This window comes from Sitodiplosis mosellana, unplaced genomic scaffold (assembly GCF_009176505.1).
Source record: "Sitodiplosis mosellana isolate CC-2019 unplaced genomic scaffold, AAFC_SMos_1.0 Smas_scaffold_1, whole genome shotgun sequence".
Taxonomy (NCBI): Eukaryota; Metazoa; Arthropoda; class Insecta; order Diptera; family Cecidomyiidae; genus Sitodiplosis; species Sitodiplosis mosellana.
Window position 1 is genome coordinate 2,016,742 of NW_022595244.1, and position 65,239 is coordinate 2,081,980.

General features: G+C 36.9%; 7 protein-coding genes across 12 annotated transcripts in view; 5 read left to right on the forward strand and 2 right to left on the reverse strand.

Annotated features, from left to right (window-relative positions):
• LOC129571156 (protein eva-1) overlaps window positions 1–14,331 on the forward strand; it is a 162,631-nt gene extending 148,300 nt beyond the window's left edge. For both annotated transcript variants that reach the window (XM_055450922.1, XM_055450929.1), the window contains 5 exons: window positions 2,005–2,148; window positions 2,227–2,475; window positions 7,722–7,987; window positions 10,029–10,215; window positions 10,722–14,331. In XM_055450922.1, the coding sequence (XP_055306897.1) occupies window positions 2,005–2,148; window positions 2,227–2,475; window positions 7,722–7,987; window positions 10,029–10,215; window positions 10,722–10,897 (1,022 nt within the window). In that variant the 3' untranslated portion in view covers window positions 10,898–14,331. The remainder of the gene's footprint in view (window positions 1–2,004; window positions 2,149–2,226; window positions 2,476–7,721; window positions 7,988–10,028; window positions 10,216–10,721) is intronic.
• A 19,254-nt stretch (window positions 14,332–33,585) lies between these two features.
• Window positions 33,586–40,455, forward strand: LOC129571171 (uncharacterized). Of its 2 annotated transcripts, XM_055450938.1 has the most exons (6): window positions 33,586–33,873; window positions 33,969–34,914; window positions 35,458–35,599; window positions 36,076–36,100; window positions 36,208–36,335; window positions 39,770–40,455. In XM_055450938.1, exons 2-6 carry the CDS (start codon window positions 34,607–34,609, stop codon window positions 40,148–40,150), a joined length of 984 nt encoding a protein of 327 aa, XP_055306913.1. In that variant the 5' UTR covers window positions 33,586–33,873; window positions 33,969–34,606; the 3' UTR covers window positions 40,151–40,455. The 2 variants fall into 2 exon arrangements, with proteins under 2 accessions (XP_055306913.1, XP_055306920.1); XM_055450945.1 differs by lacking the exon at window positions 33,586–33,873 and having other exon boundaries at window positions 33,902–34,914.
• Window positions 40,456–45,746: 5,291 nt separating this feature from the next.
• LOC129571227 (homeobox protein DLL-4) lies at window positions 45,747–49,454 on the forward strand. Its single transcript, XM_055451001.1, has 4 exons — window positions 45,747–46,999; window positions 47,137–47,272; window positions 47,416–47,819; window positions 47,939–49,454. The coding sequence occupies exons 1-4, from the start codon at window positions 46,356–46,358 to the stop codon at window positions 48,201–48,203; spliced, it is 1,449 nt and encodes a 482-aa protein (XP_055306976.1). The 5' UTR covers window positions 45,747–46,355; the 3' UTR covers window positions 48,204–49,454.
• Window positions 48,945–51,415, reverse strand: LOC129571238 (uncharacterized). Its single transcript, XM_055451008.1, has 4 exons — window positions 51,144–51,415; window positions 50,135–51,068; window positions 49,791–50,015; window positions 48,945–49,679 (listed from the first exon to the last, which is right to left on the reverse strand). The coding sequence occupies exons 1-4, from the start codon at window positions 51,259–51,261 to the stop codon at window positions 49,442–49,444; spliced, it is 1,515 nt and encodes a 504-aa protein (XP_055306983.1). The 5' UTR covers window positions 51,262–51,415; the 3' UTR covers window positions 48,945–49,441.
• Window positions 51,416–51,986: 571 nt separating this feature from the next.
• Window positions 51,987–58,151, reverse strand: LOC129571246 (ubiquitin domain-containing protein 1). Of its 2 annotated transcripts, none has more exons than XM_055451021.1 (4): window positions 56,571–58,151; window positions 55,967–56,216; window positions 55,633–55,873; window positions 51,987–55,476 (listed from the first exon to the last, which is right to left on the reverse strand). In XM_055451021.1, the coding sequence occupies exons 1-4, from the start codon at window positions 56,650–56,652 to the stop codon at window positions 55,321–55,323; spliced, it is 729 nt and encodes a 242-aa protein (XP_055306996.1). In that variant the 5' UTR covers window positions 56,653–58,151; the 3' UTR covers window positions 51,987–55,320. The 2 variants fall into 2 exon arrangements, with proteins under 2 accessions (XP_055306996.1, XP_055306990.1); XM_055451015.1 differs by having other exon boundaries at window positions 55,967–56,228; window positions 56,571–58,141.
• An 84-nt stretch (window positions 58,152–58,235) lies between these two features.
• LOC129571259 (transport and Golgi organization protein 11) lies at window positions 58,236–60,218 on the forward strand. Its single transcript, XM_055451030.1, has 3 exons — window positions 58,236–58,894; window positions 58,996–59,263; window positions 59,344–60,218. The coding sequence occupies exons 1-3, from the start codon at window positions 58,648–58,650 to the stop codon at window positions 59,546–59,548; spliced, it is 720 nt and encodes a 239-aa protein (XP_055307005.1). The 5' UTR covers window positions 58,236–58,647; the 3' UTR covers window positions 59,549–60,218.
• Window positions 60,219–61,859: 1,641 nt separating this feature from the next.
• Window positions 61,860–65,239, forward strand: part of LOC129571188 (chitin synthase chs-2) — a 19,766-nt gene continuing 16,386 nt past the window's right edge. For all 3 annotated transcript variants that reach the window (XM_055450971.1, XM_055450969.1, XM_055450991.1), the window contains exon 1: window positions 61,860–62,221. The gene's annotated coding sequence lies outside the window, so the exon portion shown is untranslated. The remainder of the gene's footprint in view (window positions 62,222–65,239) is intronic.

Genomic DNA, 65,239 nt, shown 5'->3' on the forward strand with positions numbered 1-65,239 from the left:
TTTTACTGTGCAGCGTGCAGCGTCGCCATAAAACTACTCATTCGTTGATTATAAGTCGCTGTGTGCGTGCAACAACGTTTGGCCATGGAACGAATGACGATTTCGATATTGAAGTGGACTGCATTTCAAGTATACGACAAACAACAAATGTCATAAATATAAATAGAAAACAATTTGGTCGTTGCCTGCGAGAGCCAACAAGACAACGACATAAACATCTTTGTAACTTTTGTGTTTGGCGAATGAAGAGAAATGCAATGGTGGCAGCAGCACAACTGGACAAATGTGACTGAATACAAGTGAATTGTTGCACGCTTTTTCAAAGCACAATTTCTCGCTGTTTCTTTTGTTGATGTGATTTGTTGCTGCTCATTTTCCGGTCTTTGATATTTTCGTTATCATCATGATGTTTCGTTACCCATTTCAAAATTGTCACCTTCACATTTTCATTGGGATACATTCCACTGTGGGACCCAAAAATCACACACACTTCACCAGTTTTTGTCATTTTTTTCTATTCTTTCTTTCGTCGTCTCTATTTCCTTTTATCTGCGCGCTTCTTTCACTCTCGAAGTGATGAATGAATGAACTGAAATTGCATGGGTTTTACTCCTTTGTTTCTATATATCAATGTTCGCTATCATTTTCCATTTTTTTTATTAAACACATTTATTTCGATACTTGCTCTCTCGTTGGGATTTTGATTTTTATTTTCTCCAAGCAAACAGTAGATCTTTATTGGTTTACATCCCGAATGAAGATGTGCAGCGCACAAAATTACAGCAGAAAGATACGATACAGTTGTGTCAAGCCGAAAGATAAATAACAAAAAATGTATATTCACCAGTAGCGCGCGCACACACACACAGAACAGCACACGCAACAATGACAAGAGATTGTAAAGAACGAATACCAAGTGGCGGAAAAGTGAGCAAAAACAAAATCCACTGGAATTTTATTCTCCGAGAAAAATAAATTTAGTCTTTCTCCCTCTTTCACGGTCGGTATTCGAGCTTCCGTCGTTTACTTGTTCCATTATCGTTACTTCAGTGTTCGTTTTGTTTGTTTGTTTGGGATGTTTTGGGTTCGCTCTTTTCGCTCACAGCAGACAGCACACAAGTAACGCAAACACACTGCACATTTCACCAGAAATTGGTAGATTTGTGGAGCAGTTGCAGTGTTAATTGAAAGATTTTCCTTGTTTTCTTTTCTCTCTCTCGCTCTCTATTTTTGCCCGTTGATTGTTTGGCTGATCATTGAATTCGCAACTAGGATTTTCTCTCGAGACTCGAGACCAAAGGAGGAAAAAAAAGAAATGTTCAAGCAGGGAGAAAAACAGCGAAAAACAAATTACAGAATGCGCGCACACGCACACATCGAACAACCATTTGAAACGAGTGCAAGCACACAAGAAAAAGCGAACTAAACAATTGAAGCCAATTGAATTCTACTTGATGTGATTGTGCTTTGTGCATGGTTCACGTGTGTGCAACCGAACAAAATTGCTTTTTCATATAAAACTCAATTGCGCTTTCTTCTTCCTTCACTGGTTTGGCTCATTTTTTTTCTGCTATCGTTGTCGGCTCAAACAACACAGCAGCATTGGAGTATTCGTATCAAAAAGAAGTGTAACACTTATTCCTCTTTCATGTTTTCATCCGTCGTTCATTCGATCAATAAATTTCCGTTGATATCGATGTTCGTATGTGTTATTTCTTTTTGTCTTTGTTACCACTTTGCCACCTGATGAAGCGAACCAGCACATGAAAGAGGTTTTTCAATCGCATTTTTTTTATTTGCTCAGCATTTTTGTTTCTGTTGTTGCTTTTTGCTTCTCTTGTCTCACTTAATTGGATTGTTTTATTTACAGGCCATACATACGTCGTTAAAGTGCAAAGAATTTTCCGCCTTTTCAAAAGCGATTAGTCGTCGATTGTTTAAATTCATTTGCGCCTTTTCATTCAAAAACTCGTTTTCACATTTCTTTTGTAAAATTAATTGCAGCTTGTTTGGCATCGTATGGAACGGAAACGGTGATGCAATTGTGCCATGGACGACGACGATGCACCATATCGGCGGATCGAGCCAATTTTGGCAATCCATGCCGACCCGAATCAAGGGTTTACTTAAAAGTGGTCTACACGTGCAGTAAGTATTGATGAAAAAAAAAATGAATCTGCTAGGATTGAAAACTGATGTGTAATGGTTTTTTCTCTTCTATTTCAGTACCGCGAAAAGTGTTAAAAGACCAATTTGATGCATCAATCGAGCCGGATGAACCGCAGCAAATCGACATGGATCAAGACCAAGACGATTTATACGATGAAGATCAATTTTTTCGCGAATCCGAAGCAATTCCACCAGCTCCGAAACTGCACCGTGAATTGGCCACTTCAGATATGCCGACTTCACTTAGCGAACCATCGTCCAGTGTAAACCCTCCATTGCGTTCAAGAGATAGCAACCAACTTGAAGGTATGAGTCACTTTTGTTTTCTCTCTCTCACCACTATTTTCTCACAATTGATGTTGTCAAGCTTTTTGATAGGCTAACGAATAATGGGTGTTTGCAAGAACAATGTGTAATATAGATTGTAAATAATCTCGGTCAAGGCATTACTTTAATTTTAACCTTTGTCCGTTGCTCTGAATCGATGATTTTTTTTTTCTGTAATGAAAACAGACGGCGTTCAATTGAGAGTGAACGTTCAATGAAAACTCCAGAAAGTTTTATTTCACATGGAAAACTGGGTCATGAATTTCAATACGCAACTTTTTTTCTGGTCGAACTTCAACGGTATGTTACGGTATTAAATCGATCGATCAATCAAAATTGTATCGTTCGCGGAAAATTGTGGAAGCAAATAATTGCTTGGTCTTTTTCTGGAAAAAAAATATGAATCATTTCGTTGAAAACATGACATGGTGAATGGCCTAGCAATTTGTAATATTTTATGCAATTAAAAATAATATAAATGACGAAATTCAATTCGTGACCTTTTAAATAATGTGGCCAGTAAATAAAAATTCAGCCAACAATGGCAGGCGAAAAAATCGAACGCCGCGGCAACTGTAACATATGTAAATAGTTAACATTTCTGTTATTTTGGTTTCACTTAAAAAGTGATTTAAAAAATTGTATTTTTTCCTCCTCTGTAACAGAGGCTCTGGCTGTGTGCATTGAAATGGATTGCATTTTTAATGAAACTAAATGTGAATGGCAACACATACAAAAAATGAAAACCAACAATGTGTAATTTAACAACTGCACAATGGGATATCGGTGAAATATACACGGGCAAATATAGAAAAATCCATATGCATACCAACCGAAACCGAACACAAAAAAATATTATAAATTAAACAAGTACTTCATTACAAATTGAAAACGGCAACAGGAATTGTGTTTTTAATGTAGTTTTTCTTCAAGTGCTTTTGTAATGGAACGAGAGAGAGAGAGAAAGAGGGAGAGAAAAAAATAATAATGCTCTAATTAGCATCGTCCGGATAATTTGGTATAATTATCCCCAGGCTATGCACCTATATAAAATTCATTTTTACAGAAAGCAACATGCTTTTTGTGGGTACACCATACGCCATTTTTTCGCAATTTCAAAATTGTGCAGATTTTCATTTTTTATGAACCAGGAGGAAACCATTATTGAATTAATTGTAATTGCATTTATGTCCGTCGAAACAGAATGAGTTGAGTGAAGTTAACATTGAATGCAGTCGACATCAAACAGAATGTGTAAATATTAAATTTTGAATTTCGAGCACAGTTAGTAAATATGCAAAATTAATATGTAGCAGAAAAACGGTTTCGGAAAACGATTTTTGAAACACTGCATTGAATCCATGTTTTTTTTTCATGGCAGTCAGAATTATTAATAAAGGAATTAACCACTTTATTGGACTTACCTTCTAAAATTTAATCGCATCGGGTGGCAGCTAAGACCAAAAACAAATTAAATGTTCAATTTTATGGGCAAATCAATGCAATCTCTCATTTTTTTCGGAATTGATATTGTTACCGCTCTACATTAAATCCACTACAGGTTGGCTCAGGTTGGGAGGTAAAAATAAAATCTTATACACACAAAATTCAGGGGATAGTAAAAGATGTGCCATTTAAGACATCAACAAGCATAATGCACTTCGCATTTACATCAAAAATTAAATCGGTTTTGTAATGCAGCGTTCGTAGCATTTCCTGTGTATTCATATATTGCCTAAATCAATTTTCACATGAAAACACGGCACGAACACTATTTGAATAAATAATAAATGCATGGAACATATGATTCAGTTGGCTGAATCAGTATAATGATAAAAACGCTTAATCAAAATCGGTGATGTGAATCGATACGTGTGAAGCGATATCAAATGACAGTGAAATTTGAATGCATCATGCTGAGCAGATTGGTTAATAAGCATATCACAGTATGATCTATACATAACCGCTCTTGATTCTCGCTTCGCATGAAATACGTAGTAAAATGGGATCTATTTCGTTGTGTGCGGTGTGCGGTGTGCATATAAATACATTGCCTGTCACATGTTCGTGTGTTTGTGAGGATTATATGCGCAGGTATTTGTGAATATGACTTACCATTTAAATATTCACCTATTTCAAAGATGCTAGTTTGCGAATAGAGCGTACACGGCCATACACATGTTCTCTTATGATTCAAAAATAGCGGCATAAATACTTGAATCATATTCGCAAACCAATTTCTTCGGAGCCATGCGCTCCACTGACACAATCAAAATGGTTATTTTTTCCACATTGTCAGAGCAAAGAATGCCATTTGTGTATGTGATTTTCGTGTGTGGCCCGAGCCCACCAAGCAAATGAGTGAGCTGGAAAGACCGAGAGCGAGAGAGAGAGAGAGACACTGCGATAAATGTTTGGGCGATATTTCATGATTGTATATTAGGCGACATTATTGTAATCCTGGCCAAAGTATAACTTCCCACATAATGGCATGAAATAAGTTTATTCAGTTGAGAAAATTCATAAGCGGTCATGTGTCCAAATTGGTATCGACCATGCATTTCCGACATAGAATAATATCGTTCAGCGTTCGGCTGCTACTGATGCGTATGTGCTATCCCCGGATCTATAGAGCAACGGTTTGGCGTGCAAAATGTGCGGAATATGGCAAACACCATGACCATGGTCATTGTTCAATGTGCGATGCTTTTCCATTCCATGTTATTCCACTTGTAGTGCTCCTTGTACACACAAAACCGTGTACAGTTTGGCTCATGTGTGACGATATCTCTTTCACTCGTCCAGTAATTGAAAACCCCTAATGGAGTGTTACACTAAAACCCTTTAAAATGCAATTGCACGCGAACAGCAGGCGAGCGAGGTACTCACAAAGCAAAATTCGTGACCAGTTGAAACGATGATTCCTCACCATAGAGGAAGCAATATTAGTGTTTGTTGGTTGGAATGCGACTAATGAAAATCGCCATCGTAGAAATGCATTCAGCACACATACACATTCACGTATGCACAATGCACATGCACACAATGGACACATTCGAGTGTAGTTTCTCCTTTTTGATGTCACGCTCACTATCCAGATTTGAACATTTAGCAAATGCACTCTCTCACACGGAAGAGGAAAACGGGAACAAGTTCGAGAATTATTTGCGGAATTGCAAACATCGTTGACACAATGACATATCGTCGCCGTGCCAAATCCATTCGCATATTTCGTCCAACAGTGGCAGCAAGAGCATAATAGCTCACTGGTTTCCGGAGTGAGCGTCAGTGGCTGTGTGCGGCATTGAATTTTACTAGATTGTGTACAACAATCATAATAAATGCTAAGGATTCTCTATAGAAAATTATGACAAGCTTTCAAATGCATTTCCACTTGAGCTTTGATTGCAATCACCATTCGGTTGCAATTGTTCGTATATGTATTCTAACTCCATGTTACCTTAGAGCAAGCGCTCACTACATCCACTTCGATGCAATTCATTTTACAACGTTTCGGTCAATGCATTTGATAACAGAAGTCTACTAGAATATTTATTACGAACCGCACGAGCGTGCCCGCTCGCTCACACACCAAAAACACATGCAAATATCATTATCAGTTATTATTGTTCACCGTTTTCGAGCATACACATACACATACATCAGTCACATCGAAGGAAGATATTGATTGTATATTTTGTGTTGGGTCGAATGAAGAATTAATTCGTATCATTAAGTTAAGCAACATTTAAAACACTGGCATTGAAATGAGGAGCGAAACATTAACGGGATGTAAACATGATTTGAATGCATGTTTAATTGGTATTAACATGTGTGCTTCTCCGTTGGGGATTTTGTCACTTCATTAGCCAAGCGTTTCGAGGGCGATAGCGTGCTGCTGCTAGTGTAATCTATATGTGTGCGTGTTTTCAGCTATCAAACCAGATATATCCGCTTTCGTTTTGTGCTCAATTTCTCTTTCGAAACCACCACACACACTCCAATGCTTAACAGCACAGCAAAATAACTCACGACAATTTCACAATACGCAATAGAATTCAATGCACCAAACCACACTTTTATTCCCTCTATCACACGGGAAAAACCTATTTCTCTTTTCTTTTTTTCCTCTGCTTTTACTAACCTGTCAAAATCTTTTTTAAATTCACTTTCTATTCGGAACACACACAAAAACGCTTTGTACGTTCTAACCAAATCGATTCTCACGAAAAATCACAGGAGCACACAATGCATCCGAATGAAAATGAAACCAAACTCTTTATTTAACCCAAATCCCACATTATTGTTTCCGCAGTGCCTTTCGCTAATTCAAACACACAACCAAAACACGATCATGATCATATGTTATACCGAACAACAACAACCATGACACAAAATGCGACCACAACACCGGATATTGAAACGATAGGTCACTCAATCAATCAAAACAATCCAAATCGTGATAGTAACTTCGTTGATGCTGATGGTGCTGATGCTGGTGGTGGTAGTGGTGGTACCGGCGTTACAACGTCACAGTTCGGTTATAGCAATAACAACAATCGATCGAATAGTAGCAGTATATTCATGCCTGCCTCCACATCTAAGTATCCAATTAAACAAAACACACTTATCGAGGATTTCCGCGAGCGTTTCGCACAATTTCGCGTACAATGGAATCAAACGCTTGTTTATTTAGAACGTAAGTGATTCGTACATGGTTTCACAGTGAAACTTTCAATGATTTTGACAACAAATGAGCACAACAATGCAGCACTGAAGAAAATCATGTGCAACTATCACATGAGATTCAGTCGATTTTTGAGAAAATACGGTGAGAATTAGGGCCGGATTTATTTGAGCAAACCCTGGAACAATGGATTGGTTTAGCCTGGAAAATGGCTGAAATAAGAGATTTGTTTAGGAATTTTGACAGATTTTATGTAGTTACATAGGAATTAGAATCGAGATAGTGTGGTTTATTTGTTCCAACTGATGGAATAAAAGAATTCTAGTTTTTTGATGTCAAGTTTTTTTTCAATCGATTTTCTTCAATTTTATTATGCGCTTGAGTCGTGTTTGTCACTTTACATTGCGACGTCCTCATTTTTTCCAATGACCCTGAACCGATTTATGCAAAGGTTGTAACACGATTGAATTGCAGAACGTTGATAATAATGATTATAATAATTTCTTCTCTCTTTGTTTTCGTTCTTCAATTTTTGCAGAAAACCAAGAAAAGTTCTTCCTGTATCTGTTTATATCGGTAACAGTTGGTGTGTTACTGTGTTTAACGCTTGTGATTGGACGTTTGGTATTGCAAAAGCGACAAGTGAAATCCGATAAAAAATCATCGCCGAAAAATCAATCGCAGAACGGTAACAACGGTGAAACCACCATACCAAATGGATTTTCCGACGATATATCTGAAATTGATGGTGATATCGACATGAAAACAACAACACTTCCTGTGCCGAGTGTGTCACGCAACGAGGTAAGTCCGACGTCATTTTTCCCCTTGAGTCTTTTTTTGTGCACTGCCTGACGCCAATCGATTTTCGTGTGCTCACTGCAACACGAGCATCGAGGTTTAATTAAATGCCAAACCGTGTGAAATATTCGTCATAAAAATACCATATAAAAAAGTCCTATCAGATGATGTTAATTCACATTTAATCTCACTGAATATGTCTCATATTTTTTTTCGCGTCTTATCAAGTTGATATAAAAATGTGGATATGTTTTTGTGATGAGCTGCAGCCATTATGTGTGGCGAGAGACGCTTTCTTCTCTGAACTCCATCGATTTTGTATCAAAAGCACTGATAAGGCCTTATGATATTTTATGCACAACTAACTCACTGTTCTCCGCTATCTGTCGCTCTCCAATTTATGCATCGAAAAAAAAAACGACATTTAAATTGGTTTTACTTCCCGTTACTTCATTTTCACAATACCGGAAAACCGCTTGATTATCTCTCTGCATATAATAAAGTCAATAAACCCGAAACGCAAATGAATGCCACACGCAAAGTGTGCTAAACTCCATAAAAGATTGCCTTGAATTGACAAAAATCGTTTGGCTTTTGAAAATGTCATAATCGATTTTTGCCACCACCAACAACAACAAATACGACGAAAAAAACATGTTTGGATGGACTAGTTGAGCTTAAAATGTGTGTGTCTGCTCATTTGGAATTTTACTCGTCCAAAATTTGAATACACCGCAAGGGATTCGATTCTTTCCTTTTCTGCATAAATTCAATACAAATTCCGACTCGCACACACGAAAAAATAACACATTTCATTGGGTTTGAATGTTATCATTGATCTGTCTCCATACATTACAATGCGTATGCAGACATCTTATGCTCATAATATCGAACCGAACCGATTTCAGAGAATATCACAAAATCACCGTACAAAACGCAAGCGAAGGAGAATGACAACAGAAAAAAATACCAAAACAAAACAAAATATGAGTACCGCATGACGCGAATCCTGTTTGTGACATCCATTTCTTATCATCTCGTAAGCCACCCTTTAGCGAATTATTTGATGTGTTTTCATTTTTATGCCTTTTCAAATATTTCTTGTCGCGTTCCGTTCGATTTGACTTTTTTTTCTCCCTTCAGCTTCTCGTATCTCGTTCGTTCGTTTTGTTTCTCTCATTTTTCTCTCTATCTCCATTTTTTGCTTTCTCTCTCGCACTTGCTCTCCCGTCTTCGATCCATTTTTTACCTTCGTGACATTCAAAACATGCGCACCCATTATTATGAACATGGTTCGGTTATTTTTTGTTCGGTTCACCGATTGTCCTCATTTCAATATGATACAATGCATAAAAAATCGTAGAAAAAAAAATGGAGACAAAATATTTGAATGAAAAAATATGTATAATGAAACCCTTGAAACGCGCTTTGCACGAGCAACGTTCGATCATTTCCGATGCCACGTTTTGTTATTTTTGGAGTCGAGCTCGTGTTTCATGCTATTGTTTTCCACCACACACATAAGTCCGCATTGATTTGATAGATTTTCACATTTTCAGTTTGAATTAAAATCAAGCGCTTTGTTTATTATAAAAAGTACGAATCGTGTCAACACATTCCAGAGAGACAGAAATCAAACTTTATTGATATGGAACTTGTTTTGTTGTCCGTTGCACCACGAAATCAAATGAAAATGTTATTTCTTCGTTGGTTTCAATTGTCAATCAAAATGAGAAGGAATTTTCATTGATATCTAAGGCATTCCCGTGAAAATTTGTATCGTTAGCACCAGGAATCCCAATGGAAAAATGTCAATTTATTCATAAACTTCAGTAGTAGGCCCTTTTTTGTACGCTTCCTATCCGATTCGAATGAGAGAGAATTGAATTGAAATATTTTTTTTCATTTTGGTTTTATTTTGTTCGACATTTGATTGGCATTCATTTAATAAAGTTAACCATTGATTCAGTCAGTCAGTCACTAAATAAATAAAAACATTTTGTATTGATTTGTTTTCATTTCCTTCTCGCGTCCGCTACTCTAGCCAAACTATGGATCGTATGCACCGTCACCAAGCCCGTACGGGAATCTCGGCCCCTCAAACATATCACACACGTCAACTACAATGTTGGTGCCAACTAGTTCGATTTTGAGCACCGGCCATCATGTGCCATCGATAATCGGATCAGCCAATCCTTTGATGTATCCGCCACCATCAGTCACACAAATGGGTAACTAAGAGATGATTCCTTTTCTGATCTGTTGTTCTGAGCATCACATCTATTTATTACTCACTCTGCACCGGTGTTCGTTTTTTTTCATTCTCGTGAAATGCCCACAGAAAATAAAACACGGCAGATATTTCCAAGAGAGAGAGAGAGACACACACAAAAACACAGAGTGATAAATAAATGTGATCGGAGCCACACGTTTGCACATGTCACCGAGAAAAAAAAACAACAACCCAGTTTATAAATGTCACCATATTATCTGAAGATCAAATTCAATCTGTTTTATTTGCGAACCTATTTTGAAAACAGACTGTTTGTTGTTGCTTTGCTTTGCTTTTTTTCATCTTTGGGGTGTTCAAACAAAGCTACAGACAGCACTCTATTTCCATTGATTAAAGAGGAAAAAAATTGTTTGATTTCTCGTTTTATTATGCTATTGTTTTTGTTGTTGTTTTCTCTCTTCTTTTCGTTAATGTTGGAATTCTATTTTGTGTACGCACGTATAGGTTCGAGATTCGGAACAAATTATCCACCACCACCAACAGTCGGCTTTATGAATCCATCAATATTAGCCGCCGGTGGTACATTAGGCACATTAAGGCGTCCGCGTGTCGAATATGATTCAGTGCCACCACGTATCCTATCGAAAATTGACATTGAACCACAATTCTACTACGGATGACCCATGTTGAATAACAAAATGTTAGCATCACCTTCAACAACCGACACTATCATGGCTGGCATCATCACCAACAACACCACCACAACCACATCGCCGAAGAACAGTAACACAATAGCTATGCAAAATATCGAACGGACTGGCACTCCAACACTTTCATTATCGACATCATCGCCGACATCGACGCTGACAAAAAAACCGAAAAATCCACCGTCATCGTCTGCATCATCGTCCGTCGATGAGCATAGCAACAAAAATACCGTTGTCTTGTGTCCACCCAGTCGCACCTACTGTTTCTAGAATCAAATCATCTTGCAGAAAAACTATCTGCATTTCGATGACTTAGTATTTTTGTAAATTTATCATTTCGGCCGTCATTTTCCAAACCAAAAAACATAAACACAAAATAGGACTCACTGGTTGCTTTCTGAGGTTGATTTTATTAAGTTTGGACATTCGTTTGACTCTGATGATTGATGGTGTTCTACGTCTGATGCGATTTAATTCATTTTGGAAATAGAAGCGGATTAATCTGTAAGACAAGGAAAAAAGAGAAAGAAAAAAAATTGATGAAAAAAATATATAAAATTGTCGAATATTTCAATAATCTTAAGTGACACCGTGTACATTTTTTGGGAATAGTTTCGAAAGACTTTTGCGTAAAATTAGGTTTAACTTGAGAATAAAAAAAAAACAATTAGTGAAACTTCTTGTAAATTATATATGGAGTAAGAATTTAGAATGTAGCTAAAGATAAATTGAGTATATAGAGGGATATAAATTATGCTAAGCTCGACGAAGAAAGTGAAGTAAGAGTGGGGCAAAGTCATTAGATAGTCCATGTTCGCGCTGGCAAATGGATGAAATGAGAGGAATACATTGCATTCAGAAGCAGCAGCAAACAATAAGATACCATAACAATTAAGCAAAATGTCATATGAAAGAAAATAGAGAATATATTTGGTTGCACTTAACAAATGCACTCTTGATATACTATATACACACACAATACATATTAACGGCTAAGCATTTTGAATTGCGCGTGCAATAGTTTGCAGCTACGCCACCAAGGGGCAATCCACTCAAAAGTAATACATAATACCTGCGAAGTAATACGAAGTAATACATAATACCTGCGAATTAATACGAAGTAATACTAGGTAAAAATGGTATTACTTTTGATAAAGTAATACTCCTTTAAAAAATAATACTATTGTTTGAAAAAAGTAATACTAAAGTAATACAAGGTAATATTTACATTAGTATTACTTAAAGTAATACTAATACACAGTATTACTTTTGAGTGGTTTGCCCCTCGTACGCCACGCTCACACATACACAGTGCATCGGAATGCGTGTTATACGTTTTTAACTGTAAGCGAACAGGGTAGTGAAATGAAAATACGTGTACGTGAACATAAATCAAATCTTTAACTTCAAAAGAGTGCAATCAATCAACTTTCCAAAGTTTATAGTACAATTTTGATTCGCATTTTGTGCGAATTGCGACGAGTGTAGTGACAAAAAGGAAGAGTCATCAAGACTTTTTCCTTGAACTAGATTCTCGCCTGTCATAGTTTCACATCATCTGCCGTCGTTCGCTACAAATATAGTACGTAGGTGCGGCAACCTGAAACTTGAATCGGTGAAGATTTATGAAAAGTCATACGAACAAAATGCGAACACACTTGGCAAGTTCGATGAGAGAGAAAACTTTTTCAAGTTTTGAAATCCCTTCGAGAGGAAATATTCGTGCAAATACTCTCTCGCAGGATGAGAGACGTAAACGGATTTCACATTCGCAGAATGAATGCAATTTTGAATTTCAATGCGGCAACTTAAAAATCGGTCGTTTCTCAATACAAAGGAGAAAGAGTATGAGGATGAGCATGAGCAATCTTTTAAAATATATCTAGATGGTTACATAAATCACGTTTATTACATTTGATGTGTGTAAGAAAGAAGAAAAGAGTAAAACAAATGGAGCCCTTTCCATTGATAGACGGTTTTAATGCAAACACACCGAATGCAGGTATGCTCTGCATTCATTGTACATTTTACAACTCTATTGTTCTGTTTTATTTCTAGCTGCAATGCCAGCGAAAAGAATATATAGAATTTTAAAAGTTTTATTGTAGTTAAAACCAAATTAAAGAATAACAATAATAAATATATGGCATAAAGCCCAAAAAAAGATGAGAAATTATACGTATTCGAGCAAAATGCATAGCAAAACTAGTGTGTGAATGTTGATGGCTCGGATGATATTGATCGATAAATCGACTTTTTTACTAGTGTGATATGTATTTCGCATTTTGCACGGTCCAAAAATCGATATTCGACACACTTTTGACTGGTATGTCAAAACGTCAAACCCATTCATAAATCCAGAGTGAGAGAGATGGACGGCATTTAAATTACAATTTTAGTCACAAAATATGGAATGTTTGCCGTTCGATGGATCACTATTATTGTTGGTGAAATGCAATACGTCGGGGTGTTGAAGTGAGGTAATTTTGAAGTGAATGCAATGAAATGACGCATTTATCATACGACGCATTTAAAACTCACAAACAAACAAACACACACACACACAAATAGTTTCTATGCGAATGTCTATCTTCGTGAAATAGTTAAAATTGCGTATTTTATCTAAGAATTTAGTGGGTCTTTGAAATGCAAAAATCAAATATATTACAACTAATTCACCCTAATGGTTAATTGATGTAAATTTAAATTATACAAAAATAGGTTTAATGAGAAGAAAACAAACAGAAATTTATATTATTTTTATTTTTAAGAAGAAAGAAAGAAAGGAAGGTAAAAAGAAAAGTCGTGAGTTTATTCGTTCAAATTAAATTATATGGAAATCGTTTTGAATCAAAATCACGTGCATTTTTGGAAACGTTAAAGCAAGAGTTGTACAGTTTGTTTGGTATTTTCTGTGCTAATGCTTGCAGTTGAGTTAATCTCAATTCAGTGTGGCTACAAAATTGACAGCGATCGACAGAGACAGACATGGATATAGAGAAAAAGAGGTCAGATCGAAGTGGAAGAAACAACTCTCAATAACATCAAAACCATATTTGAATCGATATTCAACATCAAATGGAATCTTCATTGTCCAATACCGTTTCTTCCCAATGCATTTTTCGACAACATCTTCGTTTTTGGTCACCTGTACAAACATTTGCCTACAAACATACCAAACACTCTAGATTTTATGTATAATTTACTGTTTTTACCAATTTCATTGCAAATTCCACAACAACAAAAAGAATATTTACATGAGGCATTTAAATGAAATTGAATGAATAGGATATTTGAATACTATATATTAAAATTGAAATGGAATCACCCAAAAGAAAACACACACACAACACACACAAATGATATTATATATATATACATACATACAGTAATATTGTTACATTTAAATCGACGAAATAAAATCAAATGTTTTCTATAAAAGTGTAAAACGATGTTTGGAATGTTGTCGTTCAGTGCGTTCGTTTTGATTTTTATTGAAAAATAGCGATGTGAACGGGTCAAAGTACTATATAATCAACGACGACGACGATGACGATGACGATGACGACAATCAACCGAAACGCGCATGCAAATGGAAAATCGCTGCTTTTATCGCTCTTTATAATATACCGCCCCTCGTTCCCGTCCATCGAAGAGTTTGCACTTGTCAGAAGTGTGAAGAGTCGATGTAAGTATTAAAATTGCAATTCCAGACATGCCTTTGCAAATGAAAATTCACAAGCAGGAAACGACTGACAGCATTTTGTATGCTCAAATCAGCGACAAAATTGCATCGGTAGAAGTAGCAGAGCATAAAAACGCCTTTGGCTAGACATGCACATATGCTGGCAATTACAAATGAAATTACAAAGCGATTTCAATCGAAGCGCCTTTGGTTATACTTCTACGCACATACCCACACACACGCACTCGACATTCAATTTTCCAAATGTCAAGTTGCCAACTGTTCTACTCTCGGTGTCATCATTTAATTGCATAGACGTCGGCATACTGGAAAAAAAATAATGACGTTTTTCTCTTCACTTTAGATGCTTTTGACTCGTTCGAAAATCCATATGAAACATACAGACTTTGTTATTTCTTTCACCAACGTTTCATTCGATGAATTTGCTGATTCATTCATTCAGTTCGATGTTCGTTGTGTCATCGGGACAAGAGCAGATTATTGAACTTTCGAAGGTAAAATCGCTAGCTCGATATCATTATAATTGTTTTTGTGTATTTGTTTGTTTGAATTTATCCTTCAGTGGAGCAAGAAACAAGACGGGCGAAAAAATCATTTCCTCGAAAGAAAACGGGGAACGCAGCTGTAGAAATGATTCAAAACTCTCGTTTCATTTCCAATTAGAATCCATATTTGACCCATATCTCCACTTCTCTCTTAAGTGAGCACTAGAGAAGAAAACGCAAAAAATAAATAAATTGATACTTTGCGTTGGCGAAGGTAACCCAAGAAGAAACGTTCGTAGAATTTGAGGTGAATGAAGCTTGCCAGAGATTAAGAGCAGACCATGTAAACACTTTGCTTCAGGTGAGTTATTTTGGAACATTGTCCATCAATTCAACTGAGAATGACATTCACAAAAGGTTCAAGTATTCCCTTGAAAAACTTTTAATATTGATAAGGAAGAAAAAGGCCCTTTTTATGCAAAAAAAATCTTACGTTCGTTTCCAGTAAACATATTAGTTTTGTTTGGTTGCGTTGCCGAACACACAATGAGCTTATCGAAAAAAATTGGATTGAAATAAATACATAGCGTTTTCTGCGCTCCATCAATGACATAAATATGCAGATCGGAAGAAAAAATATTCGCATTGTCTATTCGATGCTTTCCAAACATGATTGAATATAAATGAAGGATGCGCGATGACTTCCCGAAATGCTTTCAAACAAATATATTTCCTGATCGATGAAATTCACTTTTGACCCGAATACTCTTCTTTACGTTGTTGTTGTTTGTCTTTGCCTCGTTTCACTTCCTTGAAATTGATTTTTCTCCTTTGTTCCTCGTTCGTTCGTGCCGAGAAATGTGGAGCTGACAGCATTGAGATGCCATGCAAATATCACCTTTTTGACGGATTTTTTTTCTCTCTTTTTCTTTCTATGAAGAGAAAAATAATACCGTTTTTTCTATATATGAACGGTGTTTTTTAGTCTCTGTGCTTACGTTGAGATTCGTATTATTTTTGCAATTTAAATTAATTTTGAAATTATTTTATTTCGTTGCGATTTCAAGTTCAAGGACCGTATTGTTTAACGATTGTGGATGGAAAATCGAAACGGAATTGGAAAATAAAATGCCCGTTAGATGTTTAATTATGGCGGCTTTTGCTAGATTTTTCACGCATTCCGTTTTTAGTTACATCGGTCCAGCAGTGTTGGGTTTGAATGGTAAAATCGGGCCACCATTAAAAAGGTAGAGTCATTCATTGGCAGGAACGTAGGTGCTAAAAACAAATCAAACAAACATTAATCTGGCACGAGCGCTGGCTCTCATTTCCCATCGTCCATAAAATTTCGTTGCCATAGACGAATAAATTTTCACAGTCGTTACGTGGTGAAGCCGTTTCTCTTTCCTTCCATTTTCTCTCTCTCCTTCTCCTTTTTGATGCTTTTTTTCTCGATTTCTTTCTGTTTACTTCGCCCATGATGAGTGCGGTCGTTGAGATTTCGCTCCAAGTAAGACGAAAACAATAAAAATGGTCCCACATTATTTCAAATATATAAATGGCTTGTCCGGCGCGCGCTAGAACCGACACACAGAGAAGAAAAAAAACACGCACACATAAACGAATATATGATTTATTGTCGAAGCATCGCCTTGAACCAAAAGTCTTTTGAATAATTTGCACGTTAAATTTCGCTTTTGTGTATTTTGTGACGTGACTTATAATATCAGAATTTGAATGGTTGTTTGCCAAAAAAAAACTTTTGAATGATCGCCTTTCGAATAGTGTCAAAAGTTCTTTGCGTTGGCACAAGAGAAAAAAACAAAAAAAAAAAACAAAAAAAAACAAAATAACAAAATCTCGCCCCATCCACAATAGATGAGAATATATTTCTACCGTGGTTTCAATAAATTCTACCATTTTTACAAGAGGCGAATCACGGATTTTGCCGGCCAGAGTCATTTGCATATGAGGATGAAAATTTGTCGAATGCCAGTGTTGTTGAATTAGAAGCATTCGGTAATTGGCTGCAATCGTTGTCTTGTTTGTGTGTGTTTGTCGCACATTCTCGAAATAAGAACAGAAACAAGTTTTAGCTTAACTTGGCGAACAAATTCGAGAGAGAAAAATTAAAACCGTGAACATCGACCAAAAACGAAAATCGGATAAACCAACAGTGAAATTCCGTTATTGGCAAACAATCCGAACTTGAGCGTTGAACAAAGTAAGATCGTCTGCTTGCTTGCCTGTCCATTTCTTTTCCATAGCGTATACAGCTCAATTGCTTGTCTTCCCCAGAATTGCACATGCATGTTATGAGCGAGAACAATACGTCTGCAATCATACGGCCATTGTTGCAACACTTTGGAAATGTTCAACGAAAGCTGTCGCCAATACCATCGACATTACTGCACACAATGTCTCGTGCAGTGAAAACAATATGGAGCATAAAATGCAAATGTGATTTTCTGTTTGTAAATCTAATAATCTGCGTTGCATTTTTGCAATCTGCGTATTCCTTTCTGCTTCAAAACTCGGTCGATACATCGACATCCTTCGAGTGGCTTGCCGGATATTTGCGTCAATCGCATGCTCGATTTTCATTGTAAGACAAACACAGTACATCCAAGCCCAATACAACAAACAACTTGCTTGTGGTTTTCCAACGTATGAATGAACGACGAAAAACCTGTGTACATTTCCACTTAAAATTGTCTACGTTGTACTCCTTTTCTGTTCTGCGTCTTACTTCTGATTACTGCACTATCCGTTCGAAAGATTCGCTCAAGTTTTGTTGTGTGTCTGTTTGTGTGTGTGTGTGTGTGTGTGTGTGTGAGAGAGAGAGAATGCACACGATTGTTTTTTCGCAATGAATTTTCTATTTGGATGTTCCGGAATCTTTGAAATATAATAATATATATAATAATATATAAATATGGTAAATACATTTAACTTGTGCGCTTAGTATCCTACAATGAAGTTTAAACCAAAGTATTTCTCAATGGCTTCGATCAAAAATATGTTCGAGGCAAGCAGCCGGAAATGATCGGTGAAACGAGAGAAAATGGTCGTTTCGAAACAATGTTACGACATTTTGTCATCAAACGAGCGACAAATACTTGCAAAACACTCGAAAATGATGTTCATCCTGGGGCGAGTTGCCTGCTGCATGTGACACGCGTTCAATTCACCAAATTTGCACAATCTTGTATGAAATTCCGTGATTTTCCTTCGAATTAAAATTCTCCGTCTTTTGTGTGTATCTCGGTGTGTGTAAAACTTACATTGTAAACATAGAAGATTGTAGACAAAATCTAACAAGCTCATTGTCTTGCTCTGCTCCTTTTATCAGTTCTGTGCCGTGCGCACGAGTCGAAAACTTTTCCGCTTAAGTGCATTTGAACAAGTATAAATCGTATGTCGGTTAATTGATAAAATGTATTCAGTGGGAATAGTCAAGAAAAAACCAACATACACACACACGAGCAGAGAAATAACGAAGAAGAATTCATCAAGAAACAAGTCGGGATAAAAGAAATGAGCACAGAACATGTTGATTTTATGTACACAATCCAACGAAATGGAATCATATAAGAATGATATTCGATATGGGCAGAAGAGCAAAAAAAAAACAACAACAACAACGACACGTACATAACAATGCAAATGGAAGAGAAAAAAGGAAGAGTCGTTGGGTCGTTGTCGTGTACATTGATAGGGAAATGTGTGTATTATATAAACAATGCCGAGCAAAACTATACATGGAAATGTGTTGGATGATTTTTATTTTGGTTTCAAGTTGAAATCACAAAAGAATTCTTTTCTTTCGAAAATGAAAAATGTCAGCGTTCAACAATTTGCTGGTCTCATGCTTGCCATGACGAAACGGTACAGTTATCTTATGAATTAACAGCGAGCAACTGAATCGGTAGCCCGTGTTGTTGGTGTATTTTGTGTGTTCGGCTTCGATAGACTGTAGTGTGGTGTGCGCTGAATGACCGAATATGTGTGTGACTTTATGTATCCGAATGCGGTTCACATGAGCAACGACATCGCATTGTAGCGAAGGCAACTTTATGATTCTCATCCGAGAGAGGCATTGTCATCATTGTCACCGTACTTCGTTCGTACTATGCGATGTGCTAGTGCCGCTGCTGCTGCTGCTTGATTCATACCGATTTCGGAATCGTGTGTACACCGAATATGCGGGATTTTAAATTGATTTTAACTAGCTTTAATTGATTGACTTTGTATTGGTGTGTACGTATAGCGTGAGCTCGATCATCGTTGTTGCTTTTTTTTCATTATTCCATGGTCCAAATACATGCATTGTTGTTTCCTAAAGCAACAAAAACACAATCACAATACATATCGAGGCAATGTGATGATGCCATGGGCAGAAATGAGACGAATCGAATAGAGACGCTGTCGGAGCGCGATTTATTCCACTGCCGCTATGACTGGTGAACATTTTTCTCACTTGTTCTCCGCTGAGCCATCTTACAAAAACTGAAAATCCAAGGGAGAATATGTGCTCGAGTTGAAATGAATCGAAATGAGAATTAAAAAAAACACGAACGAATCACAAACAAAAGCAGAGCAAAAATCACAAATACTTACAAGTTGGTTCATTAGTGTTTTCGCGGCAAACGAGACGAGAGTGAGGGAAAGATCGACAGAAAACAAGAGCGAGAGGAGGAGAGATACAATGGGAGAGAGATAGAATGAGAGAGAGAGAGAGAGAGAGAGAGAGAGAGAGAGAGAGATGGAGGAAGCAAGCGATGAAAACATTGCATCGATTTGATATGGGTGAATATGAAATCTACTAATATCGAGTGTCAAAAAGGACGAAGGTATCCAAGAGAGACAGAACATGAACAGCAGCGAATCGAATGAGTAAAAAAGAGGCTGCTCCGATGCAAATGAATGAAAAATTGAATTATTAATGATTGCTCACACAGCTCACACAGAGAGACGGGTTCTGTTCCATTCAGAACCATTGATTTGATTTATGATTCCATCTCTTTGCATTTATTCATCACTTGCTGATTTTGTCAACGCTCTTGCCATAGGTAAATTAATAATAACATTGTCACTTTTATTGGACGGACAGCAAATTGCATCTTGCCTCGCATTTTTTTCACTGTTGTGTAGCATAAATTGTTTTGATTTCATTTTTTAATTACGGTCTCGGTTAGTTTTTGATTAAACCGTTTTGGTTTGTGCCAATTGTTGGTCTATGGCAGGTTTTTACATCGATATTTCCGAGAAATTGACTTATGTTTTCATTTATATTCATTTGTGTCACATTTTGATGTGGTAAAATGTAATGGAATTATGGATTTGTGAACAATATGTTGGATATATGTATGAACCGTACTGTTTCCATTTCCATTTCCATGGAATATGTGGCATGGTATTTTTAGAATTTCAGTGATGATGCTTTTTTCTCACACTTCTGCGCTAGAAATGTGCTTAAATGCATTCCATGGAAACTTCATGGTTATGTCGATTTAAAAACTATGAATACCATTCCGCATTGATTGATTCCGCAGATATTGATGATGAATTCCGATTCAGTTCAGAGATCAAAATTCACAATCCAATCATATGATGCATCATCTAATTACTACGCAAATTCGACAGTGTATGTTGATGAGTCTGTCTGTTATGATTCATAATAACAAAAAAGTTTTTTATGGTTAGCAACTGACAGGTCATAATTTTATAATAGATGAAAGTATTAGTTGCCGGGATGCTATGACGAAACTTGAACAACATATTTTTGTTATGATTTTTTGTTATTTATTTTTCTCCTTAGAAAAAAAAGCCATCTAGTTCTTTTAAAAAGTTAAAAAAAGTGGTTCATCCCAAAAGAGATGAATAAATATTGATAATTTCGTTTTTGGAAAAAATTATCTCCTACCAAAAGACGCACAACCAAAACTTTTACTAAGTCCAAGCAAGTTCCAAAGTCTTGTGTGTGCTGTGATGCGATGATTTCGCTGAATTCCTAATGTCATTGCTCGAAAATGTCTCTTATTCGTGGAAAAAAGTTGTCATTTTTATTCACAAAAATTTATTTGTGTTGCGGTTCGATTTCCAAGAGATATAATAAACACTTCTTCTTCACAATGGTGACCGAGAATCACGTCGCAATCCTTTACCGTGTCCGTCAATTTCAATTTTGGCCGAGGTTTTTTCTCTCTCTTCCAGCAGAATATCCATCGCATAGAACTTTGATAAAGCAATTTATTTCGCAGTGGACTTTGAGTTGATTCCGTCGGGTGGTTACGGTTTGAATACGTGTTTGAATTCACTTGACAATCGGCAAAAATGATTTGATTTGGTTCATCATCGCGAGAAGCAAATCATACAGATGACTTATGTATGTGCGCGCGAAAAGATTTATTCATTTTCTGGGTCAATATTCAAAGCGCATCTCTGCTATTCTCTAGTTTTATATTGAAAAGTCAAACGGTTGTGGTTTGTTTTTGTGCGCGACATCATATAGTCTTTTTTGATGAAGACTGATGGCTGTGAAGTCCAGCAAATAAGAAGCATTCGAACATTGTGAATTGGGTTGACAAAATTTCGGTGACGAATATGTGAACGGGTGAATATGTGAGCGTTAGCGCGCTTTCAAGCTCGACCGAGCTGAAATTCGTTTTAGTACGAACGTCAGTAGGTTAGAGTGCAATACGATGACTGACTGTGGTGATTCTATCGTGGCCGGTCTCTGATACATTTGCTTCTCTTGTCATGCAACGTGCTACATTTTTTTTTATTACAATGGTCAATGGTGTGCCGTTAATTAGGAAATGACGTCATTTACTTTGCTATTCGCTCGACACTGTCACACATCCATAGCTCTACGTGCGCTCACTCTCTCGCCGAATATTTGCTTCGAATCAACAAATTTCGAATTTTCATATATGTTTTATTCACACGTTATTCTATAATTCAAAAACTCATTTAAACTCAACCGGGGATACGGTGCAGTTACTTTTCATTTGGAATTTAATCATACTTTGAAAATTAATCCAACTGTAAGTCTTTTGCCACATTTTTTTTCCCTCGGTTGACATTTTCGCAAATAGTGTCACATCTAATAGTGGCCATTGTCAACTGTGGATAATGTGAATTTTAACAGCTCTCAAAGGATACGCTGGTAATTAACCAAAATTTGGCATCATTGCAAGCTTAATTGGAATGATTCAAATTAAAAAAAAAACACCTGGTTTTACATGATATCATTAACCAAAATTATGAGCTGCTTGTTGAGGTTTGCGACCAACGATAACCGAAAAAAAATATTGCCATCATATCAGCCGTGCAAATGTGACCGACCATTTTTTTTAAATATTCGATGTGCATGCTATTTGTGCGCTAGCACGGATTATGCACGCTCCAACCCGACCGCTATCATCATCTCACCACATTTTAATCATCGTTCGATGGGCTATGACATGTGTGGCTTGATTCGGGTGTGTGTATGCGTGTGCATGTACCAAGCACGAGGTGTTTGCGAAAAAAATGTCGGTGCAGATTTAGAATAGCTCACATTGCTCTCTCTCTCTCTCTCTCTCTCTCTTCGTTCCTCTCGGTGGAATCCAAAACACGATAAACCAAATGATTTTTTGATGATTCCACACCAACATACATATATCACTAATGGCTTTGACTTGTAATCGCAAAAAGTTTTGCACAATGCGAAATAAATATGATTGATTTAAAAGCGAAAAAAAATGTTACATAACCCGGCATTGGATAAATTTGGTGCATTTGTTGTCAACATTTTTCAATCCAAAATTAAATATCAAATAAATTCGATTCAAATGACATCCTGAATTCTGTGAATTTATTTGAACATCATTTCGTTCATATCTCACGATGTGTGCGCGCGACAACGACGGCAGCAAATATGATATCGTGCAGCTAAGGTCTCTCGGTGCTGTGCAGTGCACATATGAAGTAATATTACGCTGAGCGAATAAATTCTTTTTTCCACACCACGCTGTATTGCCAAAAAATATGTTCCCATGCTGGTAGCGGGAGAGTGGCGGACTATTTCAAATCTTCTTCTTCTTCTTCTATGAAAATATTTTCTGACAAAATAAAATCGTAGCCCAAAATCCCGACTGGTGTGCGGCTTTCACTATTCAACGAATAGAATGTTCATGCAATTCGAAAATTGTACCCTGAAATGCGATTACATTTTCATTTCTTTGGATATTAGCACATTTTGTTATTATCATGATTTCATTGCTATTTCATTTCATTTTGTCAACTCAATTCCGAGAGAGTCTCCGCTGTGCTCCCTTTTTCCTATCCCTCTATCTTTCCCTCTCTCTTCGCGTTGCCTGTGTCGTAAAAGCAAACACACGTCACAGTTTATTTGGTAACTAGATGCCGAACAAATGTTACTGTACCCGTCGCTGAACACTCACCTCTCTTGCTTGTTTGCTCGGTCGCACTGCGTATCTCGTTGCTACGGTTGGGTTTTTTTCCTTCTCTGTGTGTCCTTATGCGGGACTCGTCACGGTGCTACAATTTTCATATATATGTTTGTCGCTGGGTGGAAGTTGAAACGAATATTCCCAATATAAAAATATCCTACTGACATATTCATTGTAACCACAGCAACCGTGCCGCGGGAGCAGGTAATAATGAATTGAGGTAGGTTTCACATGCGACTTCCTTTACGGAACTATGCTCTTCAAATTGTACCATCAATGCAACCATTTAAATCGACAGAGCATTTACATTCAATTTTAAAGCGATACACTTACTAGTAAGAGCTCTCTCCCTCTCTGCCGCCTGATTCACTGTCGGCTATTGATTTTCATTAATTTTAATATCAACATATATTGGATGTATATTTGATCCCCACCCGTTGTTGAATGTCGTTTAAGTGACGGTATCGTTGAGAGAAATTCGTGATTTTATTCATCGATTGCAATCCGATAAATGGGTCTATACGTACTTTACTATTTGCATTTCATTTTTTGGGTCTGTGTATTTGATCGTCTTATGATGCTATTTATATTGCATGTATTAACCGAATGGCAAAATGATACCATATTTCTCTCTCTTTTTCTCTGCTTTGCCTTGCGTTTTATATCTTTCTCTCGTTCTTCGCCCGTTTCGCCCACGTTCTCTCTACCTCGCCCATTTCAAACGGAAGAAATCTTCATATCGGCATAGTCATTGGCATCACATTCATTCAATACGTGAACAAACTAACATACGTAAAGAATTCAAAGGGAAGAAAAATCGTCGGGGAAAAAAACTGCTCGTCGGCAGATTGTTAACTGATATCTGCTTAGGATTGAAAACGATCAAAGCACAAAAAGAAAAGTAAAAGAAGCAGTTTACTTTTCAACAATTTGTGGCACAGAAAAAATCGCCTTTTTTCATCGGTTTGTTTATTTACTATTTATGGTTTATCTACCTAATTGAAACCGCAATTGTGTGGCTTGAGAAAGAAATGTTTTTTTCTTAAATGTTCCGTAAACGATAAAAGGGATACAAAAGAGCGTATATTTTTTTTATTACAGATGGGAACTAAACTTGTTACATTTTGACCCTGATGCTGCTACAGTGCCAATGCTGTGTGGGAAACGAGTGAGCGAAAAATGATTTCGGTGTCAAAATGTCGAAACAATGTTGGCTCTAATGACCTTGGTCACACGCCATAAAAACACCATATTACAAGCATACACGCATAAATTCAGCCCTGCAGCTACAAAACATTAGACACACGAATTCGTACGTGAAATGACGGTGTTTAACCACCATTTCTCCCTCTCTCTCTCTCTCTCACTTTCTTTTTTATCCGTAGTACGTGGAAGCCACTTCAACAGACTTGCACACGGAGATCGATATGGTGAGAATGTGAATGGGAAAAGAGTAAGGGATGTAATTTCTTGATGTGTGCTCATTTTTGTTTGTTGTACGAATTCAATAAAGAGTGAACCCATTAATATATCGAGATCATCATTACTCTTTCATATTATATACTCGTGCATATGAGGTTCATTTGTAATCTGGACTGGCGTATTTCTTCATTTGAAAGTGCTTTGGTTTTCCTTTTTTCCTTGGTTCCACACCAAAATGAAATGACGGCAAAAACCAACGCTGGCAAAAACTCTTCACCAATAATGACATTTTCCTCTTGCCGTCTGCTCGTTCATTCGGTACGTGTTCCATTTATTGATTGTTTTCTTCGGGATTGATTTTGAAATCCGAAGAGAAAAAACAATTTCTGAATGGAAATGGTGTGCATATCATGACTACTTAATACATTCTGCTGGTTTATTGTGTGCTCATAAGTGGAAAAAAAAGTCAGACAAGATATTCAATTGAAATGGTCTTAGCAACGATCAGATAGATATAAAAAAATTATCGAGGTAATAGAAAAATCAGGCGGCAGATGGCCACAGACGAGATGAGCAAACACAAAAGTTGTCTGCAAACGAAGAATTCAATGGCAATAATTAATTTCTTTGCGGCAATTGGCAACTGGAAATGAGTCGATAAGAGACACAGATCGATTTATTCAATTTCACATTGATTTTGCACACGACAAAACCCGAGCTCACTTAATAATAAAAGCCGACACATCAAGTGTCGGCGCGTTTTCAACGCAATATGCTCGCAATGAATATTTTCGCGAAATCTTTTGTGTGTTGTTTTCATGTGTGTGTGTGTGTGTGTGTGTGAGATTGCGCTCGCTGCTGTTTCGAGGTTCATTTTATTTTCGCCGGACCCACTTTATTCATTGCGCTGTTCGTCTACACATTTTGTTCGGTTATTTGTTTACAGTGCGAATTGTTCTAGACTTTGTTCGATGGCAAAGATATGCTCATGCCGAGATTTTTTTTATTTCGCAATAATAAACTTGGTTGTCAGTCAAATGCCTTTCAAACGTTATTGTTTTGAGCGTTTTTTGTTGTTGTTATTATTGCCACCGTACATCGATGTCGTCGTCGTCGTCGTCGTCGTCAGCATTCTTTATCCCTCTCTTCCTCTCGTTTCGTTTCAACAAAGAAAAGGGCAACAAAAAAGCATCCTCAACTCACTTGATGTGGCTTTTTTTATTGAAACTTTTTATGGCGATCACTTGCAAACATTTGAGACATTTCAAATGGAAAGTATCGAACGAGAATAAAGCGACGGAGGCGTAAAACCTCATATGAGAAAAGAGAGAGAAAGAGAAAGAGCAACTGTGGTGGCCTTATCACATGCATACAGCTGGAAAATAAATAAAGAAATTTATGTTGCAAAAAGTTTTGGAAAAAAACTCTTAAAAATTGTAGGCTTCACTCCTGGTGTACACACACTATGTCAGTTCGTGCGTTCATATGCAGTCGACAAATAAAACAAAGGCAATCCCTGTATTTTGAGAGGAGAAACGGTTTACTTACGTCATATCGATAACGAGAGAAGGTAAAATTCCAACCATGTATATGACATGATTATATGCGATGCTGAGCAAATGCGTCGTACAGCGTCTAAATTACGAATTACGGTTATACCTACGTATATATGCGCTGTGTTATTACAGCCATAGATATTGTTTGTATATGCATTGCTTTCATATTCGGGTTGAAAAAGCAGTAGTTTCACCTTTTGCTACCGTTTCATCATCGTTCTAATGATAGTGTGTATCAACACAGGAAAAAAAGAAAGAAAAAAATATGGCTGTTTCCTGATGAAAATTTTCCCAAGCTGCACTTACTAAATCGCTTGGGATACTTTGTTCAATATTCCAAAAACTGAAAAGACTTAGTTTGCATAGAGCACTTGAACCGCATATAGTGTGTCCAAAAAATTTACCTTTTGTCCGGAGCTCATTTCAATGGAATGTGTTGAGAATTTATGACACAAATGCTTAAATATTGAAATGACTCTCTGAGTGTGTATATCATTGCCATCATTGTTGATATGTTGCTTTGAAACAGTAAGAAACGGACTGACTCTCTAGCTATATAATCCGACGGGCCGAAATTCAATTTAATATTCGCAAAGTAGCCCAATGCATTCTTCCATTAGTTTCATTTTGATATTCCGGACCGGCTTCTTGGAATGAGGGAAATTTATGAAGCGATTTAGTCGCAACTCCGCTCGTTCTCACAGCGCAATTTTCGTTTCGGGCACCGAAGCACGTGAGCTACCGCCTTTATTGTCTTTCGTTCCGGTGAACCACTCGAACTCGACTCTATTTTGGACGTTTTTTGTTGAAAAACTTTAAATTATAGATTTACGAATGCAACTTCAATTCCTCATACAAAAACGCTACTTTTGTTTGGGCAGAGCAAGCGCGAGAGAGAGAACGTAAATAAATGCTTTATTCGCAAAATTCTGTCTTTTCTTCTACGAAATGCAAGTCGCCAAGCACACTATATATCGGCCAGAGTTGAACAGACCAAAATCGAGGGGTCACATCATTTCTTATGATTTTCATTGTGCAACCAACGAAAGGAACAAAAAAAAATACAACGAACGAATAAAATGAAAAATTGCCATATGAATATGATGTGCTTAGAGACAGAGAGAGGAAAGAAAAGCGAGTGCAAGTGTTGCGAAGGCATGGGCGAGAGATGATTAGGTTTTCTAAGTTTCGTCGCCGTTGTTTTTTCCACTTTGGTCATCATTGCGTGTTTGTGTCATTCAGAAAACGACATTTTCATTTTGTTTTATTTGGACCATGCAAGCGAGAGAAAGAGAGAGAGAGAGAGATGTGGTTTTTTCATGGTCTCTCTGCCACATAGACCGAGCTCCACACTCATTCTAGATCGCCTGAATATCCGACCGCATGTACACGCGTGTACCGTTCTTCTTTTTTCCCTCTATTTTATTCAGTTTTCTTTTGATCGTGCACAGTTTTTCGTCGTCATAAATCCACCACATGCAATCTTCAAACGGCAACATCGTATGTGAACAAAAAAAAAATCATCATCAACAACAACAACAACGAAAACCAAGAGCGAAAAGAATGCTTTTGTGCGTTCGCATGTTTGCAGTAGAATATAAGTCAGCGTCAGCGAGATATGTGAATATGTGCGCGGGAAAGAGAGTGTGTTTGTATATTCAGTACCCGCACACAAGCGGCTATTAACCAATTAAAGCCAATTGAAATCAATTAAGGAAACTCAGCTTGCACAAACAACACAAAAGAATATTGTCGCTATTTATTTTGTTGCTGATGGTGATTTTTTTCCGCCATCTCTCTCACTCTCGTCGTCGTCATCATCGTATTGTGTATTTTTCTGGTGTTGATCGTTCGTTTGTTCGTTCGATTACGCGCGCTAGTTCTCGTTTCTTAATCTAAGAAAAAAGCATTTTTTTTTCGTGCATATTTACGAAATATATTGGCCGGACCGTAGCGTGTGTACATCTCTACCATGCTCTACACATCGTCATTCCACTGACATGACATTTATACATCATAAATTTCCATGTCAGCCCGTAAAACCAATGAATATTATAATGTAAATATTGTTTGCTTGCTGTTTTGTTTTGTTCGTTTGGCTAGCTCACCATTCTCTTGTTCGTTTCTTTTTTTCACTCTCTTTCACTTTTCACTTGTCATGTGTCCTCTTGAGCTGCGCGACAAAGCTTCTATACAGTTTGCGCTGGGTTGAGAGAGCATGGAATATTTTGTGTTGCAATTAATTTTTCTCTCTTTCTCGACACACTCTCTCGCACTCTTTCTCGCTCTCGCTGGATTGTTCAGTTCGAGATGAACGCGAGATGATTACTTTTTACAAGCATTACGATTATAGTCAGGGCTTTTTTTTCCGTTGTGTATGTGTTTATTTCCATTTTGAGCGTTGTTTTTTCTCTGCTTTTTTTCGAATGCGACATTTTATGGAGCCCCGAATGTTCTAAACGGTGATGACTGTACTTTCATACGATGGTAACTCGCTTGTTTTTATGCGTTGCCATATCAAAAGGGCTTTTGTAACCGTAAAATTGCTACCATGTTGATGACGCGCATACTACTCTGCCACTCTTCAAACGACTGTCATTCGCATTCAGCCGAAAATGTGTGCCTTTTTTGCTGTTGCCATCAAAGGTGTCATCGTGTGAATTAGTCTCTTTGTGTTATGTCTCTCTCCTGCTAAATGTGCATCGCAGCGATGCGTTTCAATGATGTATGACGTGGAGAGAGAGAGGGAGAGAGATAGGGAGAGAGGGTGGAGAGGGCGGATAGACAATGTAAAAAGTTCATTAAGTATGCACTGAATGGACCATCAAAAAGCAGCTTTTGCAACTAATGCATTTTAATTGTTGTTCCGCATGACAACGAAAAGATCCAACAAAGCCCAAAAAATTGTGGAACCATTACATGCACGATGCTTTGTCCCTCGATTGCCCATTTAAAATATATGTACCAAAAATGCGTCCGCTGAAATCGCTACAAATGTATTTTACTTCATACTCCCCCCGGCATATATGGCACACACGTATGAAATGTGAATTTGTCCGAAATTATTTGAGAGAGAGAAAATGCCACTTAATATCTCAATATTTCATCAGCTATGGGACATAAAATGTCACTTGCATTCATGCGGAACTATTATTATTATTAGCATTGTCAACCGGTTGCTGAACACCATTTTAGACCCATTTTATGTGATATTTTTTTTATTGTCATTTTTCTCTCTCTCCTATCCGAAAAAAATGTGTTTGCTTTGCTCGTGCTCGCCATTTAATTACATATGTCGTGCGCACGCGTCATTTCCACACTAATTACCACGAATGATGTTAAGTGCTAACTGATCACCGTTGATGTAAAGCAACCGCGCTGAAACACACGTACGAATACCACACTATTTAGCCAAAAGGTGTGTATGTGTGTCATTTTGCCGTCCGTACATACAGAGAGTGAGCGAGTGAAAGAGGAAAAATTTTCATACAAATATTTTTCATGCTGACCTTTTCCATGCCAAACCACAAGAATATTATTGTTAGTTCACCTGTCGGCAACATTCTGTCAAAGTAAGCCAGAATGAGTTGTAAAACGCCGTTTCCCATCAAAAGTTCAAAATGCAAAATGATGCTGCAAAAATTGTGTGCGTCAAAACAACATTTCCGGTTCACTGCAATCATTTCCATTGTGTGCAGACTGAGAGACTATTTCCCAAAATTGCTTACCTTGTCAAATGTCATAACTTCAACTGTCGCGCAATGAATCTGCGATGAATAAAATTACTTCTCTCGCTTTTTTTTTCTACTAATTGTTCTTCATTCAAATAACAAACGACTAAGCAATCCGAATTAATGACGATTTCTTGACTTTTCATTTCGTTTCCCGACCCATTCCATTCACAATAGAAACATTATCTCTAGCGAAGGATAATTAAAAAGACGTTCAGGAAGCGGAATTTTTTCCTACTCTTAATGCGCATATTTAGATAGTTGTTTTATTTTCGTTCGTCTTGTCAATTGTACAGGTTGACGTATGTGATTATCGACTAGTTCTTCATATTTCAATCTATTCAAAATCTTTGAATGGAACATAAAAAAAATTGTTTCTACAAATTAAGTCAATACGTATATGAACAAGTTCGACATACATAAATTTGAGCAGCAGAAAAAAAATCAGTTTTTGTATGGACAAGAAATTATCTGTAGAAAAAAAAGTCTAATTACAATTCACAAAAGAGATAAACAACTCCTTGCCGATTGTTGTTAGAATGTGCGCAGTGCAATTATATGCTTGTTACCAGGAGTTGTTATTGTTGGCTGGATCGACGTGAGCGCACTTAATCATTTGCTACTCCACCACCGCCACCGCCGTTATCGTCGTCATATCTCCAAACAAAGTACCTCCCTGCATTGAAGAAAAATACGAGAGAACTTTTTTTTAATAAGAAAAAGGCTCGCATTTGAAAAGATTTCTTTTTTATTCGTTGCTGTTGTTGCTGTGTGTCAAACGTTGCTGTCTTTTGTATCGGAGGATTGAGCAATGAGCATTGCATCACTATGGCTATTCTTATATTTGTCGTTGGTCTTTTATGTTTCTCTTTCCCGCTCGCTCGGTGTGTGTGCTTCTTTCTGTTTCTAAAAAGAGCAAAGATTGCGTTGTGTTTGGTTAAGAACAATTATTCAAAGCTTGTCATTTGCCTATTGTCAATTTCTCGGTACGTATTCAAGATGGTGGTTGCCAACGTTGGTTTTCAACATTGGCAAAGGAATGAACACACTTGAATTACAAAAAGAGCGCATAAAACGTGAAATGGGAATAAATGACATCAACGTACCTACAGCAACAAAAAAACTGTTTACTCATTCTGATGCCATCCAAATAATACGGCAGGTTGATTTTATTGTTTTTTTTTTCTGGTTGGTAATTAACAGCAACACAAATTCTTAATCACTTGTTGTTCTTCATTCGTTGGAAAAAAAAGAAGAATAATAAAAAAAAACCACGTCAAGTATCTGGAGAATCATCGCATCAGAACCTTTGTCACATAACTCATTTCTCAATAACAAACAACTATGTAAATAGTAGAAATTCGTTATTTTTTTTCCCAGAATGGGCCCATTTTTTTCTCTGACTTTGACCGTTCGGTTTGCATGCCAAATCCAATTTTGTTTTGGAAAATTCCCAGCCGCTTATTTCTCCAGTAAGTATATAAATTGACCTATCTATTTGTAAGTAGTCAAAAAAAGTAATTACGGTTTTGTGTGTGTGTTCGCAGTGCACATGAGAAATCTGGAAAGTCTTTTGTTTACAAAATCGAAACGCGAGAGAGGGAGAAAAAAACACAAGCGGTTTGAGGTTTTTATATTATAAATATGAAGTTTGTTTCGCTGATGGCCATCAAAACGCAATAAAATTATATTATAATTTTGCCTATTGTCATGCAGTTTGTTCGATTGTAGGCGAAACAACTTATGCTTTTTTTGCTTCATTTCAAACTTGTATCGTGCTGTGGATGTGTGAAATTGAAATCCATTTTATTTTGGTGTCATTTTTATTGGACACTAAAGAATTTACCATTTTGCATATAAAAGCGACAATCGGTTGCATTTCTTTTGCTTCGTCATAAGCTCCATTCCTTTACGCCTGGAATGGAATATGAGAAGAGAGTGTATGTGTGTTGAGAAAAAGTGCGGAATTTGCCGTTATTGACGGAACACGAACGTTATTTCAAGTGTAGCAGTAAAACAACAACAACAACAAACAACGAGAAACATCACAACAACTTGTTCACCTCAAAATTTCTATTGAATTACTTCAGGTTCATGAGTTTTTTTTTGCTTTGAATGCAACAAAGAACTGGATTGGTTGTTCATTCTCATCTGATTGAATATCTGATTACTTTGGCAACATAATTCCATGTGTCGTTATTTAATGAATAATTCATCGAAGTGAATCAATATTAGTGTGTTGAATTAAATGAAAATCATTTAATGAACTGGAGCGCACCGAGAATTATGCTATCGGATTGAATGAGCGAGAAATAGAGCGAGAGACAGAGGAAGCGGCGGGAGAGTGCTGTTGATGTGATTATTTTGCTGCATCGATTACATTAAATATCACACACAATTCCACAGCATCGCGCATAAGTAATTTTTCACATTCGTGCGCACACACCGAATCAATCAGGTATTTAAGATAGAATGGGATGCTGCGATTCGGCAGCGCTGGAATAATACGATTGAAAGGGAAAATATAACAATTACGGTGCGAATCGTATTTACTCGCCGAAACAATTACGGTCCAGATCAAGGTTCTTTGCAAGCTCGAGAGAAGAAAAAAAAACAGCAACATCAGCAACGGCAACAACAACAATAACGGCGGAATTCGAATACATATGTTTGTATGTGAGCATGCGCAAGCGTCTTTTTGATAATTGTGTATATGGTTTATGGCCCATGATTTGGTTTCCCTTTCTATTTACCTGTCAGCCCAATGTTGTTTACCTCTTACACACGATCACAATTACATTCGTAGAGAGACATGATTATTTTTTTTGTTTCTCTCCATTTAGATTCGAATTCAAAGTTGATGTGTCTCTTTTCCTTTTCTGAGATAGTGACGACAATCGTCACGCACACACAGACACGCACAGCACACCAAAGGGATATTGCAACTTTTTTGACCAGAAAAAACGCCATCTTACGTCGTGCCCGTAAATTATTTTACTGTACATTTAGATGGTAGAGCTTGAACAAAAGTTCGACACTATGCATAAACTTGGAAAGATCTTAATAAACTTGATGAAATACATATATTTTATGGTCGTTGCAATACCCCTATGCAGCACACACACACACACATCGCGAAAGAGAGAAGTGTACAGTAAAATAAAATTAAAAGCAGCACCGTATGAGCACCAACAACAAACAAACAAACGAAAAGAAAAAAACTACAGGTGAGTGCTAGTTAGTACAAGAGAGTCAATTTACGCGCATTTATGCGGTGTATACATGCTGTTGGCATGCACACGGGGCTCGCGCGTTCGCCATCATTTGGCTATATAGTAAAATACGATGGAAAAAAAAATAACTGGGAATTTGTCAATGAATAAACACAATCACGCGTCGTCAAGAAAGAGAAGCGAGTCACATTCATAGACCACAACACAGTGTAAAGCACACAAACAAACGAAAAACCAAATAAAACGAACGAAAAGAAGCAAGAAGCACAAAAACAACCAAAACACACTCACACCACACAGCAAATAGCATACGTATGTTTCTCTCGTCAACCGGGGCCCCGAACTGGAAAACGCCAGGTAGTTCAGAGACGTGCTCACGCTAAATGATTTAGTTGTAAACGAACACAAAATTAATTCGTACCTATTTTTTCTGTCGTTGTGCCTCTCTCTAGATGAAACAAAGTCAGTCTTGTTTCCAACCGTTACTACAGTCATATTGCACGCAAACACCTCAGAAGAAAAAGAAGAAAAAACATTCCAACCGACCTTTGTGCAACGGAGCGACCAATGAAATTGGGAGAGATAAAGAGAGAAAAAAAGCCATAAATAGTTTCAAGATACCACAGAAAAATCGTTGGAAATTTTTCGTCGCGGAAAATCGTCGAAATTGTTGAAATTTGTCGGCACACAACATCGAGTGATAGAAATAAAAAGAGTAATTAGTTCATTTATGATTAGCAAATTGTGGAATTGAGCATAAGGAAAAGCGTGCAAGTGACGAAATCTCGAACAACATACAGTAGAGTGGCAGAAACAGCAGTAGCAGCAGCAGCACAGCTGATAGTGGCTCAAAGCAAAGAGGCGAACGTGAAATAATTCAAGAAAAGAAGAAAAAAGAAAAAGAAATAGCAACTACAACAACGACAACAACGTGCACTCAGAGTCGTAGAGAAAGAGAGCGCATAAGTGCGCTCAACATACTTCACTTCGTCCACCAACAAAAATGTGAAATACAAATCCAGTTTTTTCGCTTTTTTGTCATAAATGAAGAAATTTCGTAGTAGACAAATCATAAATATTATACCAACAAATGAAATTGTGTAAATTAGTGAAGACAACAACAACCACAACGGCGGCCGCATCAACATTAATCGTATTCGTGTTACGAATCATAGCCGTTGCCGCGACCAAACTACAAATCAGTGGAAAGAAAAACATGATTCCAATGGTCGTACTCATATTGTTCGGCATCAGTATGAATTTAGTACGTGCAGAAAATCAATATCGACAGCCGCATCAGCAACAGCAACAGCGTTACCAAAACAATAATAATAATCGACAGCAACGAATGCAGCCAAATGTATCCGATGCCACCGACGACTCAGCCTATTATTACGAGTGCGTGTTATCGAAAATGAAATAAAAAAAAGCAGAGAAAAACAATAGCTCTACATATCATGTAGTGCTAAAAGGAGAAAAAAACAAAAAACAGCAAAACAGAGAATCGTCAATTAGGACAAATCAAATTTGGAAGATTTTAAGCAAATTTCCTGCTGATCGGAATACAAAATTGGCGCGAAAGAAGGAACACACACACCTACAAAACGACAAAAAGTATTCGCGTCTAGTACCCATTGTGTGTGTGTGTGTTTGTGATGTCTGATTAGCAGAAACAGAAATATTCGCTTCTCAATGCTAGATTTGTTTTGTTATATTTGTTTCTTTTCTCTATTCGCTGTGAAATTTTGTTTTGATCGGTATTTTAATTATGTTTTTTTTCTGTTATCTTTTTTTTCCAACCAACAAAAATAACGTTTCCTCAATGAATGGCCTTTCAATCTTTGTTCGGGTAAAAAACACACCAAACACAACGAAATATTTGAATGCAAATCGCCGTATTGCTTACATTGAATTTGGATACATTCCGTTCGCGGTGTGTAGAGATGATGAGGGCGATGAAGGGACGCAAGCCACCAATATCAACGAATTATTCGATTTTGCATTGGAGCTGCTGTGGGCGCTGGTCACCAAAAATGGGTGGGACCAGACCAAACTTCCCGATATATCCGAAGGATTTTCATACGTGAGTAATTGTAACCTTTAATTTTCGGGCCATATAATGGACACAAAGTGAGCGCAAACATGCATCGAACGCCGAAATCAAATAAAAACGTTCATTAAATTTTCGGGTGAAGAGAAGCGAAAAAAACAGCAGCCGACAGGCCGACTGAAAGAGAAAAAAAAAACAATTCGTGGAAAACGGCATGAAATTGTGTGTAGTGAAACAATTTAATAAATAATTTTGGTATTAAGTAATGGAACCAAAAAAAAAAATCGGTGTTATGTTCAGTGTTTGGATTACGTGCGATGAATTCAGTTATGTTGTGCAAAAAAAGGAGCGCGCGCGCATTCGCAAACATGATCACTCACAAAATGTTTGTCGGCGACCACTTTATGCACCAATTTCTCAAATGGCTTCCATGAACTGTCATAAACAAACATATTTATATAAATGCTCTTTTTTTCATACGTTTAATCCTATGTCTTGTGTGATTTCAGCGGCCTTTGCTAATCAATTATAATGGTAATGTAATGAGTCTATTTTTGAACAGATTTTACAAAAAAAATACGATAGAAACTAACAACACTATTTAAATATTCTCCGATCTTTTTTTTTTCGACAAAAATCAGCCGGAATCTTGATGACAAACGGAATGCTGTGGAATATACATAAAATTGCTAGATACGGTGATACTTACATGATATTGGATCGTCATAAGCTTAAGTTTTCGGGAAATTTACTCATTGAAAAAGTTAATGTGAGTGTGATTTTATTTCATTTTGTTTGGTTTCTCATCGATATCTCCTCTCATACCCGCGAATCATTCACAATGATTCATTCAAATATATGTCTTTCTCATGAAATTGTGTAATCAATGAATCAGAAAACGCCGAAATCGACCGGATTACTCTCCGTATATAGCCAAAAGTGGTTGCAATCAATTTGATGCCAGAAAATAACGGCAACAACAAAACGAACAACGCCAATGCTTACCATGTATTTATATGTACTGCCGATAGCGAATATATTGAACTTCGACGACTGTGTCAAGAACATGTAAAATTTTCGATTGATACACAGCCGAGACATTTTCGATTTGCGTCTGTTATTACTATGCCAATGCCAAGTCCGTACGAAAGAGAAAAAGGTGAAACATGAACAAGATGGAAACAGAGACGCATAATTATCGATCGAATAGAGTTCTATCTTGTTGTTGTCTATGTCTCTATATTTTGGTGTGCCTATCATCGTTCAAAAATATCTGTCGGTTTTGGCTGATGGTCTACCATCATTATAATCTCGGTAATCGTGCAATTTGTTCAATAATACATAGTGTTTTCAGTGTGTCAATTGTGTGCCTTGACAATATATCCACAGAAAAGAGAAACAATCTCACTCAATCATCGAGTGCGCGATTGACGAAAGACGCACATTCAACAATAGAAATGTTTGTGTTCAACGGTTGTTTCGGTTGTCATCGAACATCAACCATGTTGACCTCCTCCAGTGTTAAATTCAATCGATTGTCTGTATTTGTGTGTGTGTGTGTTTGTGTGCTCGCGTTCAGTTTTGCTCCGCATATTTCGATGTTAAATTCAATTTTATGGCTAAAATGTCGATAGATTTTTTGTGCAAAAAACAAATACCAACGACCGCAATCGAGGAAAATATCTTTACATTTTACGCCAGAAGCAGCATAGTTACCGCTGTCGCAGCAGCAGCAGCAGCAGCAGAAGAAGAAGTGGCAGAAAAGCACAGTTAATCATTTCACAATATGTTTACTTGAGCAGCTAATTTTTGCATCATACATTTTTCATCATGTGACGTGCGTTTGATTAATTCAACAGCGATAACAAAAAGTAACAACGACAAAAAAAATTAGACTAATAGAGCTCGTGCTCTGTATTCACAAATACAGGGCGGATACAACAACAACAACAACAATAAAAAAACACCTGAGCCGAAGGACCCGAATCAGATAGATTTTTTCTTGTGATTGCCATAGCCATGATTATGAGTACTCCTCTATCTCACTCGCATGATGAAGCATTTATCATTTGACGATTTGGCTAATTAATTCGGCGGTTTGCGCAGTACAGCTTAACGTGCGCGCACGCTTGCGCTCCGCTCAATGTTTACACATTTTGACTGCTACCACCGCTGGCCAACACCGCTAATTTTTTCATAGTTTTAATGGGTCGCATGCCATGCGAACAACATTTAAAAAGGAAGAACAAAAACATACCGGTAAAAGTGAATTTATCGGCGCCACAGGTTTTTTTCGCTTCTACTGCTCAAGGGGGAAATCACTAGAAAGTAATTGCAGTAATAGCAAAGTAATAGTTGAAATTCAAAAGTAATAGCAATTATTTTTTGTGTAACTATTACTTTGCTATTAACTTGCTATTATGTCCAAAAATCAACAATTACATTGCTATTACTTTATTTTTGCTATTAGTTTGCTATTACTTTTCAGATTTGCATGGAGAAAAGTAATAGCAAATAGCAAACTAATTGCAAGCAATAGTGGCCAATAGCAAAGTAATAGCTGAGTGATTCCCCCCTTGCTACTGCTGCTGCTGCTGCGTCGAACATCTACCAATGTGTAGCAATAATAATGTCGCTCGCACCTCTCTTACTCTCTGTTTGCGCGCGCGCGCCTTTCAATATTCCACAGTGATGGTAGCCTTCAACTTAAAAGAATTGCCTAATCTGTTTAATCGCGGTTTTTTCGGCATTTTTATTTCATTCCATCAGTTATTTATTCGCTCCATAGACGGACACATTGCCATTCTTCAAGCGCGTTGCTGCTTCGATTTTTAAACCATCATTCAGTTTGCATCGCTTTGCATCTCGATCGATGTGTCGATGTGGGAAGCCTCGAAAATTATACCTTCAGCCATCCAAAAAATTCATCGTGTCACATGCTCAATACGCATAAGTTCTACGATGAATGAAACAGCAACAACCACAACAGCAGCACCAACAGTGTACCACCAGCGAAAAAAGAGTAACATTCAAGCGGCTGGTAGTTTCCAAAAACCACGCAATTATATTCAAATTAAAGTGAACTATACACTGCAATCGCAATCCTCTCGTCGATGTGCTCGGCACAGAATGGTACAACGTTCACCGCGTCGCTGGTATGGGACATGATGTAGATTCATAGATATGTAAATAATTTTATGGCTTTTGCTGAGTCTCGAAGTGATTGCAAACCGCACTCGCGCGACTGCATTATTCAATGAAATTCAGAAATATAATCGAACATATGTTGAAGCGAATGGAATTTCACGAGAGACAGTCGCGTCGCGCTCTGTGTATGTTGTGTGTGTTGTTGTATGGAGAGTGCATGCCGATTGAACTGTTGGTACCATGTTGAGTGTAAGTCTGGTATCGCATCACAGTGTGCAATGTGATGGGTGCGCGTTGCGCGCGCTAGCTCCAGAGAGTGCACACTGCACACGTTCCAAATAAGCATTTGTAGTGTTGAAGCATTGACAACAACTTTAATAAACACACATTCGGCCAGATGACATGCACTAGGAAATTTCTCACTCGCGAGTGAATCGCCACGCGGTATCACTAGCTAGCGCAGGATAAAAAAGACACGAAATTATTGCCGATTTGCCACAAATTGATGTTTCTCATTCCAAACTGAGTGTTATGCTTTATGCACGCCAGACAAACAAAACGCCGCGGTTCGGCGTTAAGTTGGCCATAAATTATTGCAAATACACGTGCATACAGTCGATGCGGTTGCTCATAAGTTTTGCACAATATAACAGCGAGTCGTTTGTTAATTATTTTACGATTGTTGCTTGGCGTAGATGCAGAGCGAGCAAGCGAGTAATACTCGCCGAGTACTCAACAAGTATTTGAGGTGAACCGAAGTCGGGCGGAAATCGGGCGTGCATTGGCGCATTTCTTCTATGCATTCACCGCGGCACACATACTATATTTGCCACAGTCTAAATTGAGTGTGTTCAATTAACGGCACAACTTATGCAAAGCAAAAACCAATTGATTATGCTTTGACAACGATTGTTTTTCATGCCAACGCAAATCATCTACAGAACAATCGACGGATTGATTGAAAGCACATTGCGAAATTAACGAAAGCAACAACAAAAAATACACAGATGCCGATCAATTCACTTTTTTTAATCGTGTTTTTTCCTATTTTTTCAGTTTAGCTACGATGTTAAGGCTGATGTTATGGGCTTGGGACCGACGATAACCGTTGATGGAACGGTTGTCGAAACCATATTGGGCAGTGATTTTTCCATTCCGCTCAACGACACCAATTTCAATTTAGATGACTTAAAAATATTGTCACTCGGTCACATCCGTGTCCAATTGACCAGTGGAAACCTACTGCGAACGGTGTCGGGTCCATTTTTAACCATAATCACGCAATTATTTCGCGCCAAAATCAGTACATCAGCATCGGATGGGATCAAGGACTATGTGGCGGATTTGATGAAATATGCAAATAAAATTGATTTATTTGAATTGAAAAAATCCCTTCGAACACTTCTCGGTAATCTGAAGTCAGCCTATAAAATTTAATTTATTCTTTACCAACTAAAATACAAACAACAAGGAAGAAACAAGATAGAACAATTGCTAAATGTTTAAATTTAGGGATAATATGTTATGCTAAAAAAGAAGCGAACGAAATGACAAAACGAAAAGTAATCATTTTTTATAACCAAAGAAGAAAAAAAAACGAACAGAATAATCTTGAGTATGGCTTTTTCATTATTTTCTCTGGTGCAAACATAATGTGGTGTGAAATACGTACTGTACATGAAATTTGCTCTGATAAATAAAGAGTTCGCTGTCGACCAGCCAGTGATATCATCATCGAACAATTGATTGATTAGAGTTTTTTTTCTACAGTCGCCATTTTGCTCATCTGTTCCATAAATGACTTTCAACATAACTGACACGTCATTTTTTGTTGCTTTCTATCCGTTTCGTAATCGATGTTGTTCGAATTTCTGCAATCAAAAACACTTGAAAGGTAAGTAGAATTGTTCACTCTCTCTTCAAGTGGACGCTCTCAAAGCGTAGCCAATGCTCAATCAATGAGTTTCCCAGAAGGTTCATAATGTTACTAACCAACATTCGGTTGAATGCGAATTTTCTTTTGAAAATCTATCATGAATTTAATGCAAATTAATTCGACCTTGGACAGGTAGTCGCTTTTATTTCCTGAAAAAAAGATGTTCGACATTTGACTGATTCAATGTGTGCTTGTGCGTATGATTTGATCAACATGCATAACGCACGCAATTTGCATTCCATTTTAAATGGAATATCTTGATTTGATTTAGTTTGGTCTGGGAAAAGTTCAATTTGTGTCAGCCACAGCAACATTTTTGTTTTCGAATAACAATTTCGAAAAGTAATTATATTAACCAACAAAATGTTATCAAATTACACGAGCTACGACGAAAGGTAAGTTTCAACTCAACAGTCAATGATTTCCGAAATATGATGACTTGAAAATATGATGAAAACAATGAAATGCACACTTGAAAAATTCATTGAAATATGGAGCATATACGCTTTGAGCAATGGGTGAACTATTTATAATTTTCGAGAGCCATTTCGAAAAGTTTCTTGTTTGTGGCTTTTGAGGTAGCATATTGCAGTGCATAGATAACATTTATTGCTTTTTTTCAAGTGAGCACCAACTTTGTTGCTCAACTGAAAATATTGAAACTGGGATAATACACACACACATGCATACTGCGCATATGCCATGCGTGTGATTAAATTTACAAGTTAATTAGGATGTGGAAATATACGTGGAAATAGTACACTATTTAATATCAATTTTCCATGAATTCACAAAAATAGAAAAAAATGGTATTAAATAAAACTGTGTGTTTTGCGGCCTTGATACAAATTTATTTAAAGTGATAAAATGTGTTATCGTTCTATTTAATTTAATCTCTGGTTGACTACGTAAATAATCGAGGGGCAAATCACTCTTAGGTATTACTTTTACATAAATGGTATTACTTGGTATTACTTTCCGTACAAATCAAAAGTAATACCAGGTGTATTACTTCTATTGATCAGTATTACTTGGTATTACTTGGATATAACTTTTTTTCGGTATTACTTTTTTCATAGAAATATCAAAAGTAATACCAGAGGTATTACTTTTCTATTTGGTATTACTTTTGAGTGATTTCCCCCTTGTAAATAATAATAATCCCACAATCAAAAATAAATTCGAATTCCAACCGTAATTCGATCACAGGTGCACCGGGATTTGCACAATAGATTAATTAGGGCCATTTTAAATGGACATGCTAAGCGCAACCAATTTTATGTAAATCTTGTCAATAAATATTAATCGAACATTGAAATCAGTGCACACGTTAAGGGTGGCGAGAGGAAAATACAGAGAGAGAGAGAGAGAGAGAGAGAGGGGAGCCATAAGAATTAATACCAATTTCGAATTGAAGCGTTTTGATGACACTTAATTGATGACATGGAAACATTTTAATCGACACAAAAAATCAATTAACACATTGTTCATCTGAATTGAGACAGTGTGCAGCGTGTGTGTGTGTGTGTGTCAGTGAAAAATTGAAGAGCTGCGCCGCCGTTTGAAATCAAACCAAATACAATTTTGTGTAATTGGTTCAACAGTTTAGCAATTAGTGTAATATGAATGTGGCATTTGGATGTCTTTATTGTTTGTTCCGAGCCAACGGCGATTCTCTCAAGCCCAATTTAATTTTTCACAGTTTCATTTTCATTTGACACTGTCGATTTGCTCTCGGATATTGATATCAATCGTGTACACACAAAATCATCATCGCCATTTGGTGTCTCTCTCTCTCCTTCATCGCTGTTGTATGCGTGTAAAAATGGCCTGGTGTGCAGTGTGTGTGTGACACATAACACACAGTAGATCATTTCCATCAACCAATTTCAAATACGATTGTGCTTGCACCACAAAACAATACTAATTAATGTTAATATAATTTAATTTTTGTTATTAAATCAGATTATGGAACTTATACTGATTATAATTTCAATTAATGTTTATTGAACAGTGTTTTATGGCCGGGCGAGTGTGAGCGAGCCAGCCAGTAAGGCTGATTATAGTTGCAAAACTCTGTTTGAGGGTTGTACTCACTACTCACTGGGTAAAATACTATGGCATTTCCAATAAAATTGATGAATTGAATTGAGAGAGAGATGAGACCGCGCGCGCTGAAGAGACAAAGAGGATGGTTGCATAGCCACAGGAACATGACATTAATGAAATTGTGAATAATTGAGGCATGCTGCTATTCAATTGATTTTGGTTAATATTTTGACACTTAATGCACTTGTCAATGTGGTGATGAAAGAAAATGCTGTTTGAGTTATTGGTGCGCGCGAAGCTGCGTATGGGTGATTCATGGTCAAGTTCATCGCATTTTAATCGCATTGCAAAATGATTTCCAATTAAATACCATCATCGTTAATCTGATCAAACCGGATTTGTTTCCGATACCAGCCGTCCCCTTCGTTTCCTATTAATTAGGAAGCAAATTCATTTAACTGGTTTATCTCGGTTCTTTGGCACACGAATCACATTTCATCACCGTTATGTAATCGGGTGTTGAGGCATTTTTCCCAAATGGATATTATCGAATTTAGGCAATTGGACGGAATTTTCGTGAGAATCAAGTGTAAAGCACGAAATGGCTATCTGCTGCGGAATGCAATTTGGTTTGGTGACCCGAACGAGATGGATTGATAAGCGAAAATGAACTCGGCCGAATTGCAGCGTATGTTTTTCTCTCTCGTTTGATTGGATTTGATTACTTCGAGTCCATTGGTTTATATTAAACTAAATTAGTAGTTTGTTAGAAGTTCGTTAACGGCTCTTGCGCGCGGCGGCCGCACATTTTCGAAACCTAGGAAGGTTGCATTATTAATATTATTGCTTTAAATTATTTTAAATTTAAAAGTGAAATTTAATTTTTGCCGATGTGATATAAACAAAATCAAAATCATTTTATTGCCCACTTGGCGGCCACACATTAATTTTTAGTTTGTTTTTATTTTCGTTCACGGTATTACACACCGCAATCGCCGCTGCAGCCGTGGCCGTGCAACGCCGAAGCATTTTTGCATAATGCATTTGATTTGGCGCTTCGGGATGATGCTTTGCAATTGGCCTGCTCTCTCGTGCTCTGGCTGGAATTCATTTTTCGTGAATCATCCCCGCAATCGCTGCGCTTTCAATCAATTTGCTCGGACCAATTTTTATTAGATTGTTTAATTAACGTTTTGTTTTATATTCAACTTGAATAATGAATTGAATGGAACAATAACAACAAATAATTTCAATTTGTGTTGCGTACAGTATGGAATATGCGATTGTGGTGCTTGGATATGTGATTAAATCGGCAGTGATTTATGGACATTCTCTCGCTGAAATGATATTAATTTCGATGCGTTAACGGTACGTTCTGTATTTTCGATCGATGAAGCGACAAATACGAGAATATTGAAACGAGGAAGTGAATTTTGCCTTGAACATTAGACATTTAAGGCTTTCGCCTGAACAAATTCATACTTGAACTATTCCCACATTTCAATTTGTGAATTTGTGTTTGAGTTTCTCTATCTCCCTCTGTGTGTGTGTGTTTGTGCGCGCACATAATGAAATATCGCATCTCCCAAAAAATTTAAAATATCTCTAAAACAGCTCGACAAACGTCCAAAGTGTTTTGCGCATCAATGAAGATAAATTGATGCTTTCAATGATGATATACATTTCACGCCGTGCTGTGTGTTTGATGGAAATTTTTCCGTAGCTGCATCGCATACAGAAAACGGCTCCGACAAATCGGTTTCGAGATGTGACTATTTTGCGCACATTAGTTGTATTCGAAATAGCGATCTATGTATTTCTCAAGAAAAGTTTCGTCGCATGACGTTGATTCACTCACCATTATTATGTATCATCGTCGTCATCATCATGTACCCGTATTATGCCAAACAACAAAAACGACCCGCGCGACCATTCTGCCACAGTTATTCATATTTTACGACAATTTCAAATTGCTCATTTCGAATCCCACACTCTCGACCCGAAGCCCACTCCAATCGCCGCAAAAACGAAAATGAAACACATACAACAAAAAAAACGACGAAGAAATATTCATTTCGAACAAACCATTCATTAAAATATATACACATTTTTCCCCTTCGATCGTAATATTTTTTGCTTGAACTTTGACTCGATATGGAAATTGTACGAACGCGCGCACATAAACGGCAATGTCAGAACGTCGTTGTGCGCAAGAGTGTGAATCGGACAGAATCGAAAAAAACAGAGAGAAAGAGAGCGAAGTGAACGACTAATAGTATGAGTGAACCATACACGTGACCCCTATATGAACTCTCAAACATATTTTATTGACTATTTCAGTAGCGCGTCAAAAGGCGCGAGCAAGAGAATATATTGAAATTGATGGTAAGAATAGACGAATGCATGCGCACCACGATCCCCGAATCCATCGTGCGCAATAGAGAAACATAGCCGATCGATGAAAATTCACACGAGGCAAAAAGCACCACACTCATAAAGTCATATACGCATCGATATGTAGGCAATATTGTGAATGGTCCGTGTGCGCAATGGCAGGAGGAGCCAGCATAATTTTTTCTGTTGTTGTTTTTTCATTCCTCTTTTCTTCTTCCTCAAAAATGCCATACACTAAGCAGGGCTAAGTCGATTCTATGCTCATTTTATTTGTTTCAGTCTGTGTGTATTTGGATGATGCCAATGCATGCTGTCTGTCACGCTGTCATACACCATTGCAGGAGCCGTAGGAACGTAATAAAATGTAGCATCGAACAATATGGTCTTCGTGAGAACGAACAGCGAACGAGAGATGAAATATCGAAACAGAGCACACGATAAGCGGGCTATCCACTCTATACACACAACAAAGAGCAGAAAGGAAAGAAAAAGAGAACAAACGATTCACAAGAATTTTTAGGGCACAAACTATAACGTTATTATGACGATTTTAGTCTCGTCTGTACGAACATGTGCTCTTCTATTGGCTACTGGGGCGGAGTTTAAACGATCCTCTTAATTGGGTATAAATTGACGAACCGTTATGATATTAACATCATTCTCATTTTAAATCTCGCCCAGAATGCGAGCTAAAAGAAAGTCCTGCTTCTAAGTCGAGAATTTCAACACTAACTTTTTGTTCTAACTAAAACTCGTGACGCTTCGTCTAAAGTTTTTTTTAAGTTTTCCATAAATTTGTTTTGAAAGAAAAAGAAGAAAAGTTCTATTCGATAATTTTAATTAAATTCAATGAAAAAGTATAATAAAAAGTTAAATTTTGTGGTGATTTTTTACAATAATTGTAACCAAAGTAATCCAAACCAAAGTTTTTGATTTAATTATGAAAGTGAAACATGACCAAAAAATAAATTTGTTATTTTGTTTGATTAAATAAAATCGATAGAAAATTCATCAAAAGTATTAACTAGTCACAGTGCAAAATAACTCATTCTGCGGAGTGATTAAAAGATATTTTATTTGATAAAAATCTTGAAAAGAACATTCGATTGATAAAAATCGGCATTTCAAACATTTTTCCGTCGCTTTGTCTCCACTTTATAACCAATCACAAGAAGAATCATTCAAAAACCCAGTTTCAAGTGCCTTTTAAAGATAAAAAAACCGGGGCAAAGCGAAAAGTTCAATTCTGTGAGCCACCAAAAAATGGAAACATCTTCATTCGACGATCAGATTTTTAACGATTTCACTGGTCCATTAAGTCCGCTTGGTGCGAAACAAATAACGCAAGGTGGTCACAGTATACACGTGATGCTCGGCATGAATTCGACTGGATCACCGGACATGTGCAATCAGCGTTTGCCTGAGGTGCAAAGTCTGTTGCCCGGCTCACCAAAGCTAACGCATTACAAAGCGCTCGATTACATGGGCAATAAAATCGATTATAACACGAAATTGGCATCGTATTCGCCGACACCGCCGCCAAAATATGAGTATGTCAATGGGAAAATGGATCAATACTCACCGAATCACATGCCAAAAATCGAATACAAGCCCATGGATTACAATTTAAATCCGAAAATGGAATATGGCAACGCTAAACTGGAATATGATCCACACATGCAAATGTATCAGCAACAACCTGTTTCGGTGGTGCCGCCAACATCAACGCATCACATTTCAACATCGCATTCACTGGAATCGCCGTTGATGAACGATAAAAAGAAAGCCGACGGTCAATGCGATCAATCGGACAATCAATCAGTTAGTCAATCCGACGCATCAAGCACATCAAAGAAGAACGATAAAAAGAAAGGCGATATCAATGGTGTTAAGAAGAAAAAAACAAGGTAAAAAAATGCCTATGGACAAATGCCATGTGATGGATAAATATCTAAAAGCGAGCAAAATTCTTTGAAAAAACAAAAGAATGAGCGAAAAAAACCGAATTGGTTGGTGCTGAATTACGAATTTTTCATCCTTTCAGAACAACGTTTACAGCCTTTCAGTTGGAAGAATTGGAGCGTGCCTTTGAACGTGCACCATATCCTGATGTATTTGCCCGAGAAGAACTCGCTCTTAAGCTGCATTTGAGCGAATCTCGAGTTCAAGTTTGGTTTCAGGTATGCCGTTTTTTTTTTTCATGTGTACATTTTTTCTCTCCGATCCGCATTGTCATTCGATTTCTTCGAAAATTTATCAGAAGAGGATTTTTTTCCGCTGTCTCGACATAATTCATGGAATAAACGAAAATATTCATTTACAGAATCGTCGTGCTAAATGGCGTAAGCGTGAACCACCCCGCAAGTCAGGTTACATAAATACGAATAGTCCATCGACAGCGCTTGGTACACCGTTGGGACCGCCATTTGCTCCATTCCAGCAAAACACAGCGGTCAGCCCACCAGGCAGTGTCGATAGTTGGACAAGTTATCAATCGCCATACGAACTGAGTCCACATTTCAGCCTATTGTCACCAGCGGCCAGCCCATACGGTTCATTTTCGGGTCAATATGGTACAGCTTATGTGCATGAAAATCAATTGTATCCCGTGCGCCAGCACTATGAGTACGGAAGCCCACCGCGCGTTGCCAACGGTGAAATCGATGATAAAACCGACCATTACACAACCGCAATGGATGACAAATATGACAATCCATGCACCGAAACGTAAGTTCCGATCAAAACTCATCGAGATTCTCGAAACCATAATCTTGTTCTATTTCATAGCAGTAGCTAACTAATTTTTTTTCTTTTTTTTTCGCTCTTCCTCTCTTTCTCTCGTTTAGCGTTCCGAATGGAAAATACATGGACGAAATAAAGTACAGCAATATGCATAACGTCGAACCGAAGTACACAAATTGTCACATCGATGATCATTCGATAAAAACGTTGCCGCCGCCATCGTCAACACAGCAGTATGCAACAACAACAACGACCAATTTAACCACAGTTGGTGGTTGTCATACGGACGATGTCACTGATAATATGACTATTAAATCTGAAGATGCCAACGTTACGCACAGCTATGTTTTGCCTCCTTTTTTACATTGAAACGGACCGAACTATGAGCATCGCATTATCAATGTTTTTAGCTACGATGTAAATATGATGTATATTAGGTATGTGTGTGTGTGTGTGTGTGTGTGTGTGAGTGTGAAGAATCCAAATGGGCATTAAACTGCTGCGAACAACACACGCATTCCATACCTATTATTTTCGCGCTCCAATAAACAACTGAGAGCCCTGCTGTCAATGGACGATGAGCTATTGATTTTTATTGAATGCCAACGAAAAATGCCTTCAGTTTATTTTATTTTATTTTATTTTATTGAAAATCATTACTTTTATTTTTGCTTTCATTCAGTTTTATTTAAAGTTTCTTTTTCTTGCCTTTTCTGCGTGTCCGTTTATATAGTGTTTGTGCGTTTTTGTTGTAGATTTTTAACGAGAAAAGTTTCATTTAAAAAAAAATGTCTTATTTTTCGTCAGATAATGCAATTTGATAAGGATGACAGTCGGCATAAGCTGAGTCATTCGAGATGTTGCAGAAATAATGGATTACGGGTGAAATTCGAATCGTGAATAAGTTCACACAATCGAGTTCAAGGAACTCCAAAGAGATTTACAGTAATTTTACAATTAGTATACATTTTTTTCATTCGGTTCTTGAGACAAGTCTTCGTTATCAAATAGCACCGATTTGAGTTTTTATTCAGTGAACTATCGAATTCAATTTAGAAATTAGATTTAATTTAATTTAATGTTGTTTGTCCGCAACAAAATCCAAAGACGTCTTGCCAAAACAGTATTCCATATATTTAAGCCTTGAGTGTTGATTTAAATCGGTCATCACATTCTTTTTTAGCCTTAAGTGTATAACTCTAATCAATGTGCATTCCAAATGTGCCTTCATTATTTCGACTAGTTCCGAATAATTTACATTCTAAATTTTAATTATAAAATTACTATATTTGTTAAGGCATCCAAAGAACAATTTCAAACCAAAATTATTCCAAGAGCCAAAATAATATCGTAGAAATAAGAGGAACATGAAACGAACGCTAAATTTTAAGTTTTGTACATTTGAAAAGCATGAGCTGCTTTTAGTTGTTTTTGAGAGCATTTGGTGCAATTTTTTTTCTGATTTCTCAAGCAAAATGATCAACAAACTCATGTAAATAGATCGATGGAGTAAATTGTTTTTCTCATTTATGTTTAACACTATTTTATGCCAAATACGTATAGTGACTAAATATACTCAATTATTTTTTTGTTTCTTCTCTTGTATTTTATGACCAACAACTTATTTGTTTGACCATTTCTTCCATTTCCCAACTTTCATCATCGTTAAATTCGGCGGCGCGTGAATTCAGGTAAATCCCTTCACCATTGAAACCAGATTTCTTTTCTATGGTGTATACGCATAGTCGCAATAGTTCTGATTTACTCAATTGTTCTGGGTTGATATTCAGTCTTGCCGTTTCCACAGGATCTTTCAGCCGGTCGAAAAATTCTTTTATTTCGTCTCTGGAAGCGAATAGTTATCATTTAATGATTAATGAATGAATTGATGCTACAGCTGAAAGAAAGCTGTGAAGACTCAAAAGAAATCACAATATCATAAATTGATTGACTTACATTGAATATAGAATAATGGGCAGATCTTGGAAGATGTCATCATGAGTGAATCCTTTATTCAACAAATACTCAATATTTTCATGAACCACGGGAAATGAAAACATCGACGAGTGTGGATGAATCTGTAGAGCCTCATTGATTTCATCTTTTGATTTGTTGAAAACTTTACACAAATAGAATAGTAGCGGCCTATTCTTTCGAGTTATGAATCCATTCAAACAAAAACTGTGGAACAAATTTAGAAACTTGAATGAAATGAAATGATTGTTCCGTATAATTTTACGTAGATCGACGTGAAATTAGACTGAACAGTAAATTGATTTTTAAAATATTCCATTACTCACTTAACAAAAGTGTCACTGAACACTGAATCGAAGCGCTTTTTATGCTGTTTGGCATATATTTCGATAAGTCCCATGTTCACAATCACTTTTCCGATGGCAACGTGTTGTAGAAAGTCTTTACCATGTTTCAGTTTGCATATTCGATTGATGCGACTGCTCAATGTGTCAACGTTCATGAAGAATATTTTCGGTGCGAATGCAATGGCGTAATCAGGTACTTTATAATTGGCACAAATAACCTCAATTTCCCTGATGCGTTTCAAATTACATTTGGCTGCTATAGTCATAACCTGTTTCACATTAATACCACTAACAATGTCTACAGCCAGTAATTCTTCGATTTCTTCTGGTTGCATTAATAAAATAAATCTCGGCAGCTGGCTGACTGGTACTTTGTATGCATCTTCGAGCAGTTGCCTCGACCGATCAATGCTTTGAAGGGATCGTGTTTTTAGTCCGGGATAATATATCCACATTTCATCAATATCGGCTGATGTGTATTTGATGCGATTGAGCATATAGCTTCGAAGTGCCTGCCTGTGAATCGCTTCCAATCGCATTTGCCGATCGTAATTTGTATCAATGTCAGACTTCAGCGGAACTTTGGCCACCGTGAAAATATTTTCGATGACGTTGATATTTTTCGGTAGAAAATTAAAGCTTTGATTAAACTGCACCGACTTTGTCAAAATGTCCTTAATGTTGGCCAAACGATAGATGGTCACATTAGAATAACCAAGTTCGTGGAGCCGCTGGAAGTTGTTCAACAACTGAAACTCACTCTGTAGCAACACACTTGGATGTATTCTTATGTCGCTAGCATCAAAATTTAACCGCTTGAGTCGTTGTAGTGACTTTTTCATCTCATCTGGTCGGACTTGAAGCAAAAATTTGTTTTTCTTCAATAATTTGGCAATCACCTCCTTTGGACGTTCTATTTGGAAAGAGAAATAGTTGAAAAATATATCAAGTTTATCCCATTATTTCATCATCATTTTAACAAACTTACTCATCTCGGATCGCAAAACACTTTCAATAGCTGCAGTTTGTGTGCAATATTTGACCACGCCAATCCATTTGTGCTGCTTGAGAATCTGGCCGCTATCCAATATCCATCTACACAACATCGTTTCATCGGTTATAGTCCGTTTTTCAACTATCAAATGGCCCAAATTTTTAAAATCCACAGGAGCGACTCGAATTTGTTGTTTGTTATTATTCTACAACTGAATTGTACTGTCAAAACAAGGTTACGTTTACAAAGCGAACAGTGTCACTTTGACACTAACGTTTCTCTCCACACTGAAAACAAAATCTCCACCCAATTTGTCAAATTCCATTGGAAGCGTATGGAAAGAAATTTATTTGAACACTCTTTCCAAGTTTGATATCATTGATGAGATTTTGAATGTGTCTTATTTTTGCGAAAGATAGATAAATAGAGAGAGGGAGAGAGAGAGAGAGAGAGAGAGAGAGAGTGGCAATTGTTGAGAAATTGCTTGTCTTTGCAACTTGCATTCAATTCCAAATGTTTGAGATAGCGTGAGATAGCCAAATGCTTATCAAAATTCAAAGGAAACGAACATTTCTCCTTCTACATAAACCGTCTGAAAGTTGGAAACTCCGACTCTGAGTTGACATTTCTCCGAATTGATATCAAGTAGATTCCGTCATGCCATGAAAATTCAACTGTGATTATGAGTAATATCGCATCTTTCTCTTTTTTCTTCGTTGCCTTTTGTTTCAGTTTACTTTCTTCTTCCTCTCGCACTTCTTTCTTCTCTGTTCACTTGACCTTTCAACCTTTCGAAATGCAAAACAAAGCCAAAGCCAAAATAAAAATGCCAATCGATTGATTTATATAAATACATTTATTTCTAAATAATTTCATTATAAATTAAAATTAACATATTCCATAACTAAAGGTGTTTCATTTCATTACATTTAATTTCATAAAAATAGAAGATAATTTGTTTGTCGCATCGTATAAATTGGTTTTTGTGTCTAATTCACGCTTAAATTCACAAATAAAATTTAATATGTGTGTTTTTTCTTGCAGTCAATAAAATAGAAACAAAGGAAACCTTTTCCCGAGAGTGTTTCTGTGTTTGACGTATTCTTCGTTGACACTGCTTTAGTTAGCTGATTCTCTTGGATTGAATCACCTGTCAAACGACAAATCTTTATCGGCTTCGGAATCATCATCCGAAGCATTTTTGAGTTATTAATTTTCCTTTATACATATATTCGTTTAGGTTTCTGCTTATTAAAAAAAATATGATGGCAAAATAAAGAACAATAAAATAAGGTCCGATAAGTTAAACAAAATTATTTCACTAAAAACGAGTATTAAGGAAACAAAATGCAACATTTCTTTTTCTTCTTGTATCTCATAGGCATCGAGATAAAAAAAAATTAAATCTTCGAGCGATGTCATCATATGGTTATTGCGACATTTAAAATCGTAGACAGAAAGAAGAAAAAATACTTTAAAACACAACAAATACGATTACAAATAGGGCTTATGTTATTCAAAAAATTCGTATATCTTCAAGAAAACATGAGCGAAAAATATGCGATCAAATGAACATTTGGGCTTTGTTGAGAGAGAAGAAAAAAATTCATCATTAACGAATAAACAAAAGTGTCATTCAAAAAAGTCTCGAACTGTTTTTCATCCGTAGATGTGGGTGTGTGTGTTTTACTCAAATAATTGAAAGATACACCTGTAATTTCGTTGACAGAGAAAAAAAAACACGAACAATTTCTTTTCTTTCGAAGCGGTGTGTGTTATTGAATGATCTCAAATGAAATGCAAAGTCATTGTAAGATGCCTCGAAAACAATTTTGGCAGTTGCTCACATCGTGATCGATTCTATATAAAAAAAACATACATGTACACCCAAAGTCATTGCCAAAGTGCGTATGAACAAAATACCACGTGAATCAGGTAATAATTATAATTTTCAAAAAAGAAACCCAAATGTTTATCAATGTGCCAGAAAAATTGAATTTGACTCATCATTGATTTTTTTTCGTCATCGCAAACACAAACGCACACAGAGAAGCAAATCGTTAGAGGTGACACACAGCCCAACATTTTAATCATAATAATGAATTTTGCGTTGCTTAAATGATTTTCTTCTTCTTCTTCTTCTTCTTCATTTTGTGTAAATAAATTCAAATGGTGATTCAGTGCGCAAAAAGTCGAATGTCGATGATTCAATATATATGGAAAGAGTTTGTGAGTTGTCCATTTATTGCATGTGCCGCTATCGTTTGACGTTACAGTCATTATGGCTTTTTGTTGTTGCTTTTTTTTTCTAATTAGAAAATTATTGTATAATGAAATACTCTGTGCTCATGCATTAACGGGAAAAACGAAACCGAAACCGAATCTCAATCATGAAAACCTAATTCATGTTCGTGTATGCATGACACAATTGTTACATACGGAAAATGAAACGAAAACCAAAACAATAAATTCCGCATTGTTTTGGATGGTGTAGGAATAGGTGAGTCCTTATATGCCCGCGTCCATATATACTTTGTTGTGAAAAAAATTACATCTTTATCTACTTATCATCGGCTTAATCATTATGTACAAATACAAATGCTAAGGTCCCTATTATTGTTTCCACATTTGCACTCTTGATGACACATGAACTAACTGTGTGTGTATGTGTGTGTGTGTGTGTGAGAGGGAGATTGTGTTAAAAAGAGACGTTGAAGTGAAGCAAATTCTCGATTATTTCATTTTGATCTTTGTCTTTTCTGGTGATTACTGCCGCAACGCAGCAATGCAACAATGATTGAAAAGAGAAAAAATTCAATGGCGAAGATACTTTGTACTTTTGATTCTCTCTCTATCTCTCGGCGAGGAGCTCTCGCTCGTTTCAATGGTTAAAAAAATGTGTTTTCTTCTTCTGTTTCTCTTTAAATTGCATTTGTTGATAAACGCTCATCCACGTAAAACTGACGGGTAAAGGAAAACCAACAACGAATCCCTACATCAAATGGTGTTGGCAAAAGTAATTAGCAGGAAGATTGCACGAATTGTTCGAAGCGGATCGAATAATAATTGAGCTACGTTGAGCATAATTATTGCTTTCAGCGTTTTCGAATAAGTGGCTGTTATTCAAAATTGAATGAATATATGGATTTATTTATTTATTTTTTTGTTTTTGTTTTTGTTTTTTTGATTGAAGAAAGCACCTGAGTTTTAAAAACAAACACATTCACTACAGGAGGGAGCAAATAGATTTTTAAAGTCTAGCATATTGTTGACTCGAAAATGGTGGTAGTAAAAAATAAAGTATTCACATGTTTTCATTTAGTTATCATTAAGATTATTATGACGTATACACCTATCAGCCCTCTTGCTCAGACACTTCAAGTCTATTTGCGTCTTTTTCAATTGGATAAAATTGTACAATTTCTTTCGTTTTGTGTTACCATTCCTTCCAAGAAAACAAAACAGGCAAAAAAAAAATAGAACAGAAAATTATGTGTTTGTGTCTTTTTCAGTGGTAATTTCGAACAAATCCTTAAAAATCGTTTCACATGTTCCAATTCAGGTAAAAGGTAAATAGATTATTTGTTTTCTTCATTTAAAATAACGATTTTTTCTTTTCTTTCTTCTTTCGTTTAACTTCATATTATTCAAACTTAAAAAAATATCTTCATTTCTATATGTTACATCTCATCTAATAAATCACACTTAAATCGTTTTGCTAGGATAAATTCTTTTAAAACTGTGTTGTTATTTTCTCCCTTGTTATTATTGTTGTTATTTTATAAGATCTCCTAATTCATAAATGCACATCATGCACAATCAACTGTGCACAATCAACTGTGGTGATCAGCGCAAACAAAGTGTGTGTGTATTTGTGAATATGTTACACTCTGTGATTGCTGCACTCACACTAGATTTGTATATGGGGGAAGAGGAGGAGAGGTTACTGCTAAATGTGTTTTGATGATGCAAATGAATCTCCTAATGATCGAAATCTAATTCGATGCATTTGTATCCCTTTTTTTCTTCTGCTTCTTTTCGCGAAGAAAAAATACACGATTTGCTTCTTTTTTTTCGTCTACACGATGATTTGGTGTCGATGTTAAGTTTTGCTCGTGTGTGACATACCATTCTCTTCGGACAGATACATGGCATAAATATTGTATATTGGCTAGCTATTCACACCGTGATTGTAGTGTTCGGTATTTACAATAACCTGTACAATGTACTGTGGCTGGATTTGTGCGTCCTCGACCAAAATTTTATCGCCCAACAATTTACCGCCGTAAAACCAACGTTGACAGCATGCATCAACATTTTCTTGTGCCTGGTGGAAATGAAAAGAGAACCGAATGAAATCCCACGTGAACCAAATAAAACAACAATGAAAAACCAAAAATAGTAGGTGTTTGTTTGAGGTCATGTTTGCAGTAGGCTAAAGGTCATCGTTAGCCACATCGATACATATGGAAAAATAACTTACTTGTAATTTCTTTTTACACTGGCCGATTGTGTCTTTTGAATAAACGGTTAGTTTTGTATCGGCGAACGATGATGACAAACGTAATTTCAACACCAATTCGGAGCCACCGTCCACTGGTTCCGAATATTCGGCCGGTGAATCTCGTCCATTGTCCTCTTTCACAATATTTATCGGATACGATAAACAATATATGGGTACTTTGTATTGTGTGCCTAACTCATCGTAACATTCCGTTAAGTAGCTGCAAAATAACAATTCAACGGACAACGAATTAAAAAATTTGGTTCCACTCGAAAGAGACGAAAAAAGTTAAAATAGAATATTTCGTATATACCCATTTGGTACGCTAATGTTAGCACCGTCTAAAATGGCCTGTGACAATTGAAAGTCCAGTGCTTCGGCAGCGACTGTTGCAGCGCGTAGCGCATCCCAAATCTCTTTTCTGCCATCGAATGCCGGCGCTGTGTCCCAGAATTCATCACGCTTCGATCGTAGTTGGCCTTCTGTCAGCGGCACATCCGATTTCCAACGTATCGTTTCATGGCATAATGGGTGGTTTTTACGCGGTGGCCCTCCATTTCCACCTATTAAATTATCTGATAAATCAATTTTTGACATAATAATCATTTGGGCGATTGACATTTAGCAACCGCTTCGATTTCATTTCATATCAAATTCAATAACGAAATCGAGCGTGAGCAAGCGAGCGCACATTGTTGTTGAATTTAGATCAAAGTGATTATAAATTAGCACTGCAATCTTATCAACGTTCGCGTAGCGTATTAATGCCGTGCCATTTAAAATGTCACGAAAACCGACACACTGCGACTCCAAACACACAAACGAAAATGTGAAAAAAAATGAATTTCTTTTTGTTGTTGTTATTGTTGCGTATTTTGTCTTTCATTTCATTTCATTTCTCAATGCAATACACTTACCCGAAAGTGGTCGCGATACATTTAATGACGATCCATTTGCAGTATCGCCATCGTTGCGATTTATTCCAATACAGCCACCCATGTTTAGTGTGAAATCGATTCGTCAATCCGTCACCAATAGTTTCAACACAATGTCGTTGAAATGGTTATATTTCCGAATGGCAGCAGCAATCGTGCTCACTCGCTCTCTCTCTCTCTCTCTAGCTCTTTTTCGCTCTCTCTCTATCCACCCGGGGCGATTACTGTTTACTTGATAATTTCCCTGATTATTAAATTATATTTTTCACTTATCGCTGATATTTTTCTCCTTGTTTCAATTTTTTTTCCTGTGTCGATTGAAGCGATTTTTATTTTTGTGTGTGCTTTACTTTTTCTTTCGTTTCTGTGTGTGTTTTTTTTTGCTTTGTTTTGTGTGTGTCTCGCTCGTTTTTATTATTAGTTAGTCACCACAAGTGAGCCTGTGAGAGACCTTCGATTCCAATTCATTTGCTAGTCGCGCAGCGCGCGTGCTTTCCCATCCAATGTGGCTGGTCGCTTGGCTCACTGGCTCTCTAAGACACTTCACTTGAACACAAAAAACAAATTTTGTGTGTTCAACGCAAATATTAACACCTCGCCGTAATGATTGGAACGATTGTTTATTTTGCGCTATTGCTCATGCACTTCAATTAAAACAAACAACGAAAACAAAGGAAATATGAAAACACATATCCGTCACCACTGCCACTAGCTCATCACACACACACACAAACAAAAGTGCACACAAACACGTTCACTCAGCGCGCACCGATCAAAAATTCATAATATCAATAATTATCAGCATTATAGTATATGCCGAAATTAACGAAGGAACAAAAATAAATCACACTTTGGACACAAGATACTATTTCATGACATAATTTTTTTTTGTTCGCTGTCACTTTCGTTTTGCTTTTGATTTCTTCAGTTTGCTTGTATATTTAATTATATGCTCACACTTTTAGTCTGGGGAGACCGAACGTGATAGTTTCACCGCAGTTTCTCTTCCCTTTTCGTTGCGATCAAATTTTTTTTTCGCTTCTCGTCTATGTTTTGTTTGATTTGGTATTTCTATTGACTTTGCGATTCCGTATCGAAGTTGAGTATGAATTTTTGAAGCAAAGCCCAAAATATATTCAATCGGTTACAGCAAATTGTTCCATTCGTATACTGGTCAACATTTTTCTTATCGATATTTGTGCATTACCGCACTTCCAAGCAAAAAAAACGAAATTTTTTTTTATTCATTTGTTTGCCTCACAACATTCACTGGCCAACCTTGATGCATTTCATATCGAAAATTTGTTCACCAAGGAGAGAGAGAGAAAAAAAAACACACTTCACAATTCGATTGATTAAAATACCACATAAGACTAATGCGAAATTAAATGAAATTCGCTTCGGGATATCAACTAAAATTATGAGACTGCATTTGAAAAACACATTCGAAACGGAAGAAAATGAAAATGCAGCGGAACGAAAAAACTTAGAAGAATCAGAGGAATTTCGATGGTGTTACAATGTGTATATACGAAGAATGCCAATGGAGCTATATGTTTGTATAGTATAGGATATGTCAAAAAAATGTCGTCAATGTGGTTGCTTCAAATTTATTTCGATACACAGACTGGTGTGACGTTGGCCACATTTCAACTGAACTCTACACACATTTGAATTTGTACTTTGAATGGAGATTTTTTGCCTTTTTTTTCAATTATTCAATTTATATTTGGAGCAATTTCGTTTTTTTTAAAGCGAATGTATCAAATTAAAGTTAAATTTCATTTTTAAAACCCAGATTTTGTATGAAAATTCATTTTTTTTTCTTCCCGCAACGATTACCATCGGATCAGTTGAGCGCTGCAATGTGACAGTGTTTCGTCAAATAGTCTAAAATGGCGTTGGTCCAGTATTAGACTATCTGAAGGAACTTTGACAGACACTGAAAAAGAAAAACATTTTGGTGGTAGTTCGCAAAGATTGCGTGAATCGACAATTTTGTAAACTTTTTATCATTTCAATTAAAGAAGTCGCAATTGTTTATTGAAAATTGTTCGAAATGGCAGCACCAGGTAGCCCATCATCGTTTAATGGATATGAAGAGGATCCAATTTTCCAGAACAGTCATTACACACAAGATATTAGCGAACAGATGCGAGTACCGAAACGTATCAAAGCCACTGGAGAATATTACGATGATTTCGATATGCCACTGGCCAACGGTACATCGAATTGGGGATACCAGGACAAAATCAACATGACAGTTCCCGATCGAATCATGGTCATTGGACAGGAACAACATTTAGGTGAGTTTTAATTTAACACACACGTACACATACGCACTCGCACATCTCTTTGTGTTTATGTGATGGAATTTCGGATTACCTTATACTGCATTTTTTGCTAGGTACACGCACTGCACCACGTGAAATTATGTTAGACAATTCAATTTTGCAACCGCGCGAAGATAATCCAGTACGCGTATCGACACCACCACGGCAAATTGTTTTGTCGGAACATCGTTTCCCATCGGCAACCGAAGATCAATACACACCTGATGTAGAACAAATCAACGGCCACGAACGTGAGTTCAGTTCGTTGGGTTCCCTGGACGACAGACATTTGGCTGTGAGCAAACCAAAGAAATTGTTTCAAAATGATTTTTTCAATACAAGGTAAGTGACGCACCGTTCGGATTGTTATCAGCATTTTTCATATCAAACTTGAACAATTTCATCATCTTTTTCTATTTCAGTCGCGAGGCTACACCACCGTACGGTGAACATGTGACTCCATCGGAAGAAGTGACACATCTGCGACGTCAAGTGGCTCGATTGAATCGTCGAGTGCTCACCATTGAAATCGATAATTTGCAACGACAACAACGTGAAAAGGTCGTCTATTGCCTTGGTTTAGCTTATTTTCTCATGAAAGCGATCATGTGGCTCAACCGAAACTAAGAAATCTCCCCTTCTCTCCCTCTCTCTCTCTCTCTCGAACGCACCGAACAACCAATTTATTGAACAATTTTGTGCAACAGATGGAAATTAGCGTCGAAAACAGCGACTTTTTTGATAAGAATCAATACAAAAACACTTTCTTCATTGTTCCATGCTACTTAATGCTTAGGGGCAATGTTAAGAATACAAATTGGAAAAAAATGTGAATTAAAGTAGAATAGATGAAAAAAACACACAATTCAAAGACAAACCACATCCATTGCAAAGATACGTATGTTCTTTGAGTTGAAAAATAAAAAAAAATGTAATTCCAAATACAACGTTTCAAATGTGGTGAGCCTTCAGTAAATCCGATAAAAACATGATATTGTTTAATTCACAAAATAATGATTTCGTCCTCAATAGCATGATATCAGTTAATCTCGTGTATAAAAGAAATGTTATTTAATTCTTTTTTTTAATGAGTAAATTAGTAGTGGCTGATTCATTTGAACCCTTAGATTATTTCTTTATCAAGTTAAATTTTACCAAGAAAATCACACAAACACATACACCTTTTGACTAGACTGCAAATCGTATGATAAGTTGATTGTTCTGCATTATTCTGATGAGTTGAATGAAATAAAATCAACTAAATAAAATCAAACCCTACAAAATAGTTTACAAGAAACAATGCATTTTCGGATTTCGTCGCGAGTTGAAACATGGATGAGTTTGTAGCAAGAGGTTTGGTTCAAAGTTTAAAGTTTAAGTTTTCAGTGAAATTAATCATATTTTCAGCATCTTTTTGCATTTTGTCACTAATTGCATGTGCAAATGTCGAGTACAAATATGTAAATATAATCATCGCGATGTGTTCGAGGCGTTGTTTCCATTGGTGTGCCACTTGAAGCTGTTCAATGAGATGACAACATTTCTTCATATTCGAAAAGACGCTGGTGGATGACCTTTACACAGTTTCCACATGCAGCAATTATCAATTTATACTGTACAAAATAACATTGCATATAAAAAGCGTTCTGGTTAGCTATGGTCGATTACAATGTAGTCGCGGCGTCAAATCAAAAACTAACCAAGAGTTGAGGGCGTCATAAAGAGAGATATGTGCATCTAATTATTTTTTTTTTATATTTTTCGGTAAGTCTATAATTTGACGGCGGTGAACAAATGCCAGTTTCTTGGTTAAATGAAGTTTAATTGAGTGTTTTTGAGTCGTAATCAAGTAGTCGCGGTCGCAGATAGACAAACAACAACAATGACGATGACGAAGACAACGGTGAAAAAAAATGCCTCATAACAATACAATGCCAACAATTCAGTGACAATAGCGAATACATGACCGGTGGGAAAATGTGGAAATGAATTTTTCACCCAAACTGCCATTCTATGCAGAATCATCAAAAATTATATGTTGACCGTATCACGCTCCCCATGCACACACACACACTCACATTCTTGGCTCGTGTCGGTTGTTTTTTTCCCTCAATTTTCATGCATAAAATTATGATGCCGTGAGGAAAATTTGCGAAATCAATGTGATTTACCGATCCAAATGTAATCCATCGTAATATTTGCCAGTTGAACTTTATATCACAACCGAGTCTTTTCATATCACTCGATATGGAAAATGTTCGGCATTTTGAATTTGATTATTCAACGAATTGCGGTGAGAAATTTCGGTCGAAACGGAAAATAACGAACTCTCAAGCATTCGGCTTTTGTGAAGTGCTTCAGGATCACCTTGTATACACACTGGCCGTAAACAATATGCTATGCGAATACGGTGGAGAAGTCGCCAACACACAGAGTGCACACACCGATACCACTTGAAGTGTTCATTCACATCAAATACATTCGCTTTTTTCATTCGTTCATTCACTCAATACACTCAAAGCGCGTTGTCGAACACAATGTGTCTGTTTATTTACAAAACGAACGAACGAACGTTGCACATTTCATTGTGTTGGCTGTGTTTGCTTCGCGCTCGACTTTTTTTCTTCTCCTTTTCTTCTTCTTCTGCTTCTTTTGCATGCTTTCTTAGGTTGGCGTTTTAATTGTGCACTTGAGGCGAACGTATGGTTTTGGTATGCTTTGTGCAGAGAGCGCACTCCATCCACCAATACATTCGCGGTAGGTACATGCGCGCGCGCTCTCTCGTTCGATCGATTGCCAATGTGCAAGTGAAACGGCGGTGTTGTGTGCTGATCACACGTTTTGCCCGTTCGAGAGAGAGAGTGTGTGTGTGTATGTGGTGTCGCTGGCAGAGCCAAACCGCGATCATTGTTGTGCCAAAACCAAAAAAGACTTGTTTAGTTGTAAAAGTTACGAACCTCCAAGCAGACGTGCTTAGTGAAGTCGCGCAACGATTTACACGTTCACCAACTCCTACTTGAATTTGTGAACGGCATTTTTTTCAGCCACAAGATTTTCGATCTTTCTCTTGCTCTTGTGTGTGACTCTGGAGTATAAATTTTTCGGATTTTTAGTTTTTCAAGTGTTTCATTTTTGTATTCATAGTTTTTCGTCAGTGTATGTGGAAATACCGTCAATTTCATCAAACTAAAAAGTGATTTATCGAAAGTAATATCGGATTTACGTTTGTTTTTTCTTCAATTGCTAAACGGTTTTGTTCGAGGTCCTCAATGGTGTTGATACGATCGGAAGTTTAAAATTGTACGTCTATATATTCAAAAATAGAAAAAAATTCATTTTTCTATTGCCTACATTTGATCGCAACCAGCTGAAAGAGAAAAAAAAAGAAATGGATGGCATTCGCCCAGTGAAATCGAAAATGATCTGAAAGAAATGATAAGCAGAAATATCGACGAATGAAAGAAAATTCCAATTGCAAATTAATTCAAATTGCCGAATAGAAAAAGCAAATGGAATGAAGTGTGCGAATAAACAATGAAATTAACAACATAAAATGAAATGCCCGAAATGAGAAAGAAAAAGAAAAGAAAACAACACACGGTCTAACGAAACAACGATGAATGAAAAAAAAAACCATAGATACAGAAAGAGGGAGAAGAGAAGAAATTCAATGTGAAAATTTCAGTGTGAAAGTTTTGTTCAGTGCTGTACTTGTTGTTGTTGTCACTGAACGGCTGATGTGTCTTCGAAGTGGATTTTTTTTCTCGCTTGCTTGCTGCTGCTGCTGTCTCTTGCTTTCGTTCATTTGTTTCTTCGGGGCTTTTGCCTTGATCACCTTCAATGAAACGTGTACAAATTCGATATGTGTGTGCGTGCGTGCTGCGTACGAGCGCACAAAAGAGTGACTGTTTCTTCGTAATTCCATCCATCGCATATTCGCATCCGTAATGCAAACCAATTATTGATGCATCGAAATGGTTTTGTGATAAATGTCTTATCGCTGTTTTTACCATTTTACAAGGATTTCTCCATTTCGATTCGTCATAAACAACGAATGGAGATTCATAATTGAATCATTTTTTTTTCAGCATTTTTTTGGGTCTTCGATCCCATCATCATCAATAGCCTTCAATACAATTCTTTTGTCAACACGTTTTTTTCTCTCGACCATTTCACTTTGAAACTGTATTTTAACCACCGTCGTGTCTCTTTTTTTATCTTTCTATTCATTATGTAAAATTGAAGTTTTGTTGATTTTGGTATTCCGTTCATGTTTGGCCGCTTTCAAAAGACCCGTCTGCGCGATTTGATCAAAAAATAGCGTTAATTATTTACAATGTTTTAAGCCAAAATATGCACGATCTCAAACAAGAGACAGTGAAAGACACTCATGTGTCATATATATTGACGCATTCTTGGGTGCGATCAATCATTTTTGATTTGTTGTCCATGTAATCACCGTAGAGATAGCTTACCTCATTCACGTAATCGCGTAAAAACTACAGCCAACCAATCGTTCGATCAACAAAATTCAATCTATTAATTGAATCGACGAAAAAATACGAAAAAAAAACTGATTGAAAAAGAAGTTATCGAAAATTCAACGATCGATTCAATAAATCACGGAAAATGCAATGAAAGTAATTTGGTTCGGCACTTGCATTCGATTTGTGTGCTTTGCTATGCTATGCTATGTTGTGGCTGTGTGAAGTAACGGCTTAATTCACGGAAAACCAGCACATATTGAGCAATGTGTTTTCGGTTTTTGGTATGTAGAAATTGACTTGGAGTCAATTAGTATGTAAAAGACGTTGTGCGATTCGAATACACGAAGCTCACGCAATGCGCTCGTCGGTATCGTTCGTCGATTGCTCATGTATACGCGCTCGCTCGCGATCGTGCCCCGGGTCGATTGGCTGGCTGGCTGGCTGGTTGGTTAGTTAGTTGGCTGGTGTGCGTATCATGTCGATACGATCGACAACAAGCCATAAAGCACAAATACATACCGTTTGTGTTGTGGGAGAGTCAACAACAGTTACCTATCTGCTCGTTATTCGCAACAATCATCATCGAAAATTGAAATGAATATGAAAATATAAAAAGCGCGTTGAAATCATTCTATTAATAATAGGCTTAGCTGGCGGTATGCGCTTTCAATGTGTGCCACTTATTATTATTTCTCTTTTTTTTCAATTTTGTTTCGCAGTATTAGCAAACAAAACTAGTGATTATTTCGTTATGCATTTGCTCTTCGACACTCTCTGTCGATTTGCTGTGGTTGTCTTACAAGAAAATACCATTGAATAAGTCGAGTAGTAGAAAATAAAACAAAAAACCAATTCAAAAATTAGTATGAATGGTATGAAATTTGTTCGAAAAACAACAACAAACACCATTTTTTTCGATGTTAATCCGTTAGTTTTCGCCACATAATATCGAAAGACATCGACGATTCATTCGTGCACATATTATATCATTTGTCAATGTGTGTTTTGTTTTCTTTGCTGTTGTTGTTTTTTGCTTCATTTTTGCCATTGTTTAATTTATGTATCATTCGATGTCAATGGGTGCTTGTTTGTAATGCTTTACCTGCCTGAAATAATCTGCCTAAGCACAGCACTTACTTAATTATTACACTGTGTACATAAAATCGAGATGCGACTCTCTCGGTGATTCAAGTATTTTTCGCTGAATTTCGCAACATTTTGTTTTTCATATTCATAAAGTTGACTCCGATTTGAACGCCATTTGCATCTTTCTCAACGCGCGCGCCAAAGCTGTTGCAAGAAATGGTTTTTCTCTCTCACTCTCTACCATCAAATCAAATCGATGGGAGAGATTTCCACACACAGAGACACACATTCATTGTGTGTCAGTGCAGCTCTGTTTTTTCTAATAATTTGTGAGAACCCAACTGAGCGATATTATGGTGCTTTTTTCTCCTCATGTGTAATTACAAACAACATTGCAAATATATTTTATACGAAAAATATCGCTTGAATTATCTAACAGTTCAGACGTGAGATTGAAGATACCCTTTTGTTTACTCTTGAAATTTAATGATCGCATTTTTTTTCGCTGAGCCGTTCAACGAAAGTGGATTATAAGTTGGAAAGAATATTTTTGAATAGGACAAACGGCGTGTTTAATCTATTGGTTTTTCGAGAAATCCACCAGCATTGGTGGGTAGATGTATTTAAAGCAAATGCGCAAGGCTATCGCGGTGAACCGCATTAAAACCAACATACGTTTTCCGATGACTCAGCATCTAAGCATTTCGTATCTGCGGATATATCCGAGCATATCGACGACGCAAGT

What these genes read in the sequence shown, in the direction of transcription:
- LOC129571227 (XM_055451001.1), top strand. Translation starts at nt 46,356, where the DNA reads ATGGAAACATCTTCATTCGACGATCAGATTTTTAACGATTTCACTGGT. An exon ending in GAGTTCAAGTTTGGTTTCAG is followed by an intron (nt 47,273 to 47,415) that starts GTATGCCGTTTT and finishes ATTCATTTACAG; the next exon opens with AATCGTCGTGCTAAATGGCG. An exon ending in GACAATCCATGCACCGAAAC is followed by an intron (nt 47,820 to 47,938) that starts GTAAGTTCCGAT and finishes TCTCTCGTTTAG; the next exon opens with CGTTCCGAATGGAAAATACA.
- LOC129571259 (XM_055451030.1), top strand. Translation starts at nt 58,648, where the DNA reads ATGGCAGCACCAGGTAGCCCATCATCGTTTAATGGATATGAAGAGGAT. An exon ending in TGGACAGGAACAACATTTAG is followed by an intron (nt 58,895 to 58,995) that starts GTGAGTTTTAAT and finishes ATTTTTTGCTAG; the next exon opens with GTACACGCACTGCACCACGT. An exon ending in AATGATTTTTTCAATACAAG is followed by an intron (nt 59,264 to 59,343) that starts GTAAGTGACGCA and finishes TTTCTATTTCAG; the next exon opens with TCGCGAGGCTACACCACCGT.
- LOC129571238 (XM_055451008.1), bottom strand. Translation starts at nt 51,261, where the DNA reads ATGTTGTGTAGATGGATATTGGATAGCGGCCAGATTCTCAAGCAGCAC. An exon ending in TTCAGTGACACTTTTGTTAA is followed by an intron (nt 50,016 to 50,134) that starts GTGAGTAATGGA and finishes TTTGTTCCACAG; the next exon opens with TTTTTGTTTGAATGGATTCA. An exon ending in CCCATTATTCTATATTCAAT is followed by an intron (nt 49,680 to 49,790) that starts GTAAGTCAATCA and finishes ATTCGCTTCCAG; the next exon opens with AGACGAAATAAAAGAATTTT.
- LOC129571246 (XM_055451015.1), bottom strand. Translation starts at nt 56,652, where the DNA reads ATGGGTGGCTGTATTGGAATAAATCGCAACGATGGCGATACTGCAAAT. An exon ending in TGTATCGCGACCACTTTCGG is followed by an intron (nt 56,229 to 56,570) that starts GTAAGTGTATTG and finishes TTGATTTATCAG; the next exon opens with ATAATTTAATAGGTGGAAAT. An exon ending in AACATTAGCGTACCAAATGG is followed by an intron (nt 55,874 to 55,966) that starts GTATATACGAAA and finishes GTTATTTTGCAG; the next exon opens with CTACTTAACGGAATGTTACG.
- LOC129571171 (XM_055450938.1), top strand. Translation starts at nt 34,607, where the DNA reads ATGAAATTGTGTAAATTAGTGAAGACAACAACAACCACAACGGCGGCC. An exon ending in TTTGCTAATCAATTATAATG is followed by an intron (nt 36,101 to 36,207) that starts GTAATGTAATGA and finishes GACAAAAATCAG; the next exon opens with CCGGAATCTTGATGACAAAC. An exon ending in TACTCATTGAAAAAGTTAAT is followed by an intron (nt 36,336 to 39,769) that starts GTGAGTGTGATT and finishes CTATTTTTTCAG; the next exon opens with TTTAGCTACGATGTTAAGGC.